Here is a 72,089-nt window from a genome sequence, read left to right on the forward strand (position 1 = left end):
TAAATTGTGAAAACATGCTATTCTTATAGTTCTGAAACCATCTTCACCATCTGAGCAAAAATATTTCATGATTTCCATCGCCTTGATGAAAGTTTCAAATCCATATGTAAATGTGACAGGGAAGGTCTTGTATTTTTGGCTCCAATCAGTCCCTCATACCCTGATAGTGTACTGTATCAACCCAGCCCTGAGAAAGTATCTTTATCCTTCCGTGACCCGAATGTCTAAGACCATCAGCCTAATCTATGTGGTAAGCTTTGGATTTCTTCGATCTTGGGTAGTGTTGATGTCACTCCCTGCACTGTTTTCACGGTGATTCGTTATCCATGCTGATAAATCTTCTCATTTATGCTTATTTTCTATTGTTTCCATTTCTATTTGTTGTAGTCTTTACAGTTAGTTTGTATCTCTTGATGAGAAGATCCTTAAGTTTATAAAAGGTACTTTGTACCCTATCATGTGGTCTTTTATGTGAACTTTCAACAATTTTGTTAAAAATTTACTTCGTTTTTACCAGATACTTTCATATATTTCAAATTTATTTGTAACAAAAACCAAACTTGGTCTTACATATAACATTTTTGATATGTTTTTATAATTTACATTATGAATCTAACTCTGCCACATTCTCTCTTTCTTTTTTCATATCTTCACTCTTTTATTTTTTATTTTTACTCACAAATGAATTTTAAATAGTAAACAACAAAGGAATATATATATTATTATAAAAGCTTTCTCTCATCAGGATCACTCTCAATCTCTGGCCTTTGTTGCCGGCGATTTCTCCGCCGTTCACGAGCCTCTGTACCACCAAATTTCAACCTACCCGTATCCCTAAACCTATCCTTCTCCGCCGGAACAATCACGCACTCCGGTGGTGGCTCTGGATACCTAACTGTATCGTAACAATAAGAATAATACATAAACCGTTGTCGGAATCTTCTCATGGCGGCACGTTGATGTGAATTGATGGCAGAGTAATCTTGCGATTCAAGGAACTCGACAGAGTCAGCGCAATCAACAGGAACTTCTTGGATGGGATCAACGGAGCAGCCATCGAGGGAGAAAGATTTGAACTCGGCGACGAAGGGGGCAAATTTGTAATTAGCTTTATATTTTCCGCCGGAGGTTGCCCAATCGGAGGCATCCCAGATGGTGGCGTAAAGAGCCATTGGCTTCGCTGGATAATCGGCTCCCATTGCTTCACTTCTTATCACTTCTCTTATTGGTACATCATCAACCCAAAATCTGATAATTATTTCAATTAATTAATTGGCCACAAAAGAAACTTATGTTTATAATAATAATAATCAGTTATAAATTGAACAACAAGGAATCATACTGAAAAATTAAATGATAGAATGAAAAATTAACAATAGCTAAAAGAAATAACCTGAAACATGATAAATATTTTAGTCTTTTTTTTTGTCTGGCGACAAGTTTTTTTAGTTCTGATTGAAATGTTCTTTTCACTTATTAGAAGAAAAAAAACGAAAAAACTTCAGTGAAGATATAGATGCAATAATGAATACTAGTAAGATCATTTAGACATGATGAACAATGATTCAACAGCTTAAACCAATGTAATGAAACCGTTGATTGAATAGAAAATATTTGTAAAAATCACATAAGCAACATGTTGAAATAATTGGATGGGGTATGCAGTGCCATGTATTCTCTTTTTATTGGTTGTCAAAATTTTAATGATTTTTATTTTCACCAAATTCTTCAAACTCAATTATTTTATAATTTTTTTTAAAATATCAAAATTCATCATTTGTATAATCTAAAAACATTTTTCATAATAATTATTCTTTTTAACATCTAATCCACTATTTTGATGTTCTTAAAATACTTTTTGTTAAATGGATATTAATAAATCTTTTAATATCTAAAACTATTATTATTATATACCAAATTAAAAATGATATGAAAATGAATTAAAATAGAGAGGTATAGTGATGAATTTTATTACATAAAAATATACTAGAGATTAAAAATAAAATGAGTTTGAATAATTAGGTGGAAAGGAGCAAAATGATGTCAGTGGTAAAAAGAGAAAAAAAAATTAGAGTGTTAGAATAAAATAAAGCATTGCTGATTTTCTAAATTGCTAATTAAACGCCATTTAGGCCTTTAGTGGGACTTAGATTTCTATAGAGTTTGTTGATTTTAAAAGTTGAGAGATTTGTTAAATTTGGAAAGAGATGTAAAGAATTTTGTATATTGTGAAAATCTATGAAAATAAAGTAATGTAATGATTCTAAGAATTCAAGGTAAACATGTAGTATTCTCAAAATTTTAATTTATGAGTTAAAATGATAAGAATTCAACTCACAATAACACTTACTTTAATAGATTTGTAGAATCATTAAAATCTTAACTTTTTGAATAACAAATGATTTTGTATAGAGTTATAGAATTATCAAACCAATAACAATAGATTTCAATGAAAATATGAGAATCTATAAACCAATAACACTAGACTTAGAAATTCTAAAACTCATTATAAATCTCATCCCCACTAACACTTAGTTATATACTTGTATTCTCGTTAAAGTTATTTTCGTTTTTTGTTTTATTAACTCTATTCCTGACGTTTCTTTATATGAACAAGAAGGTCAATAAAAAGTCCTATATTTGAACACCTAATTCGGCTTTTAATTAAGACGCTTCGCGTGATGACTGAGACTTACGTGTCAAAAACTATAAAGCTAAGCTGATGTTTTTACAGCAGTACCTAATTAATTATTCTAGAAAAGCTGATTCTCTTTCATTTTTGTAATTTTGTATTAGATAAAAAGAGAAAAAAAGTTAAACCAGAAAAAAAGAAGAGGGAGAATAATGTAGATTCATTAACTATCTTAGGAAGAAAGAAACGTTTTCTGAAAGACAAACATTCTTTTTTTTTTCATGAAGCTGGTCATATAATTATAAACCGGTTTAGTCAACGCTGTTCAAGCTAAACGGTGAAAAATGATCGATTAAAAAAACTTACATGATCTTGTGAGGAGTCCAGAGGATGCTGTAACGATGAAACTCTTTAGAAGGATCAAACCAGAGACGATATCTCTCTTCGCGACCTCTAGGCGTGCTTCCATTTCCGTAGAGATTTGTCTGAAACCTCCATGGCTTTCCTTTTATGTTTCCTAAAAACTCTATGTCTAACTCGTCGTGTGTTTTCTGGAACACGTCTCCGTTTGATGTCTGCAGATTCAAAATTAATAATCTCAATATCATCAGATTAAAATTAAGTTGGATCTAATGAAACATAAACCATTTTCTCGGGGGAAGTTATTGACTATTTTCTATGCAGAAAAGGAGATTTCTTTTTTAACCAAATGAGTTATATTCATGATCCTCCAAGAATATGATGAACACTTTGGTCAAAAAAGAAAAAAAATTAACCATCATGCAGATCAATAAAAGAAAGAAAAGAAAAACTATTTTGTTATGAAAACAGTTTTATGCTAATCAAACAGAAAAAAGAAAACAAATGTCCGGGGACTTACATAAAAGGCGACGACAACGCCGGCAGTATAATCGGCGGGAAGTTTAATCATAGAGCTGTAAAATCCATGTTGATACATATTCGATGATATGAAACCAGAACCTATGCATAATCATCATCATCAAACTGTGATCATAAAATAAAATAAAGAACCCATGTGAAAACACACACATAAATAGGTATATACCGGTGTACTTATCGAGGAGGAGGCGAACGGAGAGATCATCAGGAGAACGGACGAGATTGGCATCACCGAATAGAGGAGAAAGTGATTCTTCGAAGCTTAAGGTATTGAGATTCGTAAACGCTGATGATCTCAAACCCAAACACAAGAAGACCAAGATGATAATCGAGAAGATGAGATTATACGATAATTTAGACATTTTTTTCTATATTCTTCCTGGGATTAAGAAGAGATTAATAATTTTCTGTTTATTAATTACACATAATCTTTTGAGATAAGAGAAGAGAGGTTTGCTTTAAACCAAAAACTAAAAAAAAGACAAAAAAAGAGAAGAGAGGTTTGGTCTTTTGGTGAGAGAGAATTGCTCTTTATCTTCCACGCTCATGGTCTTAATTTATAATTGGGAAAATTGTTTTTTTAGAGCAAAAAAATGGTAACTATGTCCCTTTATACTAATTTATACAACTTTATGTCCCATTACACTAATTTTTTTCAAAATGGCAGTAATGCCCTTAAAATTGTAATTTTTTATTCTTTTTTTTTGTTTTTTTGTTCCTTTTTCGTTTTTTTATTTTTATTTTTAAAAAATCGATTTTTTTTTCAAAATATAAAAGTGAATATTCCCAAATATTTTGTTTCCATATTTTTAGGAACTGATTTTTTATCCGTAGAATACAACTAATATGTAGAAATCGGTTTCTACAGTTTTTTAGAATTATAGTAATGTTCAGATTTTGATTTCTACATGTTTTAGATTTATAGTAAATCTGTAGAAGTCGGTTTCTACGTGTTTTAGATTTATATTAATGTGTAGATTTTGATTTATAAAGATTTTAGAACGATAGGTTAAGCGCGGAATGTGTATTCTAAATATTTTTAGAATACTCCTATTTACGGAGATCACGTATTCTAAACATAGTAGATTCTATGAAAAAAGTGGATCTCGTTTTCTACTTCGTAGAATGTCATTTTTACTTTATTTAGAACATAATATGAAATTTATAATTTGAATTTTTTTATAACTGGAAAAAAAATCACTAAGTTCATATAGGTATTTTATCAAAAGTTACTATTTTTCCAAAAATTTTTTGTTTATAAAACTATTTATTAAATTTATTTTTAAAAATATTAAAAGGTGTTATAGAAAAATATGACACAAAATATAGATTAGTCTAAAGGAACATAATTACCATTTTTTTGCTCTAAAAAAACAGTTTTCCCTTTATAATTCAACACTTTTTTTTTCTTCTCTCTATTTTCCGATTCTAACCTTCTTTTTAATTTTGGAGCTGTTTCTTATTGTATACTACTACTATTAAATAGTACAGTAGAGACATTTAAATGTGTATTTAAGGAATAACCAATCAAGAAAATAAATTTGAATCAGACAGAGAATAAATTATCCGACAAATTGATTATTAAAAAATTAGAATGGCTATATTTAGAGAGTTAGATTATTTAGAAAAAAATTATAATCTAAATTGAACTAAAGATAGTCTCAGAATGAACATAAGACCATTGTAGTAAATACCAAACAAAAGTTATTATCAATTTGATTATTATCTAATCTAAATCTATTTGATTATTATCTTTCTAAAACCTATAAACTTGATACAGAGAAGGATAGTACCACTAAAATATAAGACAAATTAAACTAAAAAATGTTTGTCTATTAATAACTAAAATCCTTAATTAGTCTATGTTTCACTCGTCAAATAAGACCATTGTAGTAAATACCAAACAAAAGTTATTATCAATTTCAGTCTCCTACGTTGCATTTTCTTCCGAAATGGATTATCAACATGAAACCCTCTAATCTGATACAAATGCGTGGTTGTAAAAATATTATAAGATTTTTTAAAATTAGTTGTTTGGAGCCAAATGTTTGATGATTTAAGTGATTTTGGATCTAAAATTTTATGAGTGAATATTATTTGAAGATCTCTTATCATTCCCCAAGAGCATTTGAGATTTTTGTAAAGTGAATTAATGATGATAAAAGATCTGGATCGGCAATGAGTATAGCAATGGAAAATAATGGAAATTGAATCAAAGTATGATATCCAATGGTTAATAACAATGATCAACTGCAACATATTGAATGTATACGACAAGATTCTTCAACTAAAACTTGCATAATGTAGAGATAGGTACATAATGATAATTAACTGGCCAGTGGCTTATTGTTTCTAAAAATTGTTTGAAATTTGATTACTATAGCATTCAGTTTTTTTTTTGTCTGATTAATTATGCTATAACAAATTATGAGAAACATTACATAGACGATATTACAGCCGACAATTCTATATGCCTTATAAGGATTCACGCCTGACTGCATCACCCTGAGTAACCCTATGAGATCCATTCCTGACAGTACTCCTTGTACCACGCTGAAGATCTTTTGTAAGCATTTTCTCTTATTTTTTGTATAATTCGCCTTTTCCGGGAATTGAAATCCAGACCTCTTCTTGTAGAAATTGTGTTGTCTGGGATTTGAACTCCAGACCTGGGTGTAGAAGCCTTTAAACCTTGACCACTAGGCACGGTGCTTCCACAAAAGAAAAAAAAGTTGAAAAAATTATAAAAAACTAATATAGCATTCAGTTTACTAAAACGTTACTGGCATAATGGTAGTATAAGGAAGTTGGTACGAAATATTATTTTTTTCAAATAAAATTTCCAAAGACTAACTCGGATTTAAGATCCGTAATTTACATAGTAATAAAAATACTACGGGTTTTCTCAATTTACTAGAATAATTTTTGTAATTTCTAATATGATGTATATATGTTAAACCATTTGCTGTAATATGTTATATTGGGAGTTTTTTCAATTATTATTGGGAGTTAGGACGTGTATTTTTTGTTTCCTTCGTTTGATTTTTAACGAAGTTGTGCATTTAAATGTTTTGGTTGTATATATAGATCGTTACATACAAAATGTTAAGATTTTAAAACCAGTTACAAAAAAATTGTTTAAGATTTTGTAATAGAAATGATGATATGATAAAGCGGATATCTACAATCAAGTGGTGTATATGCATTTAAACGGCTCTTTCCTTCTAGATGTTCGTCTACAATTAGAGTAAAATAATCTATTAGCTTATAAATTATATAACTGGTGTACCCTATGTGTGGTGACGTGTATAAAAGGGTAGATTAGTCATTTCCGCTGATGAGAACCAAACTGAATGACATGACAATTAAAACCGGCTAAACCTGCATCTCTTATCTCTTAGCTCCGGTCTCTTAGCCGGTTTTAAGAGTTTTGGGAGACTATAGAAGCTCATCACCATAGATTTCTCTCACAATATGTTCGACAACAGTATTTTTTCTTTTCTGAGTGCTGCTACATCGCTCAGGACTCTGTATCTTGAGTCTAATTATATGGAAGGTGTCTTCCCTCCTCAAGGTTATACATTTCTTCTAAATGTTATTAGAATTTTTTTTTTTTTTATAAGTAAATGGGAGATGATCTTGACGGCTTCTTGTTTTGGTGTGTGGCAGGACTTGCAAACATGAGAAACTTGAAAGTGTTAAACTTGAAGGACAACAGTTTCATCTTCTTGTGCGGTCAAGGTATATATATGTTAACAAAACCTAGTTTAGTTTTGTCTTTCCAGAACGAAACAAAAACTAAAAGAAACTTTGAGATGCAGGTTTAGCCGGTTTTAGAGAATTAGAAGTACTGGATCTCAGTTTCAATGGTGTCAAGGCATGATTAACTTTGAGATGCAGGTTTAGCCGGTTTTAGAGAATTATAAGCTGGTTTTAAAGGGTATGATTAACCCCGGTTTTTTAGCTGGAGTTCTTAACTCATGATTTGATATTTATTTTTTTTTTTTTACATTTTTCGGCTAAAAGGCGGCTCTTATATCTCTTATTTAAGAGACGGTTCTTAGTTTTCCTTAGTTAAAATCTAAGAAAAGTTAAGAACCGTCTCTTAGCCGAATCTAAGAACCCGAGTTAAGAAACTGAGATTAATCATGGTCTAAACATGCAATTGAGTATGAAATGGATGTCAAAGAGTCTTTTATCTGTATTCCCATGCATACTGTACATTATAGCCAGTCATCTTCATCACTAAAATATGATTTTATATATAAATATATAAATTTACGTGTAGTTGCTCATATTAGGTAGTTACACTAATCAACACTTTAAATTAATGGAAAGTTCGTTGACAACAAATAATATAAAAGAAGGTATAGATTCCAAAACTATGGACAGCCAAACGTAAACATTTCCATGCTCTCTTTTGTACTTTAATTAGTTATGATTTTCTATCATAATACTTTAATTAGTTATGTTTCCTCTTTCTATATATATATCTTTTGTTCACTTTCGCTTTATATACGTATTCACAATATTATTATGATATTCTTAATAAATTCAAAGATTGGGTAGCGTCATGAACATAATAAGATAGACAATGATTAACATGACATTACTTTTGTGGTGACAAATTTCAGGACAATATACTGATACATATTACGCATTTGATTAGCTTTGGTCCATTTCCTTTAGTTAGCCGCACCAGATATGTCAAATATTAAGCCAAAAAAAAAGATACGTCAAATCCCCATAACACCCAAATAATTATTATATGAGTAACCAGTTTTGATACTCTTATATTTAAGCGTGAGCCACTTCAGAATAATTCTCAAAAAGACCTAAATGAACTACCGAGACCAGACAAAAGAAACTGATCGTTTTAAAAGCTTACGATCATACTTCACTTCAATTGTGCTAATTAATCCTTCTAAATTAAGTTACCAACTCTCAATATACAAATAAAAATCAGGATTTATATGTGCGACAGGGCTGTATATGTAAATGTGTAGTTAGTTGATTTGGTTTACCAACCTCTCTACTCTCTAACATCTATGCATGCATCTGGCCATCATATTATTAGCGCAAAGCAATTAGAAGACAAAACTAACCCATGGATTTTAATTATGAGTAATAACGGTATATTATCATGATCTGCTAATAAAATAGTTAAATCGTTTATGGTGCATAAATCGTAGTTGTACAAGGTTGTCTGTATTTATATTATTTGCAATATACTTATTTATACAAATCAACCATAAATCACAGATGTGTAAGGTTGTCTGTATTTTGATTATTTTGCAATCTACTTATTTATACAAATCAAACAATAAATTTATTTACAAGTTTTCTACAAATATGAGAACAACAAACTAATCTATTTGCTGACAAAAAGAAAAGAAAAGAAAATAAAAGAAACATGCATGTCTATATTGTTTGCCAAAAAAAAACATACATGTCAATATTATTACAATATAAAAATACTTTTTCGAAACTTATAAAGACACAGTCTTAAACTTACATAACTACAATACAAAACTGTGTTTAATTTTATATCGCAATCTGCTAATAAGTTGTATAACGATTTTTTTTTCATAAACTAAAGCTGGGAAAAGTTCAAAAAAAAAAAGAAAAAAACTAAAGCTAAGAGACTTGTGATATTATGTGATACGAGCCGCAAAGAAACATCATGTTAATTTTAATTAGTTCTGCATTATGTAGTACGTACCACTATATTTTTAGCTTGTGTAGAATGTATAGGTTAGTACCTTTCTAAGAACAGTATATTGATCATAATGTGAAAATATAATGGTACGTACTACTTAGAAATGGAGGCAGAATTTATTTTCCCTTTGTATTACTAAGGAAGCAATCTGTCTTTCTTTTGTCCTTTTCTCTTTTCTTTTAGATAAGAGAGTGATTCCATTACCATCTGTACACACAATCACCATTGGCCCGCTGTGTTCAATTGTTGCTAGCTTCTGCATTCAACAAATAAAAATAAACGTTTTGTTTTTCTTTCAACATTATCTATCAGAATATTCTTATAGATATTGTTTCATAAACTTCAAGCACATTTTTCGTTTTTATAGGAACTATGGAAACGAATATGACATCAAAGTAAGAATCACATATGAGGTGGAAAGATAAGGGTCGAAAAAGATTTATAACACAGAGTATACAGCTTTTCTGGTGTTGCGATTTTTTAGGGATGTGTTTCTATGTCTAAGTTCATTAAGAACATTTTCGAATAACATATAAAACTTAGTTTAGCGCAAATAAATATGTTATATTTACAAAGAACATCATATATGTATAATGTTGTATAGTTTTTCAGAAACATAATCCAAATAAGTAACCGCTAATATCTTCTTTGAGGAAAAAAGTAACCGATAATAACAACCAGTTTAGCAACAATGTGCATATACACCTATAATATATGGTGATATTATATATATATATATATGTATATTATACACACAAACGGCTCAAATAGGAAAACTAGAAAAAGTCTAAGTTTAGCAATCATCAACCTATTAGAGAAGAATGAGAAAGACTTGAGGTATTGAATAAGGTAGAAACTCAGGTGTATCATCTTTTAGAGGGAGTTGACCTTATACAAGAGCATTTGCATGTGGATGTCATCATTAATAACTAATTTTTTGAATATATGTTTAACCCCATTGATTAAACTTATTGTCATTTCAAACTAAAAGCTAATAATGGGATACACCTCTTTGAAATATAAAGAAAAGAAGGATACATAGTGGTATTTTCTTAAAAGATACGAATAGGCTCAATGAGCTGAACTTTTATTTGAATTGCTAATATTTTAGTTTATGAAGAGAAAATGATTATCTACTACTTGATCTCGGCCTAGCTATTATGTTTATATATAAATCAATTGAACAAATGCCTTAGATACGAAGCTAAGAATTTATATAACAAATTCAAAGATTCTTATTGTAATATATTAACTCACAATGTTATTGGTCCATATGTAGCACAAACATTATTCCATATCCATATACTACAATAATTGAGGACGTTCTTCTAACAATTATTAGAAAATGAACCAATAATAATGTGGTTACAACTTGCAACACACACGATATAATAAATCAGTTGATTAGGAAAACTGCATATAGTAGGGTATGACATGTAATGTAATCATCTCCAAGCTTGTTTGTGGGAAAACATATGTACACAAATGGATATAATGATAATGTCTTTAGATTAATTATTGTATACGTTTTGTGCCCATGTGGTACAATGTCCAAGTTTGATCATATCCTAATATCCACCAAAATATTTCAACTTATTTATCTGGTAAAAACAATTAATAAGTTTTGAGATCCAAATAGTTGTTAAATACTTAATGCATTTTTTCGTTTAATTATAGAAAACACATGATAACAAAATAGAGTTCATTTACATGCAAAACACTGTTTTTTGTTTTAGCAAAATATATTATAGAACTGAGACAAATAATTATTGGATAAATAAAGTTGACATATTTGATGTAATATATGATAGGATAATCTAGGATTAGGATACAATTTATCGTATAAACACTCTATTTGGTTAATCAATATGCAAACACTTTTAATTTTCTTACATGGTATCAGAATATGAAAATCTCTTCTTTGGATCTTCAATATATGTTACATCCTTCTGACAATCTAGGTGCACTAACTACATTTGTGAATTTACGAAGTTATAACTATTCTGAGTGGGCTACCAATTTTGGAGTTCTCTTAAAGCAAAACAAAAAATTGGCTTCACTGACGGCACCATTCAAAAGCCGACTTCCAATCTCGAGTTAACTCGATGAACATCTACAAACTCCATGATTTCAGGTTAGAATCGCACATCAATCGATATGCATGTTCGGTCTATTGTCTGTTGATATATGGTGTTTTATACATCTTGTATATATGCTTTTAAATTGGTTTTCAAGTCTTTATCGAGTCTTCCTAGTCCTTTTGGAGTCATTACAGGTCTGGAGTTGCATTAGATGGGAGATGGACCAGCTGGAACAAAAGAGGCAGAAAACAATGTAATTTGGTGGTTTTCACACAGAACAGTCTTGATGACTGTTCCGGATAGCGGAGCAACCCGAGTGACTGTTCCGAGTGAGTGTTCCAGCGGCAGAGATTTTTAAGGAAACTACAATCATTACGGGATTTGCCCTAGTTATCCATATTTTCTCTCCCAGCCGCCTGTGGCTTTGATATATCATATTTTCTGTTTCTCTTTATCATTCTAGGCTATTCTAGACAGAAGAAAACCATTGGAGACTTTTGTGCTTTTGGATTGTAAAGGGAGAAGGCTCCATCTCTCTCACCATAGAGAAGATTATCATGAACCCTCTTTCTATCTCTTTTATTTACATGAAGTCTTATTCATAATTGATTTCTGTGTTCTCTCTTGTTATGACTGAGTAGTCGATCTAGCTAGCCTAGAGTGTTAGGGTGTTAGATCGTGAGCTAAACATAGATAAGTATCCATTGATTGTCTTCATTCATAACTGCTCTTATTGCTTGCATTAAACTGGCCAGTTATTGTTAGATCCTAGGTTTAACCTATTCATTAACCGTGTAATAGGTTGCTAGATCTGTTATGAATGAGCATAGCATCCCTAATCAGCGAAAGTAGATATTGTGGTGTTTTGTGAACCGATTAGACTTGATCTTAATGTTCATCATCACGCCTTGATCCAAGCGAGAGCTTAGGTATTGAGGCTGATCGTTGAAAGGTGAAACACCACGACAGTGGGTTGATCTAGTATTGTGTTCCTAGTTCTAGACTAGTCCATTAATCAAACTTGAATAATTGTTTGGCTCATGATTGTAAGTGCCCGTTAAACCCTAGGTTAGTTTTTCATTAATCTGAAACTTAAAACCAATTTGTTACTTGCTTTTTACGTTACCACAAACTTTAAAACCCCCATATTGTTTTAGCTTGATTCTGATCCCATAAAGATAAAGTGTAAGATTTGGTCTCTGTGGATTCGATCCTAAAGTGCTACATCGACATACCATTCGATTGTGGTAGTGTGCACATTAGGTTATTTGGTGTGGGTATACACGTAATATCAAATTGGCGCCGTTGCCTGGGACCATCTTTTTACCTTTATTTTTCGGTTATTTATTTAGTCTAAGACCTCTAACTTGCCTTATCCTTTTTGTTGCAGAAAATGTTCCAGGTGCATGACCAGTAGACATACTCGGAGAAACGCACAAGGAGAGTTAGTTACATTTACCAACCAGGAGCTAGCAAGGTTAGAAAGAACAAATCGTCAACAGCCAAGGAAAACTGACACCACTATGGGTGATCACGCCAATCAGGATGATCTCGCTACGGCTATGGCACTCATGCAGCAGCAGATGCAACAAATGCAGCAGACCATCCAAGCTCAGTAGGATGCTGCTGAACAGGCTGCTCTCGCGCAGCAGGAACAACAGGTGCAAACTGTTCCAATCGGACAGAGAAACCTTCCGCGTAACATTCCTACTACGCGCTCTGCCATTGTTCCTCCACTCTGCACCAGACAGGACTTCAAGATCAAGCCTGCTTTGATCGGTCTAGTACAGAGAAAGGTGTTCTCTGGTCTCTCTACAGAAATTCCGATGGAGCATATTGAGAGCTTCGAAAAATTCTGCAGTTTCACTCGCGCTAATGGTGTTCCACCAGATTACATCAGGTGCATGTTATTCCCATTCTCTCTTGATGGAAAAGCTGCACGGTGGTTGAACTCTCTCCCTACTGGCTCTCTCACTTCATGGGAACAGGTCCGATCAGCGTTCCTCAGCCATTTCTACTCTAAGGCGAGAACAGCTGCATTGAGGAACAAGATCACCTCCTTCAGACAGCACACTGATGAGCTTTTCTGCGACGCATGGAAGCGCTTCAATGACTATCGCAGAGAATGTCCTCACCATGGATTTGATGATGATTATATCCTGGACATTTTCTATGATGGAGTGGACTGGAAATACCAAGGTGCTCTAAACTCTGCGAGCAATGGAGACTTCATGACTCAAACCACTGCTGGAGCGTTTAAGCTGATTGAGAACATGGCTGCTAGCTCAGCTAATAAGAAAGAGGAGAGTGATTGCTCCAAGAAAGGAAACAGTTCTGACGCCCAGAAAATAGATGAGCTGACTGCCAAGGTTGATCAGCTACTGAAAAACAACCAAGGGCACGTCTTCAGCATGGAGCAAGCTACGGCCGGACATATTCAGAACCAGAACAAGCGACAACCGCAGAGCAATCAGCAAGCTGTTCCAGCTACTGAGAACAGTCAACCAGATGAGCTGAAGGGTCTGGGTATGATGATGCAACAGCTGTTGCAGGGTCAGCAGGTTCAGGCTAAGGCGTTGAATCAGGTAACCACGGAAATGGATACCAGGATGGGCAACATGTTCACTGAGCTGAATAACAAGTATGACAATCTTGCGATCCATATAAGAAAGATCGATGTTCAGCTTGCTCAAACAGCTGAGAGTGTCAAGAGGCAACAAGAGACGCTCCTGGAAGAACTGATAAAAATCCTAGGACTGAGCACTGTAATGCAATAGAGCAGCCGTTTGCTGAGACTGTTCTAGGCGCAGAAGAGAGAGCAGAGCAGTCTGCTAGCTCTGGAGTGACTGCTCCTAGCGAACCTGCTGAGACTCCACCATCTCGAGTCTATGTTCCCAAGGTTCCCTATCCAATTCCACCTAGACATCTGATGGATCCCATTAGTGAAGAGCAGTTGATAGGTTTTAACAAGATGGTGAGAAGGCTTCCTAAAGAACTTGCATTCGAAGATGCTCTGCAGATTCGTCCATTGCTCCAGTTCTTTAAAAACTGTAGAGAGACTCAAGAGGAGATCAAGGTCCTCTATACCAAAGCACTGTCTACACCAGCACTGAAGGTATTGCCTAAGGTTGATGATCCTGGAAAGTTTGTTTTCCCATGTTCCATCGCAGGAACAACCTTCAAGGATGCTCTTTGTGACTCTGGTTCTTGTGTGAATCTCGTCTCAAAGGCTATTGTAGACGATTTGGGTATTGCTGATGTTGAGCGTTCTCAGCTGACCCTGACCTTTGCAAACTCTTCCAGAGCAGTCCCATATGGAACCATCCGCAGCCTTCATGTTCAAGTAGGGGAATGCATTGTTCCTGCTGAGTTTCAAGTTGTTGAGATGAACAAGGATCATGAGATGCCTTTGATATTTGGAAGGACATTCATGGCTACTGTTGGAGCAACCATCGATATGCCCAACAAGAGAGTCTGCTTCTCCAACATCAACAAGAAAGTTTTCTACAAGGCTGTACCCACCAGATCTTCCTCATCACACGCCTCTTGCATCTCAGTGTTTGATGTAGAAAAGCTGAAGGTTGTTCCAGAGAAAGAGCATGGTGATAAGGGTGAGAGCAGGCTGTTCTCTGATGAAGATCCTAGCACTGATCCTACTAAATTCAGAGGGAATTCAAGGGTGAAACAGAAAGTCCAGAAGAAAAGAATCAAGGGGGATCCTACAATGACTTTGATACCTCTCAAGTGTGATGAGAACTCCATTGAGTATGAGGTAAAGTGCAAGGGTACCTCCAAACCGTTCTCTAAAGTCAGAGTCATTCTCACACATGAGCTAAAGGAGAAAGGGAAAGCTGCTGTGAAAGGGTTGTTGAGCAGATTTCTGGAGCTGAACATGTCTGATTGTGGAGCTTATTTTGGAACAAGCCCTCCTGCTCAACCAGACTGATCCCAGTCACCAAGTCAAGCTAGAGACTTAAACCAAGCGCTTGGTGGGAGGCAACCCACTGGTGAGTGTCATTAACATTAGGATTTTCTTTTTACTTATTTTTGTTTTTAGTTTGTTGAGTCTCAGGTCATAAATCAGAAAATCCGAGACCCTTGAATGGAGCAAGCAGCTGGCTGCTCTCATTCCAGAGCATCCTTTACCGGAGCAACCGCGTCTTGCTCTGTCAGGCTGCTCCGCGCCAGGTAAGTATCTCGAACAAAAAAAATGTTTATTCTTGATTTCATTTTCTCTCTGATTTATTTTCACACCAGGGACGTTGTGAAGTAAGTCTGGGGGAGGGTTTTCGTCAATTACTAACTCGTTTCTTTCTTTTGTTTTTTTTCTTTTGGGTCAATTTGAGTCAGTTTTTATTGAGTCAGTCAAAAATTTGTGGAAATTAGGACCTTATTCCGTGTTGATCACTAACCACCTTGTGCTTTAGTTATCTTATTCAGTGACCTTAGTAGTGGCGAAAGACACACATGTGGACCTGGAACACCCTGACATATCTCACTTGATTCTCCAGAAGTTCTCAGCCGATCAAGTTACACTGGGTAGACTTAACTCCACCTTACTTGAACCTAATCTTGACTGAAATTCTTCTTGTTATGGGCATTAGATCAGGGAAACGAGAACACACTCAGGACTTCTTATCCTTTTTATCCATCTTGCTGATCCTGAGTGGCTAGCTCATCTTTAGCTAGTTCCCACCCTGCACCTTAGCCTTTATTCCACCTTCATGCATTTGTTTTTCAGTGTCATATGTGCAGATATGTGCAAAAAGGTCGGAGAGGAAAGGATCAACGCAGCCTCCTACTCGTTACTGCTGCAAATTATGTCAGAAAGGAGAACAAGCAGATTAAGGGAGCAACCGCTCCATAACCAATGAACTGCGCAAGAGCAGGGGTGGAGAACCAGAATGGTCGCGAAATCAGAACCACCAGTGGCACTCAGAACGATCATGTATTACCTCCTTCTTCGTCACATCACCATATCAGTCTTCAAAAAAAAAAAAAAAAAACGAGATTAATGTGATGGAGAAGGGGAAGAAAGAAAAGAAACATGGAGCCACTGGAAAGGTCGAGCAAGAAGTTGGTACCAAGTATTGAAGAGTGTGTAGAGGAAAGTGGAAAGCAGAACAATCAGTTGCCTGTTCCGTCATCAGAACAGTCGCACCAGATAGAGCAAAAACGAGTAGAGGCTGTGGACATCAATGGATCTATCCTCTCTTGCCATTTTGTGTGATATCCTGCATCCTCTTCAATGAAATGGTAGCCCCTAAACACTCTTAACTCCACCATTAAATAGCCTGTTCCACACCTAGACCGTCTACCCTGAATGATGCCTGTGATGAGAAGCTCACGCTACTCTTAAATGAATGTAGGGAGTTCTGTCTCGATAGTGTTGCTTTTTCAGGTTTGAGATGAAGAGTATGGAGCCGATTTTTGAACAGCAGTCAGTGGGGTTCCGGTAAGGGTGTGTTGTCCTAGTTTTACTGCTTGTATGGTTCAGAGATTCGTGGTTAAAGTATGGTTGCTGAGAATAGGAGAGTTCCCACACTTTCAAACCTTTCTCCCTGTTCTTGATACTTGACATTGTTTGAGGACAAACAAGGATCTAAGTCTGGGGGAATTGATATATGGTGTTTTATACATCTTGTATATATGCTTTTAAATTGGTTTTCGAGTCTTTATCGAGTCTTCCTAGTCCTTTTGGAGTCATTACAGGTCTGGATTTGCATTAGATGGGAGATGGACCAGCTGGAACAAAAGAGGCATAAAACAATGCAATTTGGTGGTTTTCACGCAGAACAGTCTTGATGACTGTTCCGGATAGCGGAGCAACCCGAGTGACTGTTCCGAGTGAGTGTTCTAGCGGCAGAGATTTTTAAAGAAACTACAATCATTACGGGATTTACCCTAATTATCCATATTTTCTCTCCCAGCCGCCTGTGGCTTTAATATATCATATTTTCTGTTTCTTTTTATCATTCTAGGCTATTGTCGACAGAAGAAAACCATTGGAGACTTTTGTGCTTTTGGATTGTGAAGGGAGAAGGCTCCATCTCTCTCACCATAGAGAAGATTATCCTGAACCCTCTTTTTATCTCTTTTATTTACATGAAGTCTTATTCAGAATTGATTTCTGTGTTCTCTCTTGTTATGACTGAGTAGTCGATCTAGCTAGCCTATGGTGTTAGGGTGTTAGATCGTGAGCTAAAAATAGATAAGTATCCATTGATTGTCTTCATTCATAACTGCTCTTATTGCTTGCATTAAACTGGCCAGTTATTGTTAGATCCTAGGTTTAACCTATTCATTAACCGTGTAATAGGTTGCTAGATCTGTTATGAATGAGCATAGCATCCCTAATCAGTGAAAGTAAATATTAGGGTGTTTTGTGAACCGATTAGACTTGATCTTAATGTTCATCATCACGCCTTGATCCAAGCGAGAGCTTAGGTATTGAGGCTGATCGTTGAAAGGTGAAACACCACGACAGTGGGTTGATCTAGTATTGTGTTCCTAGTTCTAGACTAGTCCATTAATCAAACTTGAATAATTGTTTGGCTCATGATTGTAAGCGCCCGTTAAACCCTAGGTTAGTTTCTCATTAATCTGAAACTTAAAACCAATTTGTTACTTGCTTTTTACGTTACCACAAACTTTAAAACCCCCATATTGTTTTAGCTTGATTCTGATCCCATAAAGATAAAGTGTAAGATTTGGTCTCTATGGATTCGATCCTAAAGTGCTACATCGACATACCATTCGATTGTGGTAGTGTGCACATTAGGTTATTTGGTGTGCGTATACACGTAATATCATCTGTCTGCAAGCATCTCTTGGAAGATGAAACAAAATTGCAAACATAACAGACAATTTGTTCTTGAATACTATGGAAACATTAAAATCTGCTACTACGTATACATGTGTTGCTTCTACCGAGCTTGAGAAACAACATGAGGATGCCAAGATACACAAATTTCACTTTGGTTTAGATGAGATTTGTTTTAATACAATCCAGTCTCAAATAATTGATGAGGAACCTCTACTGACCTCAACATTGTTTACTTACGTGCCATTCGAGCACAATAACATCTAAGTAATATGAGATGTGTGGAGGTTAAACATGATGCATTAAGATTTCCGTTAAGGTCGATTCTATGAATTCTACACCTACTACATCCAGTGTTGTTGCAGTAACTTCTCGCAGCCGCGATTCCAATTGTTCTCCATAGATTTCAGAATTGTTTTCTCGAACAACAACAACGCTCTGTTTCGTGAGGGTTTTCTAGTTCAAATAACCATGGTCGGGGAGGTCATTATTCTAACTCAGGTGGACAAGGATGTGGTTGTTGAAGGGTTTATTCCGCTTCAATTAATCCAGCCATCTCTCATATTCCTACAGATCATATCATGACACTCTTGCTCAACCGCCCTATGATGTTTGTTCTCCCACTGTGGTCACATGTAAAACACCTTATCTAATTGTAACTTATCTATCTTAAGCCAGTGTTCATTTCTGCTATAATATATGTGGCCGAACCAACAATTTGTCTTAACGAAAGTTTAGAATGACTCTATGGACGATGATTATATATCACTTGAGGTAAACCGTACTTGGGATATCACTATGCTTCCTCCAGAGAAAAAGGAAATTGGATATAAGTGGTTCTATAAAATCAAATACCATTCAAATAATAAGGTTGCTCGTCACAAATCTCGTCTAGGTTCACTTGGAAACCTCCAACGTGAAGGTTTAGATTACACGGATAAGGTTGCTCCGGTTCCAAAACCAACTACATTTCATTGTCTTCTTGAAATTGCTTCTGCAAAGAGATGAGAACTTCATCAAATGGATTTCCATAATGCTTTCTTACATGGTTATTTGAAAGAAGAGGTTTACATACACTTGCTTCCCGGTTTTGAAGATCCTGATCCTTCAAAGATATGTCATTTGTGTAAATCAATCTACGGACTTAAACATTTCCCCAAATGTTGGTTTGCAAAACTAAGTACAGCGTTACAAGACTGTCGATTCAAGCACAATCAGTATTCATCGTTTTAAGAGCTACCTTTACCAATACTTTCACATGAAAGATCTTGGCAAACTCAAGTATGTTCTCGTTATCGAAGTTGCTCGTATGAATTCTTTATCTCTCATCGTAAGTATGCTTTGGACATTATTAGCAAAGCTGGATTTCTTGGTGCTAGGCTGATGAACCCCTTATGTTGAGATTACTTTGTCTATGATACTTCAAGGATGAACTTATGGTTTGAGAGAGATTGAATCGATTCTGAACTTGATGAATGATTAAATAAATTTGAATGGTCTTCAGTGAGTATCTATGAACTGATCAACACTTATGTAGATGTGTCCTTGATCGTGAGAGTTGTTCTGACAAACAATGATCAAGGACGAGTCTTCTTGCAGAGAATGAACTCCTAGCTGTCGATGTTCAGTGATGAACAAAAGATTCACAACTTGTAAGAGATTTTTTTTAAAAAAAGGTGAATACTCTTATTCAGGTCATACAGCCTCCTTATACAGTCTTACAATGTGTGAAAAACTAGAAAGAAAGTAGAAAACTAGGCAAAGGATTTTTAGAAAACAATAATTTGACTGAAACTAAAAACTAGGCAGTTGTAGAACCAAGATGTTGAATATTGACTGGACTTTAAAAGAATCTTGCTTGACCACGACCAGGACTTCCTTTGTTGATATTTTATGATTAGAATGTGTTTGAAATAGACTGATCAATGGGCTAGTCGAATTTAGCTTGAAACAAATCCAAATTGAATTTGTTATGGCTTTATTCATGGGCTTAATCAATTCTCTTTGGTCTGAGAAAGACTCATTTAGTCCAACAGCTAAACCAGCTACATCTTCAGTGTCACTCAGCTCATCCCGCTCTAGGTTAGTGTCACTTAGCGCACTCAGATCATCCAGCTCCAATTTAGTGTCATTTAGCTCATCCAGCTCCTCTACACTCACTTCAGCTGGTTTCAGTTCACACACACTCTCTTCAGTTGGTTTCAGCTTGTCCTCAGCGTTATCAGTTAGTTACAGATTGTCCAAAGTTGCATATAGCTGATCATGGTTACATCATCCCCTCTTTCAAAAAGATATGTCCTCAAATATGTATCTCCTACATCAAAAGGAACATATTAGACTCGAGACAAAGGTTCAAGAAGAGAAACATATAAGCAACAACAAAGTATGGTTTTGCACAGAAACTTCCTTGGAGGTTTGAAGACATTTTCCTCAAATACTTCCATCTCTAAATCTCAGCTTGATAGGCATAGATGAGATGAATGATCAGGCATAGATGAGATGAATGAGCTGGATGAGCTAATTGACACTAACTTGGAGATGGATGAGCTGAGTGAGCTCAGTGACACTAATCTAGAGCTGGATGAGCTGAGTGACACTAAAGATGGAGTTGGTTTAGCTGCTGGACGAAATGGGCTTTTCTCAGACCAACGATAAGTGATTCAGCCCATGAAGAAAGCTATAACAAATTCACTTTGGATTTGTTTCGAGCCAAATTCGACCAGCCCATTAATCAGTCCATTTCAAGCTCATTCTCGTCATAAGATATCAACAAAGGAAGTATTGGTCGTGGTTAAGCAAGAGTCTTTCAAAGTCCAGTCAAGATTCAACATCTCGGTTCTACAAACCATATATTTTTGTAGATTCAACATCTAGGTTCTAGAAAGTTCTTTATATTCCTAAACTTTCATATTACAGGTTTTAGATACTCAATAATACTTTTTTTTTTGTAGTATCAATCATTTTGATGTTAACACAACAAACTGCTTTCTAAACTATATATAATATAACTATCAGTAGTATGACGAATAATATTTAAATTAAAACATCACAAAAAAATACTACTGAAGTGGACTTTTAAATACGTGATAAATTCGTCAGAGAATTTTCAAGAAAAACTCATTGTGGATATCAAGGGAATTACCAAATGATAACTGACTGAAAGCATCACATAAAATCTTCTAAATATTACTAGGCAAGCTATTAGTTGCACAATAATTAAAATTGATAACAATTATTGTATCCTAATATTTATAACCTGATAAAGTTGAGCATGTGTACCTATTTTTGAAATTATCAACATGTTTAGCAGAAGGATCAAACCATATTGTATGACACTAAAAGCATTTGATATGCTTATTTTAAAATTTAGACTAACAAATTAGTATCCGACGAATATAAATAAAACTGCACATATAATAAATGAATAAATATTGTTATAATTTTTTATAAGATTTGACAGACATAAAACGCAAGACACATATCACAACCGCATCCATCTTCTTTAATGTGTATATGAAAATGTTCTTTTCGCATGATATCCTCATAAAATGCACTTAAGGCCTTAAGGGTAACCTATCTTATATATATTTTAGTTAACAATAAATCTTTGTTTATATGATATACATAAAAACACCACTTACTTTGTAGAGTGCAAAATTATTTGTAGTTTAGATGAATTGATTGATTTTATTTTAGTCTTTACTTCTTCGACGTTACCAACCTAACTGATTTGTCCAATGACATTTGTCAAGTCCAACAAACACAAAATGTCAAAATTGCGAAATTATGATTTTTTACGAACAAAATAATACATAAGCATATAGTTACATATGTACGCTTTCTTTTCATATTTTTTATCTAAGATATCACAAAAATCAGTAAAATATTTTTCTGGTACAAAATCAAGAAAATTTGTCAAAGCTTTGGTCCAAGTTATTCATTTAATAGACCATTTGTATGGAAATAAGATGATAATGAATTCACCATCGTATATTTTTTTAGTCTGAATATGTTGATTCATAAAGTTTGCCCGTCATGTAGAAGATGCTTATGTTTTTGTAAAACCTCATTCTCAATAGATGCATGCAATATGATACATTTTATTTACCAAAAAAAGATGCATTAGTATTTTCATATGTAGTGAAGAACATTAAAATCGTTTATAAATAATTAATAGTACATGAACACTACACTATCTTTTCATCCACAAGGATTAACTCAATAGAGTTCCTGTTATGGAGTTGAAAAGTTCATTTGTTGATAGTCTTTACATGAATTTCATGATTCTCACTGAATGGTTCTAGCAAGTTCACCTGAATTTAGTATGGAATATTTCTTGGGAAAATGACATTTTTGCGTTAAACGATTGGGTTATACATGAGAGGAAGATGTATATATATAAGTTTTTGACTAGTTAACCTACGAGTCATAAGAACATTTCCCAGTACGTTAGTAGTACCATGTTTAAACGATTTGGTTCAAATATAGTATCTTACCTAACGTCTATGATGTATTTAAATTAATAGTTAAACGATTTGTGATATATATATATATATTAGAATTTTTGTTTACAATGGTGAAATCATACTATTCGTGAGAGAATTTTGGTGATTTGATATATAGGAAGTATAATTTTTGTGAACAATATCAATACTAAATATCAAAGTTTATGTGGTTATCAATTAATAAAATATTATGATAGATATATAAAATAAAATATCGTGTATCACTTTTGTCTTGAAACCTAAACCGTAAAACCTAAAATTAATTCAATCAAACCAACATTGTATATTGAAACCATATATGTTGCATAAACCTTATAAGTAAATTAATCACAAAAGTATCAATCATAAATCAAAGTTTATAATATGATGGGGAAATCAAATGAATTCAGATGAGAAATTATCTAGCGAGTTTTGATTAGGATAACCACACAATTTAACGCAAACTGGAACGAAATTGAAATATGGTAACTAAAAAAATCGTTTATTTAAGCTAATCTGGAATTAACGATGTCAGCAAGTTAATAAATTCTTATCCTATGTGGACTTGAGTCATATTTGAGTCATCAATACATGTCATTTATATCATGTCACATTTTAGAACCAATCAAATTATAATTTTTCAGTTAAGCATGTCTTCAATTAATAGTATAATGTTGGTTTGAAAATAGTAAGAAAATAATCTAGTAGATATCGACTTAGAATCTATACTTTTGAAGTGTAGTTTGTATACGTTTTGGAATTTCGAGTTTGTTATCAATTCTTCACATGAGAGATAAACAATTTACATTCAAAAGTACAAATTTCTTCTTTCTTTACATGATAACTTGGAAAAGAACATACAAATTGAGGACTAGGCAGGCTCAAGCCTTGAGGAAATGGTACTTAGATTCAACGTAGCTCTCTGCGTCCCATAAGAAAGATCCAAAGGTCACAGCTTCCAAAACCAACATCGCAAGACCCGAGAAACTCAGAGACAGAACCTCATCGTTAGACGTATCCAGCTTACCGTCCTCCAGTATCCTTATGTCCGGTCGCCCAAAGAGCGCCTGGGTCTGCTTCTCTATCAGCGACATGGCTTCTTTAGACCGTATCGTGGCGTATCTCTGAAGCGTATCCGAGTCTAAGTACGTAACGTACGATCTCAACCCGTAAGACGACGACTCTCCTTCATTCCTCTGTATTGCGTACTCATCAGGATCATATTCCTCTGGTTGGATCCGGATCAAAGAATCCGGGTCCCATAACGGGTAAGGAGGGGAAGGCTCTTCGTAGCGTTCCCTGGTTTTGTCAGGCCGTTTGGGAAGTGTGTTCATGGTTCTCTCAAGCTGGTATCTCTGGTCGATTCTTCTTAGGAAGTAGCCATACATGACAGAAGCAGCATAGAGTTTCCCGAGTTTGATCTTGCTTATCTGAACTATGGAGCTTAACGGACCTACTGCTGTTCTGTCTCCAAGAACCGAAGACAGGTGACTCTGTATCATCTCAAAGGCTTCCGCAGAGTGAATGACTTCAAGCTTCTCTTCTTGGTTTGGCCATAAGTCTATCCGTCCTGCTGGGTCTGAGGTTGGTTTAATCTGAGGGATCATGGTGATTTCTTTCTCCACAAATCTATGCACCACTAAGCAGTAAATGATCTCTGCCAATGTTTTACGTTTCTCCTTATCCTTAACTTCAGATATCCTCCTGCGAAAGAGAAAGAAACTGCTAATATAACATAGCCTAGGTTTAAGCAAGAGAGGATAAAAGACTTACTTAGAGAGAATGTCTTGCGAAGAAGACGGTTCGGCTTTGAGATTATCGTTTTCGGTGGATAACTTGTCGAGCTGCTGATCGACAGTGACGGGTAAGAGATGAGGATGTGTCCTAAGAATCTGGTCCAGAAGCTGTCCCACAGGAGATTCCAGCTCAACAGGAGCAATCGGGGCAAAGTTGTCGTCTTCTCCTGAGGCTCTCACTGTCACGCCTCTTCCTCGCCCGTTCTCAGCGTTGTTGCTGCTACTTCCAAGCTTGGGGATACAGAACGAATGGCATCTCTGTAAATAACAACGAAAGCAATAGCAAGAAAATAAACTGAGAATCCATAAGCTACCAAGTGTCCGAGCAGATTAAACTAACCTAACCTAACGAAATAGCAGAACGAAGTAGACGAAACGACGAGTTTCACCTGAGGAAGAAACGATGGAGAAGTAGAGGGAGGAGAAAGGAACTTGGAGAGGGAGTGGTAGTGCTTGAAGCAGAGGCAGCCATAGCTGCCGATTGCTTGCATTTTTTTCTTTCTTGGATTTGATTTTTCGCAAAGTATCTCAGAGATGACTACTACCAAATTGTGGCTCAGGTTCTACAGAGACTCCTCTTATTAGCTCCAAAAATAAATAAATTAACAGACAAAGTAGTAGACAACGAACCACTAAGAACACGCCACGTCATTATAATTGTTGGGCCACGATCAGCTCTTTGGCAAATTTGAATTCAGGCCCAAAACGTTTTCAACTTTGGTATCTGAGTTGATGATCATCAATTCATCATCGTTGTTGGTTTTTCTTGTTTGACTGCAGCATGCCACGTGGAAGAAGCACACGAACGGCGCAATGCAAGACAATTCGGTTCCTTTACCTTTTGTCTTTTTCACCTTTGGTTAAATAATATCCTTTGGTTAAATAATATCTCAGATGCATTTGCATTTGTCCTCGTGCACTCAACATGTGGAGGCTTTTCATCTGTAGCAAGGTTAGTGTTAAGTTACTGAAACTGAAAGGAATCATTAGCAATAGGATGGATAGGATTAGTAATCTACCAAAAGAGGTTATCCGCCGCATTGTCTCCTTTCTTTCTGCAAAGGAGGCTGTTTTCACATCTATTCTCTCAAAAAAGTGGCAAAATCTCTTTACCATCATTCCAAAGCTTCTGTTTGATGACACAGACGAGATTCAAGGGAGTTTCTCTTATTTCGTGGATGGAGTAATTTCTCTGCCGTCCAGTACTCGCGTGAATAAGTTCTACCTAAGATGCAGAGATCGTGTTGATCCAGCTCAATATGATCTTATCAACCGTTGTCTATGTGATGTGCTGAAGCGGGGCATCTTGGATCTTAAACTGGACATAGGTATTGGAAGACATTATTATCTGCCCTTTGAGTTTTTCACTTGCAAGACAGTTGTTAAAGTGGAACTGGAGGGTCGTTATGCGGCGGGTTATTCCTATGGGAAGGGTTTTGTTATTGATGTTCTCCCTGAGAATGCTTTTCTACCCGCACTTGATACGCTTACTCTTAGTGTCATTCAGTTCAACGATCTTCGTGGTTGTGCGTTTAAAAAACTTCTTTCTGCTTGCCCTGTACTTAAGGAACTGACAATATTTGGTATGAGGTGGCAACGTCCGAAATGGTCTGGCAAGCTGTGCATTCCAACCCTTCAAAGACTAATTATTCAAGATTTCCATCCTTCTCAGTTTACGAGAGTTACTTTGGATACTCCAAGTCTTACCTATTTTGAGTGCTCTGATGCTATGCCGGATGAGTATTCAATTTTTAATCTTGACTCCCTTGTTGAAGCTAAGCTCCATCTTATGTTCACTGACGGTCAGTACCAGTACTACATACCCTACGATGGATCTGTAAGTCATGATCACAATAATTCTTCTAGCACTCCAACAAATCTGATAAAGGGGTTGGGAAATGTTGAAATCATGGAGATATTATTTCAGAACACTTTCGTGGTAAGTGTGCTGTTGTTTCTTTTATAACTCTGTGACATCTTATTACAATTTGAGTTTCTAGAAAAAAAAAAAATTAGTAATCATTGAGACATTATTGTTTTGCTTTCATATGATGTTCCACTAGAGGCTTTGTATCTAAATAATGCAGTACGTTGAAGATTAGATATATATATATATATTTTTTTTGTTTCAGGCATTATATTACTTCCGTGAAGCAATCCCGGTGTTTGAAAACCTATATCATTTAACCATTAGATGTGATGATGAGGAGGATTGTATGGCATTTCTACCATATTTGCTAAAGAAGTCTCCAAATCTAGAGACTCTTGTCATTGATGTATGATCAAAACCCTAAATGCTTATTGGTCAAATAGCTTACCTTAAAGATACTCCTTAATTTTTTCTCTATATATATATTGTTCCTCTTGCTTCAGGGTCCACTGCACTACAATGAAGAACAACCTGAATCTGTTTGCAACTGCTTGTTGGGATATTCTTTCTTGTTGTCGTGTCCTATAAAGGTCCTACAGATAACCGATTACCGCGGAACAATTGGGGAGGTGGATCAATTGAAGCATTTTATAGAGAAACTGTCGTGTCTGAAGTTGGTGAAACTTCATTCTTGTGATAGACCTGACGTAGACAAGCAACACTTGATGATTCCCAGAGCTTCTTCAAAGTGCAAGATCAAGGTCACATTTTCCTGTTAGTTTTACTAACGCATGCATGAACAAAACTTTGGTCGTTCGTCCTAGTTTCTCACATGTTTGTTGTCACATGATCGGATTGTAATCACGCTTTTTCTTACTTATTTCCTAGTTACTGTGTTTGTCTTTTGTCAGATTCCTCGTTGTCTTAGTTTGTACTCTTCTTTCTAGGGCCTGTTTTTATTCTGGTTTTTGTTATATGCTTTGTTTTAATTGTTCGTTGATCCTTACTCTGTTTCAACTGATCGTATAATCTTCACTGGAAGTGACAGAATTTTAATCAAGAGGTGGATGCTTTTTGGAAGAGAGAAAAAACCAAAGTGTTTTAGTTCACTCAAGAAAGTATATCTTCAAGGCAGAAAACTTGCTCATAGTTTGGTCAAAGGCTATACTGTCCACATTTCAAAAGTCTGGTTCTTGGTGGAACAGAAGCTAAAACGAATGCGTCAATCCAATCATATATTTCTGTTACATCTTCTTGCTTGCTTCAGAAAAGTTTTCTTTATTCCCGTATATGCTTCTCTGCAATTCTATACACAATTTTTGAAAACAGTTCGAACTGCACTTTGGGTTGCTTTTTTTTTTTTTGTAACACACACTTCGGTTTTTATTTTATTTTTACTTTTATATGTAAAGTCCGCTCAGATAAATTCATCACTAACAGTTTCAATTTATTTTTTCTGTAAATAATATTCTTTTACATATTTGTATATATCTGGCTCGATCGTATAAGATTTAAGTATTTAACCTAAACCTGATCTTCTCCAACGTCTTCTGCTAACATGTCGACGTCTTTAACTAAACTTTCTACTGCCACAGACTCCAATGAGTCTTCACCACTTCTTGCAACCGCCAGAAGCTTCAAAGAATGGTTACCACTTAATCAGACATATCTTCCTGATGACTTACTGTTGAACTTCTTTGTCCGCGTCTCGGTATTGTATTACCCAATTCTCTCCTTAGTCTCCAAGAGATTCCGCTGTCTCCTAGCCTCACGTGCCCTTTACGAAACCCGAAAGCTTTTAAACCGCACCGAGAGTTGTATCTATGTGTGCTTACAGTACGGTACTGAAGAATCACGTTGGTTTACTCTCTGCCGTAGACCAACACGAGTCCCTAGACTCCCTACTCCTAAACCACAATGGTTCAGTCCATGCTTTAGACCATTTAGGAAGGAAGAGAGGAAGTTAGGTGACAATCTTTTGATCTCAGTCACAACTTCCAATTTTTCTCCTTGTGGTAATTTCCTGTGGAATCTTAGCACAGTTGGTTCTAATATCTACATGATTGGTGGATACATTGGTTATAAACCCACGTCTAGGGTATTCTGCATGGATTGTAGGTCTCATATCTGGCAGGAAGCTCCAAGCATGCTGATAGCTAGGAGATTCCCTCGCGTGAGTGTTCTTGATGGGAAAATATACGTATTGGAAAGCTTCAAAAAATATGATACATCGAATTTGATGGAGGTTTTCGATCCTAAAACCCAAACATGGGAGCATGTGCCAACACCTGGTGCAGAGATACGCGGTGAATATATACTTAAAAGTGGAGCCATCAAAGGAAACCTTTTATTTTTTTGGAGACAAGAACATGGTGTACAAGCCTAAGGAAAATCGATGGGATGCGGTAGGATGGGAGATAAATTATATAGGAACGGCGATCTGTGTGATAGATAACGTAATGTACTGTTATAGAAGGAATAAAGTGATTGAATGGTATGACGACGAGGAAAACTGTTGGAAGATTTTGAAAGGTTTGGAAGAACTGCCTAAATTACCAAGTGGTGTTACTTTGGTGAATTATGGTGGGAGGATTGCGGTTTCATGGGATACAAGAACATGTTTTAAGATGATGATTTGGTGTGCTGAGATTACTCTTGACAAAGGACTCAACGAACATGAGATTTATGGGAAGGTTGAGTGGTGCGATGTTGTGCTTACTGTCCCAAGGAAACTTCATCTTCACAAGAAGTTGATTGTGGCAATATCAGTTTGATGAGGCGACATGGTTATATCAGTTAGTTTTCATTATGTTTAAGGATTTATTTTAGGGGTTAAGTTTGATAAAGCAGAATGCATGTGATGTTTCTCTCTATTATAAATGCTATGTTTTGGCCTCTCCTCTTCTAGGTGATATGATTTATTTATGTTTTTTTTTTCTAGATTATTTCATCAGTTACAAAAGCGACAGTAACATCAAAAAGACACCACAATAACATGATCAACCCATTTAACATTTCTAGAATGGGTTAGAAAATTGACCATTCGTGTTTGCGTTTTCGCATAGTCAGACACAACACACAATCGCTAATCAAGTGTGAAAAGAAGTAGAGAGAAGTTCAAAGAATTGAAAGCAGCTTGGATCGAGCAAGTTCTTACTTCTTAGGTGACTTTCTCTTTGATTTTAGACTCAAGTTTTGTTCAAGTTTTAAGCTCCATTTTCCAGAAACTGCAGCAGCTGAAAGGAACGAAGAAGAAGCGGTTGCAAGCCACCAAGGTGAGCGTGGAAGGTCGGGGTATGATCAAGTACTTGTAGAGGAGAGTTTGCAACCAGAGCATTGACTTTAAGATTGGAACTGCCTCTTCTGTCATGTAATCTTCAGTTTTGTTTGGATCCCAATGTACTCTGCTGCTATAAATGAGTTGCTCGAGTATCTAATGTAGTGACAAGTGAAAGAGGCACTAGGTTCCTCTTGAGAGCAGAATATAAACAAACCATTTATTAGATTAAGACATGTAGCATCATAGTCAGATATGTTAATGCCGGCCATGTATCTTCTTCTACTTTAAATCTTCAAGCTACAAAAACTCAGTAAGAAAAAGAGAAGAAGAACAACAAAAATATCTATAGATTCTACTCCCTAAAGATCTCTCATCTAGCTACTGACTCCAAATCTTGAAGCTGCAAAAACATATGAACCCACAAGGCAGACAAGAACAGCAAGAACCAAAGAGAAGAGCTGAAAGTTTGCCAGAAACTCTCCAGAGACAACGGAATCAACTGATCTGCAGACCACAGAGTTCTCTTTTAAACCGCAGCCTTGAGGCATCATAGGGCCATAGAGAGTGAAAGCCGTCTGATAAAACCAAAGTCCTTGAAGAGTCATTGCAATGCCATTGCACAGATCCACTGGGAAGCTGGTCGGGCAGATAGCTCCCGCGATTGAGGAGATGACGCAGAGACCGATGAGAAAAACGAGGAGGAGGTGGTAATAACCTTCAAGACCTTTGTGGCTTGTGGAGTGGAAGAAGAAGAGAAGACCTTCTGCTGTAAAAGCTGTTGCAGCAATTAGGCATAGAGCTTCTTGTGGCAGAGGAAGCAACCTAAAGAGAAATAAGAAAAACATCATGATAGATCTATAAACATGAATGGTAATCATTACACGAACATGGTACCTCGTTTTCTCGGAGAGCAAAGCGATGAGGCCGAGGATGAAGAACATGAGAAGCATCCCTGAGTGCTCGAAGTCGTTCATGTGTGAAGGATTCAGTACACCATTGACAAAGAAGTTGAGATGAGTAGAGTAGAAGAACTCGATGCACAAGTCAATGAACGAGCCAATGGTGACAACGTAGAGCTCCAAGCACTTGAACCTGTCGTTGAAAGCAGGGAGAGGGTGCCAAACTCGAACACGAAATGAGTTGGGGTTGGATATGAATCGAACCACAGAGCTCCAAATGTGCCATACTCCAACCACAAGGAACAATGTACCTGGCAAAGCATGGCCTTTGAAAGAACCCATCTTCCTGAAGAAGAGAATGTAACTAAAGATCAGTTTCATGTAAAGCTTAAGAGATTCATAGTTTACTCGAGAGCTAACAAGGGCAGAGATTTAAAACGAGGAATATAATAAGAACCTCTGAGAAATAGCAGATCAAGGGTTCTTCTTCGTTTTGTGGAGATTTGGATCAGAGAGAGAGATAGAACAAAGTCGGTCAACGTTTGAAGCTACCGAGAAGAACTTTGGATCAGATGAAGAGAGAACACGTTTACAAACAGAACAATAAAAATAGAAACTTTGGATCAGATGAAGGAAGGAAAAATATAAACTTTTTCCCAGTAAGAAAAAAAATGGATCGAAACGGAAAACAAATGAAATCTTCTCGAAAAGGGTCGCGTAAAAATAAGAACTTTTGCGTTTTTTTCTTTGAGAATTGAAAAAAGATGAGCAATAATAAGACAATCATAGAGGAAACGTTAATAAAAAAAACATTCATCATCTCTCACAAGTCACAACTCACAACTCACAACTCACATGGGAGAGAATCTGATCTTCTCATTTTATTTTCATTAGATAATCAATTGATTAGTTTACTCTCTTTTTTTCCTAGCGACACAAAATATCATCAAACGGATTTAATAAAAATGACACTAATCATGGGTACTGTAACCTCCAGATAGTTTCTTGTCATGGCTTCATCATAATGACCTTTTTTACATTGATAAAAATATCTTGTAAACAAGCCTACATTGTTAGTGAATAGTGATGATTACTAGCTTAGTTTATGACGTGTAAGGAATATGATCACAAGTTTGTAACACTATTCATCACTAGAGGTGTAAAAATGGGTCTAAATGAATGGATTGATCCAAACCAAACCAACCCATGGTTTTAATGAATCAATAATTTGGATGTTAATGGATTAATGGTTTTTATGGGTTAATGAGTTTAGTGAGTTGGAATAATATTGGTTTGGATCAAAATGGGTTTATGGATTATCCAATCCAACCCAACGTCACCTTCGTTGTGAGGGAGAGTCAAAAGTCTATTTTTCTTCAATTTAGCCTTTGGGTCATTGATTTTGTTGATTTATGATCGATTGAAGTGTATTTTCTGGTTTGCTTTGATCTATCGAGGAACTCGTTAGTTTAGAAGAGACTCCATTGACTCTAAGATATCTCAGATCAATCGAAGCTTGATATCTTAATCTGATTGCTTCATTTCTTTTAGGTGCTCATCGTTTGATCTACTTGTTGAACGTACAGATCTGTGTTGTTTGCTTCCGTGTTTGGTTTGATTTTGGGTGTTTTTGTTTGGTCATTCTTATGGTTTTTGGGTTGATTCTGTGTTTGGTTTTGATTATGGCTCAGCTCTCGTTTATTAAGGCAAGTACACTTGACTCTTTAAATCGTTACAACGTCTCTTCAAAGTTTTTGTAGCTGCTCTTGCAAAGCGAATCTGAGATTTGTAGCTTTTGGACTTTAGTTTGGTTGGAGTCTTGGAGAAATACTCACGAGACTTGCTTAGATTTATTTAAGTTCTTATGTGTGCTAAAGGGTGATAGAAAGGATGTACGTATGATCTTTTGTTGGCCTTATTGGTTTGCTAAGATTGTTGTATGCGTTTGTCTTTCTGAGGGTTGACTTTTGGGTTGTCAACTTTATAGGTTGCACTAAACCAGACTAATTTAGGTCTAACGACAGCTATATCGCTTTTTGTTCACCAGAGCTTGATCCCTGAATTCTTGACTTGTCTTAGTTCGGTTGTTCCCAGTGTTATCAGCTTTTTTGAATGAATCTGTAACATCATAATCTGTGTATTATTCTCACAGGTTCGGGAGAAGGAGCTAAGGCGTTGTTCACCGTTCTTAGAACGCTCATCAATACCAGGGGATGATGCTGCTACTGATTTGAGATCTAATGAATGGAAGGCTGTTCCTGATATATGGAGATCATCTGCGGATAAGTACGGTGACAAAGTTGTTGTGCTTGATCCCTTTCGTATGGTTTCGTTTCATCTGTTTCTAAAGTGTTGGAATGTTTCTACCATGGTAAGTTAAAAAAGGAACGCCTTTCACAAAGACTTTAAAGCTATGGATTATTAATTTTTTTACATTTGGAGGCACATTTTATCTTATCAATTACACTGCAAAACACAATGTGCTCGTAAAACACTTTCTAGTGTTAAAAAGACCAAAAACTCACTAATTAAAAAATTATGTACATTAACATTTTTTTACTTTTTTGTCTCTCTCATTCTTTCAAATTAACTTTATTCAAATTTCATCTTCCAATGATTCTATCACTTCTTTTTTTCTCTCCTACAAAAGGAAAAAAAAAAAGCAAACTGAAAGACTACAGCTTGTAAAAAAAATGAAAAGATGTAGAAAAGGAAGAAGGTAGTTTAACCTTCTGATCTTCTAAATCCTAGATTCTCCGAATTTGTCTGATCTTTTAAATCTTTTTAATCGATTCCCGTTTTGTTGGTTTCTTAGTGTTGTTGTGGATTTCAAAATCCAGATCTGCAAAGTTACGATTTCATATTCCAGATCTGCAAAACATGTGGACGGATAGCTTGTGGATGGGGGTTGCATGAATAAGTGGTGTGTGGATAGCTGGAGCGTGGATGGTTGAACAGATCTCTGGGAATGTGTGGATGTTTGAACAGATCTCTAGGAACTAGTGGGTGGCTTCAACCTGAGAGATTCTATCGACAAAGAAGATTATCTTTCTTACCTTTCCTACATCGAACACAAACTATAAATTCATATATTTGATGAAATTTTATCCTCATTTTTATAAAATTATGTCCACATTTTCGTTGTCCACAATTCATTCATTTATATTTTTTTTGTAAATGACTTATTCATCTAATACTATCTATAATATTTTAATTATAAAAACATTTTCTATGTTTTTATTTTAAAATTTCTAAAGTATATATAAATGGATGTCAAAATGTAAATGATGAAAAATTAAAATTTATTACATCAAATTTATTTATTTATATTTATTAATATTTGAGATAAAAACAAATAAATAAATGAGGCTGAAATTAATAACAAAGCTCTCATCAAGGGCATTATTGTCTGATCAAATAGCAAATGCCAAAGAAAAGTGCATCAAATGTTGAATGTGTCTCTGAATGTAAGACAAATTCAGAATGTGACTCATGCTATAAACAACTCATGGATTATCCCATTTTGACGCCTTTATTCGTCACACCAAATATTTAATATACATATTTTACTATGTTTCATTTTATAATACAATTCAATCATTATTATTAATTAGTTCATATTTGTAACTAAACACAAATATACTGTATTGTTGTATTTTAAATTATTTTTACATAATTAAAATATTTTATTTTATTTTTAAAGTAAGAATCACTAAATGATTATTAAGTGGAGGTTATTGGTTGTAGTATTTTAATGAATTTAGGATTCTTTCTTGGATTTAGAAATTTTTGATAAATACATAGATTTTAAAGTCAAATAATTAGATTTCAGAATCAATGATATAGATTTCAAAATCAAAATAACTGGATTATCATAAATCAGCCAAATAGTTAAGTAGAGATACCATAATGATAACATGTTAATATCCCAGATAGTGCCTACAACTTCTTATATCACTGTTTACCTCATTATATACAAGTTGTATCTTCGTATGAAAGTGAATTAACCTCCACTCTGTATATACAAAATAGACTAACCCTAAAGGGATAAAGATTGGGTATGTGGGATGTTCCAGACAAGAAACTGTTAAAGCCATGTGATGCATAGAAGGGACCATACTGTAGCATTTAAGTTCTCATTAGCTTTACATGGACACAGAAAACAAACGTCTTTGTAACTGGCTGCGGCTAACATTGTTCAAATAAACTCTCTATATCAGTTCGTTTATGTCCTGATAATCATAAGTTCAATGATTAAAGATAGACACTGATTAACTGCTTTAAGAAGCAAGATTTAAAACAGGAGCAGCTACGTACAATAATACAGATTTGTCAAAATATCAAGGTTCAACTCAATATTTGCTCCTTTGTATTTTTAACTTAAAATCATTCATAAATCCATTCAAATCTAATTTTAAATCAAATCTTCAAACAAATTACTATTATTGAATAACACCTGATTTTAAAATCTATTTTAAAATCATAAAACCAATAACAATTGATTTGAATATAGATTTTAAAATCATATAACCAATAACAATGAATTTGAATATAGATTTTAAAATCACATAACCAATAACACTAGATTTGACTTGTATTTTCAAATCCGTTAAAATATATGAACCAATAACACCCCCTAACATTTATTTTATATTGTAAAAAAATAAAACATCATAGAACTTTTATATTTTATTTTAGCAATATGAAATTTTAATTAGTACTATTAAATTCACCAAACATTAAAATAACATTTTATTTTATTTTATAATATAGTTAAACTTGTATTACTAACTAATACGAATTTTATTAAAAGAAATATATTATTTTTATGTGCTTTTAAAAATTAATAGTTTGTATTTTTTATACAATATTTTATAATAAATAAAATACATAAAAGTATAATATTTTTAAACTAAAAACATAAATGTAAATAAATATTATAAACATAAAATTACAAAATAATTAAACAAACATATTTAAGTGTGGTCAAATAATTTTATTTAGCAGTTACAAATAATAAAAATATAAAAATTACTAAAGCTGAAAACATAAAATAATATATAATATTAATTTTTGTGTAATATTTGGTGTTATGGTTAGATATGAAAAAAAAAATGTATGACATCAAAACACCAAATTTGGTGTAATTTCAACACCAAATTTAGTATCATGGTTGGAGATGTCATCAATGACTTCACAAGCGTTGACTACACAAGTCATAGAGGCAGTCGGTTTTGGAGTTGTGATTTTGTTTTCTTTAATGAATATAAATTTTTTTCGATTAAAAACTATTTTACATATGAGTGCTGCATTAACGGTAAATAAATCAAAAGAATAAAAAGAGAGAAAATTATTATTGACTTTTATTTCTTATTTAGTTACTTCTTCTGTTTTAAAAAGATGTATGTTTTAAGATTTTCACACTTATTAAGAACATATATTATACTAGTGTTATTACGGCGCTACGCACCGGATTCGTATGTTTTATTCTTACATGAATTTACAATTCATTTTATGGTCTTAGTAAAAAAAATGTTCAAAAATATGAAAATGAAAATATACTGGTTAGCGATCCTAGTGTATTACTTTTTTTTAAAAAGTTACTTAGTTCAAAGTGAAATAGCATCAGTGATTGTAACTAATAGATTCAATAAAAGTATAATAAAAAGCCGATAGTCGTAACAAAGTTAATTTAGTTGGAATTTAAATATAAAGTAAAGTTGATGTTTTATTTAGAGAACATACTTATACTGTTAAGTACCATGTGGATAGTATATAGAAGAAACATCATTTGGAATTTTATTTTAGTGACTAATCTGAATTTAAACATGTGTAATGAAGTTTTGTTCATATATGTTTTTATCTGATTTTTGGTTTAAAAAAAAACTAATTCTGGTAATGGAACATATTAGGAAATGAAGAAAAATATTTATATGTTATATTGTTTAAAAATTTAAACGAAAATCAAAAGCAGTATGTAAATAAAACTGAAAATTAGAACATAAGAAACCCCCATATAAATTGTAATAATGCTGAATCACATATGACTTTCCCTACATATGGGAAATCTTACATTTGTACGAAGCCATTGATCAATGCAACATAAATAGAAAGTACGGCGTAAAAGAGCATAGATAGTTCCATTGTTGTAATTTCTGAACTATACCGTGCATGTATCGTTTTCTTTTTCTGTAGTTGGAGGCCTATTAGTTGCGTCAAGATCGGTGATGATAAGGTTGACGTCAGGTCTTGCGGTCGCGTTTTGGTTGTAGTCTGTGATGGTAAGAGTAACTTGAAGATCATCAGTTACGTTATTCTCTTCATCTGTTAGTAATTTCATCACGTATTGGGTTGTTTCTTGAATAAGCAGGGTTGAGTCGGGTTGCTCGATTTCATGGTATGTTAACATGAATTCCATGCCATCAGTTGTGGAGTCATTAAAATTACCTTGATAGTCGGTGATAGGTGGTAGCTGGAAATTAATAATAGATTGTTGTGTGTTGGATCTGTTGATATAGACTTGAAGTGTGTTGGTGTTCGATTTCATGGTATGTTATCATAAATTCTATGCCCTCACTTTTTGAGTCATTAAAATTATCTTGATGGTCTGTGATAGATGGTAGTTCGAAATCAATGATAGATTATTGTGTGTTGGGCCTGTTGATGTAGACTTTGAGTGTGCGCCGTGGATTTGCTCCTTAAGATCTTGTTTGGTGTGAGAACTCATAAGATAAAAGTGGTTCGTCATTCATTCTTTGGTTATTTGTATGAGTTCAAAGTTTTAAGAAGTATAAGATGTTATAGCTATATTTTTTTTATAGATGGTGAGTTTAAATTATCGATTTTCTTGATTTCTTGTAACATTTTGGTTAAAGGACAATTTAATTCAGAAGCGTTTGGTCTTTTGAGTCAATGGTTTGTAATGAATTGATTGTTTGTTTTATGTTAGACTGTTATCAATATTATTTATAAGCGAAGATAAAAAGATACAAATGAATCATTTTGCAACCTTAAAAGAGTAAAAGTCATATCAAGAGTTTCTATACCAAAGTTCCTAAACCATAAACCTACGGACAAGTGAATAAAAGAAAAGTAACATTTTTTTTTATTAATTTTAATATTCTAATATTTAATTTATCCAACTGATAATAATTTTAACCATCTGTATTTGTTGATCTTGTTAAAAGGGCATAGGTTTTTCTCACCACTAAAAAAGTTTAGTTGTTTTACATTTTTCAATATTTATTATATAGTGAATAAAAATAAATTAATATATTACAGTTGATATTCAACACAAACATAACAAACTATTATCTCTGTTTATATTTTGGATTTATTGATTTTTTTATATTTTAAATATTGTATTTCAAACTTATTATGTTTAAATAATATGAAAAAGAGGAATTGGTTCCTCGTATTTTTTGTAAAAACATTTCCTAGAACCATACAAATATAATACTTCTTTTAGAAATATATGTACTCATTATTAAAATGTTATTATATTATAAATATAACTTCTGATATTGATTTTTCTATTATATTATGAAAATAACTTCTGATATTTATTTTTATATTATCTTATAAAAATAATCTGATATTTTATATTGAGGTAACTTTATTATAAATTATTATATAAATAGTTTTATTTATTTATTAGATATTCTTCTTTTATCTGAAATAGTGTATATAATGTTTCAGATTATTCTCAGTTAAATTATGTGCTAAAAAAGTTCTCTTGTGGATGTCAATAACCCGTCGTTGACGATGTGTCTGTTCTGAATGTTACTTCTAATCAGATCGTGGTGGTGAAAAAATTCATCAACTTCGACCTCTCAAGAAATAGAATGTAAAGACAATGAGTTGTTTAAGGTGAACGTTGTCCTATAATACATATTCAGGTCTATACAGGTGGATGTCTTACAACCTTACGAAAGTATGGGTGGGCCTTTTGGTCCAGCATCAGTATGCCGTATAGATGAACATTCTCACGATCATCATTTTCTTTAAATTGTTGTAGTCTGTGTATCAAAGTAAAAATGGGTGCAAGAGGTGGCAGTCAAAAATAACCGGGCTGCAGAAGAATTGTATCAGTGATGTGGTTTATGGAACTCGCATTTACAGTTTTTCACAGTCTCATAATGGTTGCCATTGTTACGATTCAGTAGTGGTAGAAGAAGAATCACCACCAACGATTTTTGGGTTAACGCTAGTGGCTACAACTACATTAGGAGCAGCAATAGAACTGTCTTTTTTTTCTGAAACGCGATGGCTAGCTCGTGAAAGACCTGAAGACAAACAGAAAAATCCATGTGCGTGGAATTACGTTATTCATAAATGCGTAATGTTACACATAACTGTGGAAAAGCACCTGTCAAGGCGAATGGTTGCATTGTATGTTGTGTCGTACGTGTTTCTTCGTTCAATGTGATCCTGAATTCCTGATGACGCACAACTCACCAGTAATGTCTTGGCAAGAAAAACATAGTCATCAATATTGATATGCTTGAAAGCAGAGGTTAACATACAGAGGATGTGAGACTAACCGGGTAGGTGGGTGTTGATATTTGCCAACGGAAGTAGTTTTCGTGGTTGCAGAATATAAACATCTTCTCAAGTATTGTAATATCCGGATGAGTTGAGTCAATGAATACCGCAACATCTTCTCAAGTATTTATCAAGGTGGTGGTGCTCCGTGCTACGTCAAATCCACTTATTGAGTAAATAGAACCTTCCTTAAACAGGTCTCAAAAAGTGTTCAGACTTTTCACATTGATGGAACCCTCTGATCAACGTTGCATACAGAACATTCATATTAATTTCTGGCTATAATTGGAGAGTTGATGGTAGATGGTCATTGTAATCTGAGAAGCCAAAATATATTGCCTTGAACTGAGAGGTGTCTTCTAAACCATCTCCTGAAAATTTCCTCCATCCTGAAACTTAAGATTTATCTTTCTGTTGCATACATATATGTAACTTCTGTATTCTGTATTCATACCTTTTGCATCCAAAATCAAAGGGAGTACTGGTAGGGGTATCATCACCATCAAGCTTGAATTCTGCAGCTCCTTGAAGTTCAACCATGGCTTCACCCACAATTTCGCTTCGTAAAGCTTCTTCTTCTCTGGATCTCCAAGGGCAGATGATGTATCATTGCTGCTACAACTGGCTAATCACATTCCTAAATACGATCCCTAAAGATGCACACAAGTTTAAACATTGAACTTAATTTCAAACAACAAATCACAGAATATCTAAATAATTCTACGGGAATTGGAGAGGCCACTGAAAAAGTATATATATATGGTTAAACACTGGAAAAAAAGGTTTAAGAACAATGGATTGGTTAAGTACCTCAGATACATTTGAACCGAGATCCATAGGATTGCAACTAATGTTGAAGAAGAATAACCACATTGGACCCAAAAGATACAAATCAGTCACAACTTTCTACAAATGGAAAAGAAAAAAGTTGAAAAGGTTGGGAGTTTTCTTCTTACAGTGAAACTGAATGGAATATGACCAAGAGCAATGATTAGAACACATGGAAGAACATGGATAGAGCTGTCTCTGATAACTTGAGACGAACCCATCATACTCGACTGTCTTGAACCCATCCGGTACCAACTCCCTATCTGAATGAAAGGTCATCGCAGATCATTCTTAGCCTCCTCTGTATCACTCTTAATCCTAATATATATATCAAAGCTTCAAGCTCTAGCTTAATTGTCTGCACATGGAAAGAAAAGTTTACTATTGTGTATAGGAAGAAGTTAAAACTCTTGGAAAAGAGAAAGACTTACATAGCAAGCATCTTCCTCACTAAGGAACTCAATGAATCCATAACCTTGATGAAGATTTGTCATCCTATCTTTGGGAACATAGACATTAATTGATAAAATCTAAAAACAAAAAAAGGAGCATAATGTCAGAGAAAGACCAGTTCTACTAAGTATAACCAAAAACCATAAGATACAGAAGAAGAAACTTAGCGAAGATTGTTCATATGAATCAAAGCGTTCAACTTACCAACATGGCATGCTTGTACTAACAATTCCCAAAGAAATTCTTCAGATAGCTACGATTCACAGATAAGAGAAACTGAGAAACACATAGAAAATCTCCCGAACCAATCTGAAATTTAAGGTTCGTGCGAGAGAGAAAGAAAGGAAAAGAACCTGGGGGCCGAGATTCCCAACGTAAACACTAGCTTCTTGATTCCTCTCAGCGGAGTGTTGGCCTAGAAGATAAAATCCTACTCCAGGATATATTAGAGTTGTTGTCTGCTTCTCCTCATTTGTTTCTGCTACTGCACCAACATCATAAATATCAAATTATGTTTTACAATTATAAACAGTGTTAGTAGTGGGAGGGTGCGATGGATCTAGTCATTTACTTGTGTTCTCGAACCTTCCTGCTTCCTTTGTTCCTCTTTGGAACAGTTCAGATTGCAAAGCAGGGTGAAGAATTCACCATTGTTGTAGCTTTGTATACACTGGAAAAAGTTTAAGAACAATGGATTAAAGGTACAATGAAGAGATGATAGTGGGATTAACGGGTTTTGTTGATTGAATGCCATAACTATGGAGGTTATTTCATCGGGGGAAGTGGAATGGGATCGTTAGGTTGCAGGTTAGATAATAATGTCGATTAGAGAGAAGAAAGGGTATCATTTGATGGGCTTTATTTGAAGAGAAACAAACGAAGACTATAAAAGGGTTGTTTTACTTAGACCCTACAAACTGAGATCTGTTAAATCAATGAAGCAAACAACGTAAATGAGAGTGGACATGTGTCACAAAAAGGATGATGAGGTGGAGGGCTGTATGCAGAGCACAACTCTACTTTATATATATATATATTAGTGGTATTCCGGCGCTACGCGCCGGGTTCATATATTTTATTCTCTAATGAGTTCAAAATGTTTTTAATCATGGAATAACCAGTATCTCTGGATAAGCTCTTACATCGTGTGTGTATGTTCTTTTAGCTGCTTCATATGATGTTGTTGGAAGATGTTACATTTGATGATCAATACGGTTTCTAGCAAACGTAGATTATGTTATTGTGTTTTGTAGTTATTAGGGATTCTTTCTTTCCATTGTTCATTAGGATATATAGTTGTTTCTACTAAATAGTAAATTAGTAATTTGTTTAGGAGAGATTGCATTATGCAATTAATGAACAATATCTTCAAAAGTATCTTAGTAGAAAAGGGAGGTTTTTGTTTCTAAATTTTCAACGTTGGTCTTCATATTGTTTTGTTGCTGATTTTGAATTGTAATTTTACTATAATGGGCTAATTATAGGTTTATTTTAAGTCAATAGATGTGTACTTCCATAGTTTTATAGTCGTATGGTTGTCATGGTTAGATATGCCGAGGAGAAAATGATAGGTTCTCGCTCTTTGAGTGTGTAGTAAAAAAGACAAATAGCATGTGGCGAAGAAGAGTAAGCATTTATATCTTATACATTTTCTTTTGTTTTGCTTCAGTTATGGCTGTTGTATTAATGGTTAGTGGTAATTATTATAATTTTCCTTAATGTAGGAGCGAATTGCATGTGGATTTTGGAGCTTAGATTATAGGCGATTTGGGGTGACTGATGAAGGAGTGATAGGGCGAACTCATGTGAATGTATTTTACGCCGTAGTTATTTTGTTAGTTTAGTATGTTCGCAGACCTTGATTTCCATGTAACTATTTTTTGTTTTGACTCATTTTTTCTTGTCTGTTAACGTGGGGTTTTTTTTGACACATATGTTGTTGTATTTAGTAATTTTTGGTGTAATGTTTTAGATTAATGGTTGACCATATTTCGTATTTGTGTAATGAAATCTATCTTATGTCAGTAAGTTGCTGTAATATTTATGTCTCTTCTTTAAGTTAAGCATTAAGGTTGACTTCCAATCAAATCAATCAATACATTGATAAACCAGACGTTTTTATAGAGGATCCGTTTAGGATGAAACGGTTTCTTTGTGGACATTATGCATTTCACTTAAATGGCGATTGAGTATAATTCCTTACAAATGGATTATGTTACTTTTTAATGTGTTTGAGACGACTGGGTCAAATTGATAGACAATTTATTTGCTTGATCATCAAGAAACCAGAATATAGGTTCTCGTTCGAATAAATTTGGTGGCTCCATTTTTCGTTTTCCGAAATCACGTCCTTTCTAGTTTGTTATGTAAGAAGGAAGAGTTTTAAAATTCAATTTTTATTCGAGCTGCTTGTGTTTGCTTGTGAAGTAATTTGTCGATGAGAAGCTGAGTTTGTACATTCATTTTCTGAAGATGTTATTGTACATTCATTTTCTGAAGATGTCTGTGTTTTCCATAGGAAATATCTAATAAATGATAACTTCTATTTTTTTTAATATAAATCTTTGGTCCAATAGGTTTCTCAGTTACCAAGCCAGGAAAAAAATAATAAAAAAATGACATTGAAGTGATTCATACCAGGAGTTCGTATAGTGTTTTGATTTATACGAAGAAGAAAACTATATTCTAAAATCTCATTTGATTTTTTTTTGAAAAAGCTATCAAAATCAGTTCAATATCCTCGAGCAAGCTGGTGAACACCTTCCATATCGCTTTCATCTGCTACCACCTGCACTATCAATTGTTGTCTCCTGCTTGGAAACACACCATGTCATGTATAAGTAAGATTACAAAGACATTTCACTGAGCACCAGAGATAGAAGGAAAAAATCCATACTTGGAAAATTCATTCACTGTGTCTAGATATGGTAATTGAAAGGCACACATGTGTAGTGGAGACAGTCAACAGGCCATTTCATTGCAGTGTAATTTTCAACGGAAGTAACCATAGAGTTCCAAGTAACCGTAGAGTTCTCAAGTTCGTCCATGTTTTCCCATCCACTGATCCCTTCATGCCCATCAAGACACACATAATCTTCCTAAGGTGCTTGTCTTAATAAGACAAAGTCTAGGCTCAAACATATAGATAAGATATGTGAAACTTCCAGGACTTACGTATGCTCTAACCCATCGTCTGAAAATGTAGTATTTGAACATAAGCTGCATCCCACAATACGCAGCTGGTTAGGTTCTTGGCTATCAAACTAAACACGAACTAACTTTTCTGCTACTCAGCATGAAGTTCCTGGACTACATGTGTCTTTACGAAAAAAATGATGTGATCGGAATAGAAGTAATGGAGGAGACCTGGTGATGTTCGCCTAAGTCCACCAGCCACCAGGAAGATATACGTTTGTCTTCCATCCAAGGCCCTGCTAAGGAGGTACCCTGAAGCCAAAAAAAATAAGTTGATATGATTAAAATTGGATATACTCGTAGAAGCAAGGATATTTTATAGTTCAAGCCAAGTTCCAATCATATAAAAAGAACAACCTTTGGTGGACCATACCACGTAGGTTTTTGAAGCTAAAGCCTTCGGATAAGTGAATCTTGAAGTGGGACACTGAGACTGCTGGATGTAATGAGGATATTCTGTTAACATCAAGAAATTCAAAGCATAAGGAACTCTTGCTCCAGTTAAACTCCTCATGGTTCTTGCAAGACGACTTCAATAATCTCCTTCACCAAGCTACCTGCTCACACAACAACAAAACACATAACTTTCTCTAAAACTCATTCGCCCTCTTTTTCCATTAGTAGTTGCCAAGAATCTATTTGCATACCTTTCTCAGTACCAACAACAAAGATTCCAACTTCGTGGGGCTTAGCCTTTTCAAGAGCTTTAGCTATGCAAGTTCCATCAAGAGTCTAGTAGTATGTTCCTTTAATAATATGCGGACAAAAAAAAACAAATAAACATCACACAAAGACTGGTATGTAATGAATCTAATGACACAAAGCAAAGAGAGCGATAGTTACCTGTGGACCGGGGATGATGCCTCGTCCAGCATCAAAGCAAGCACAAGAGATCCTTCCATGCTCTTTGAGTTGATAGCGAGACTATCGTTCCGAGCTTCCCAAAATCTCAGCAACCAAACTTCGGCGGTGTTTCAAGCCGGCGAGCAGAGTCGATGAGGCAGCCATTCCTGGTCAGAGGTTTCTAGGGATTTTAGGCATCGAACATGGAAATCAAGGTCTGAAAACAAAGAGGTATTTTGTTTGATTAACATGGGTGGAGTGGATTAATTGAGGAAAACTCAGAGTAAAGAAAGGATTAATGGATTGGGAGGCGTTACAGAGCTCGGCGACGGTTTGGTTTCGTGAGTTACATCGGAGAGGTCGCTTCTGGAAGAAAGAAACGACGAACCCTAAACACCTTTGGGTCTAACGGGCCAAATGCACAGGCCAAAACAAACGAATTAACTTAAAGCCCAGTTCTCATTAAAACATAAAAGAAACACGAACAGAAGGGAAAGACGCGGGTCACTGGCTGAGCGACACGTGTCGGCGAATGCCCCTCTCTCCATGCTGACGTGGCGCAAGGAGAAGGGAGAAAAGCCTCCTTTATTGGTATAGATAGATATAAGATTTTAGTTACCAATACATTATTTTTCGTAATTATGTATTCCCACAACTTTTAACAATAGAATTTTAATAAAAACAATTATGTGTTTTGAAGTTTACAATTTGCAATTAATTTATGCATTGAAAATGTAAAAAATATCTTTTTAAACAATTTTGTTTTCTAAAATATGGATCTTTCAGAAATAGAGAGAATATTAGATTAACTCTAAGTAATCTGGACATGCTTCTTAATAAGGTTGAAACACACAAAACTCCTTTTTATTGATAGTTATTACGAGAATGCAATTTTCTCTTTCATTTTTTTATTAACAAGAAAAATTGAAAATCAAAGCATATATCATTAAATTATCTTTTTCTCTAAAAAACCGCATAAATGCAATTCTACGACGACCATCGATTTCTATGGCGAGGCCTAGCAAACTCTGTGTAGTCTCAATTTCGGTATATATCCATTCAGGTGATAGCATACTTGTTTTTTTTCTGAGATCGACACTAAAGGGGCGACTGGTTTTCCCGCTACCACCCGCAAACGCAGCTTTTGCGGTTGGTAGCGGTTGTCGGCGGTTTGCAACAATCACTCAAATCGCTCTACATCGCTTCAAACCATTCCGAATCTCATAAATTCAAAAGCTGGCTCCAGCTAGCGTTTGCGGTTGCGGGCGGTTGCGGGAGGGTAAAATTTTTTTCTTTTTTTAAAACAATATATATACAAAAGTAAAAATATTTAATAAAAAATTTAAAATTGAAATTATGAAAATATTAAAATATATCTATTATATTTTAATTAATATTATAAAATTTTATAATAAAAACAATTTCAATAAATTTTCAAAAATTAAAATTATAACTTTCTAAATATAAATTTTATATTTATTATAATTTTATGATTTTTGATATTTTATAATTATATTAAATGTAAATATTGTTAATTTATTATTTGAATGTTACCGCATTAGGTAGTTAATCAGTCATAAGTCACCCGCAAACGCACCAATTTTTAACCGCAGTACCAATCATACAAATCTCTTAAAACCGCTAGAAACCGCAACCGTCCGCATCCACAAACTCCCGCAACCGCAACTGCAACCGATGCGTTTAAACCAGTCAGGCCCTAAACCTCGTGGTGCAACGCATCTTACAAATACTGCAGTTTTTTTCTTATTTAAATTACTGGTTCGTTGTATTGTCTTATGCTATTTGGTATCATATTGGATATTGCACCACCTTAGGCTGAATTTCATAATTTAGATTGTCTGTGCTATTAAGTGAGCTTTTTTCTTCTGAAAAATTTACACTTACACGTACTTTTTCTCAAGTCCATATCACTAACACGTACTTTCTCCATTCAGTATACTTTTTTCTGTGGCAATGTCTAATTTACCCTCAAAACTAAAATTAGTTTAGTTTACTATTTTCTCTCTATCATGATCCACTCTATCTTTCTATATCTTGACCCCACTCTCTTTTTTTCTTTTAATATTAGACGCCGATAAGTTGGTCTTTCTCACCGTCGCAGATCAATAATTTCAGATCTAAACATCATTTACCCTTTCAATCTACTAATCATATGTTATAAATTCACCTAAATGCCCTTCTTTCTATTGTAGATCTAGAATATCAAAACCCGTAATCTATCTCCTACGACTTGACGGAGGAACAATCCACCATAATTACCACCTTCAAGCATAGGCTTGAACTGAGAAACAGTTAAGGACATATGTTATGTGGTCAGGGATCTCTTCTGAAGGACAAAAGCAAGGGTCATAAATCGTGTGGTCAGCGAACATAGGTTATGAGGATAGTGATTATTAGGCTTGACCACGTTTTGTTATCCATGATTGATATATATTTGTACCAACTAAAATGATTCTATTTAATATATATTTGATATATACATATGGATATCAAAACAAAAAGAAAAAAATATGTTTATTTTATAGATACATTTATATATATTTATTTATATATTAAATATGAAATATTGATGTACAAGATATGGGGGTGTAAAATTTTTAACTAATACATTTTTTTATAACACATGGAAAACTAAAACTAACTAATGATACATAAAGTAACTAGCTTGTTACTTTATACCTATCGAATAAAACATAATCACGTTACTGAGAGGACAATTTGGACATGTAAAATTCATAAAGCAAGGAAAAAGTATACCTCAGACGAGAAGTATGTCAAGTCGTTACAACTCAAGAAAAAGTAACTCCAGCTGTAAACTACTCTTTTCTTCTTCTTCTAGATCATACAATGATTCACAATTGTTGATCTATCAAATTTTACTTTGATATTTGATTGAGGTTAATAGGTTTCACCTCAATAATCTGAAACAATGCTTCGATTGAAACACATAATTAGTAGTTCCACTTGTAGAAGTTCGTGAATAAGAAGAACTTCTCCAGTAATGAGCTTCACGAATTACATAATGTATTAGATTCAAGACGAGATTACAAGTATTAATTTTCTGAATGAATCTGTAAAAACAACTAGAATTTGTTTTTATACTTTGTTTCTAACGACTTCAACGAACTTATCTTCCTTCCAATTGGTTGACGACACGTATCCTCCTCTGTTTATGCTGAATCGTTGAGTCTATCAAACTCCTTCTGCCAGTTTTGAGCTGACATGTGCCTCAACATCTTCTTCTTTATATATGTATCAAATCTTCCTCAGTTGAAACAATTTGACCACAAGGTTCAAATGTTGAATACTTCTTTTGGATATCAAATAAGAATTTCGAAGTTTCTTCTTCTTCTGCTTGGTACCTCCATTTAACCAATACCATTGTCGCAGCTCGTGCTTGGCGTTTCACCATCTTCCTCTCCAGATAATATTCCGGTTCTTTAACGAAAACATCATGAACCATAGCAGGAAGATGGTGAGTTGTTTGAAAACTTCCACCGCTTTCTTTAGTTGTGCATCATAAAACACCGGATGAACTCGAGATGAAGACGAAAGTTTAACTTATAAGCCACTGCACCCACTCTATCCAACACTTCATATGGTCCATAGAACTTCAGAGCCAGTTTCTAAGATGATCTAATAACCACTGATTATTGATGATAAAGTTGAAGCTTCAAAAAGACCTTATCTCCAATCTCAAAACTCCTCTCACTTCTATGTTTGTCTGCCTGCTGTTTCATCCTATGTTAAGCTCGCAAGAGATGAAATTTAAGTAATACAAATATCTTTTCTCTTTTTCGAAGACACCTAGCCACCACCTGAAATTTTGACTCCCATGGAACATATGGTAAATGACTGGTGGTGCTGTCCATAAAATGTCCATAAAAGATCTCCAATGGGGTAGTCTGAGTAGATGAGTGATAGCTCGTGTCATACCAATACTCAGCAAGAGGTAACAATCTACACCATAAATGAGGTCTATCACTTATCATACAACGAAAATAAGTCTCCAAGCATCTGTTTACAACTTCTGCTTGTCCATCGCTTTGTGGACGATAAGCGCTAGACAAGTTTAAAGAACACCCTTGAAGCTTAAAGAGTTTCTGCCAAAAATACTGACAAACATAGCGTCTTCATCACTGACAATGGACCGTGAAAAACCGTCAAGTTTGTAGAACGTATCAAGGAAAGCCTGAGCTATTGATGTTGATGTATAAGGATGATTGAGAGCGATGAAATGTGCACCTTTTACTGAACCTATCCACAATCACATAGATCACTGTTTTTCCCAGAGAAGATGGAAGATCACTAATAAAATCCATCGAGGTATCAGTCCACACAGCCTAATGTATCAGTCAAGGTTGTAGCAATCATGATGATACAGAGTTGCCACAAACAGAACAACTTCTATAAATGAACAATGAATCAAATATCTTTTCTTTGTCGGGTTGCAAACTACTCCTCCGTTTCTTAATACACGAAGATTTAGAAAAAAATATTTGTTCAACATTAGATGATGTTTTCAATTTTTGATGTAAAATTTATTAAATTCTTATGTTATACTTGGTGTTTTGTCTACAAGTGTGGATTTAATCGTCTTACAAATATTTATTAGTTTAAATTTTATTAATTCAAAAATAAGCATGATAACATATTATTTATATTTTCAAAAAAAATAAACATCAAATTATAAATATATATACATATATATATGACAAGCAATTTCATTAAAATATATATGTTTATTATTGTGTTGAAATTTTAAAAGAAAACATTCACATATTAGAAATATTTTAGAAAATATCTTTATACAAAATGTTTTTAGTTGATTAATATTTAATTATAAATTGTTTATATGTTATTTTATAATTTTTATAATTTAAAAAAAATCAAATTTTAAGATAACAACACAATATATATGAATTATCCTATTTAAAATAATTCTAATATTATTAATGAAAATCCATTTTTAATTATATAATTAATTATATATAAAATTCATTAAGGGTAACATTGACTTTAACCACTTAATTTTTATAAATTGTTTATAATAATGTTTTTAGTTGATTAATATTTAATTAAAAATGTATATGTTATTTCTAACTTTTATAATTGAAAAAATAAAATTTATGATAAAAACACCATATATAAGAACTATCTTATTTTTAAAAAAAATTCTAATATTATTAATGAAAATTTATTTTAATTATATAATTAATTATATATAAAATTCATTAAGGGTAACATTGACTTTAACCACTTAATTCTTTTAATTTGTTTATAATAATGTTTTTAGTTAATTAATATTTAATTAAAAATTTATATGTTATTTTCTAACTTTTATAATTGAAAAAATAAAATTTAAGATAAAATCACCATATATAAGAATTAACTTATTTTAAAAAAAATTCTAATATTATTCATGAAAATTCGCTTTTAATTATATAAATAATTATATATAAAATTTATTAAGGGTAACATTGACTTTAACCACTTAATTATTATAAAATGTTTTATATCTTATTTTTAACTTTTCATAGTTGAAAAATATGTTTTAAGATAACAACACAATATATAAAAATTATATTATTTAAAAATAATAATTTTGTTAATAAAAGTTTGTTTTTGATTGTATAATTAATTATATATAAAATTCATTAAGAGTATCATTGACTTTGACCACTCTAACTTTTAACGTGAGAGCTCGATTCCAAAAAAATCACTTCACAAATAATAATATAGATAAATAAATAATTATTTGTAGTCTGCAATCTATTTTATTATTGGTCCAATTGTGTTTAATTGAACAATTAATTATTTTTTTATAAAATATATGAAAATAAATGTTTTTGTAATCTATTACTCCCTCTGTTTTTTAAAGATGGATGTTCTAGGAAAATATTTTGTTTCTAAAAGATGTATTTTTCATACGACTTGACGGAGGAACAATCCACCATAATTACCACCTTCAAGCATAGGCTTGAACTGAGAAACAGTTAAGGACATATGTTATGTGGTCAGGGATCTCTTCTGAAGGACAAAAGCAAGGGTCATAAATCGTGTGGTCAGCGAACATAGGTTATGAGGATAGTGATTATTAGGCTTGACCACGTTTTGTTATCCATGATTGATATATATTTGTACCAACTAAAATGATTCTATTTAATATATATTTGATATATACATATGGATATCAAAACAAAAAGAAAAAAATATGTTTATTTTATAGATACATTTATATATATTTATTTATATATTAAATATGAAATATTGATGTACAAGATATGGGGGTGTAAAAATTTTAACTAATACATTTTTTTATAACACATGGAAAACTAAAACTAACTAATGATACATAAAGTAACTAGCTTGTTACTTTATACCTATCGAATAAAACATAATCACGTTACTGAGAGGACAATTTGGACATGTAAAATTCATAAAGCAAGGAAAAAGTATACCTCAGACGAGAAGTATGTCAAGTCGTTACAACTCAAGAAAAAGTAACTCCAGCTGTAAACTACTCTTTTCTTCTTCTTCTAGATCATACAATGATTCACAATTGTTGATCTATCAAATTTTACTTTGATATTTGATTGAGGTTAATAGGTTTCACCTCAATAATCTGAAACAATGCTTCGATTGAAACACATAATTAGTAGTTCCACTTGTAGAAGTTCGTGAATAAGAAGAACTTCTCCAGTAATGAGCTTCACGAATTACATAATGTATTAGATTCAAGACGAGATTACAAGTATTAATTTTCTGAATGAATCTGTAAAAACAACTAGAATTTGTTTTTATACTTTGTTTCTAACGACTTCAACGAACTTATCTTCCTTCCAATTGGTTGACGACACGTATCCTCCTCTGTTTATGCTGAATCGTTGAGTCTATCAAACTCCTTCTGCCAGTTTTGAGCTGACATGTGCCTCAACATCTTCTTCTTTATATATGTATCAAATCTTCCTCAGTTGAAACAATTTGACCACAAGGTTCAAATGTTGAATACTTCTTTTGGATATCAAATAAGAATTTCGAAGTTTTCTTCTTCTTCTGCTTGGTACCTCCATTTAACCAATACCATTGTCGCAGCTCGTGCTTGGCGTTTCACCATCTTCCTCTCCAGATAATATTCCGGTTCTTTAACGAAAACATCATGAACCATAGCAGGAAGATGGTGAGTTGTTTGAAAACTTCCACCGCTTTCTTTAGTTGTGCATCATAAAACACCGGATGAACTCGAGATGAAGACGAAAGTTTAACTTATAAGCCACTGCACCCACTCTATCCAACACTTCATATGGTCCATAGAACTTCAGAGCCAGTTTCTAAGATGATCTAATAACCACTGATTATTGATGATAAAGTTGAAGCTTCAAAAAGACCTTATCTCCAATCTCAAAACTCCTCTCACTTCTATGTTTGTCTGCCTGCTGTTTCATCCTATGTTAAGCTCGCAAGAGATGAAATTTAAGTAATACAAATATCTTTTCTCTTTTTCGAAGACACCTAGCCACCACCTGAAATTTTGACTCCCATGGAACATATGGTAAATGACTGGTGGTGCTGTCCATAAAATGTCCATAAAAGATCTCCAATGGGGTAGTCTGAGTAGATGAGTGATAGCTCGTGTCATACCAATACTCAGCAAGAGGTAACAATCTACACCATAAATGAGGTCTATCACTTATCATACAACGAAAATAAGTCTCCAAGCATCTGTTTACAACTTCTGCTTGTCCATCGCTTTGTGGACGATAAGCGCTAGACAAGTTTAAAGAACACCCTTGAAGCTTAAAGAGTTTCTGCCAAAAATACTGACAAACATAGCGTCTTCATCACTGACAATGGACCGTGAAAAACCGTCAAGTTTGTAGAACGTATCAAGGAAAGCCTGAGCTATTGATGTTGATGTATAAGAATGATTGAGAGCGATGAAATGTGCACCTTTTACTGAACCTATCCACAATCACATAGATCACTGTTTTTCCCAGAGAAGATGGAAGATCACTAATAAAATCCATCGAGGTATCAGTCCACACAGCCTAATGTATCAGTCAAGGTTGTAGCAATCATGATGATACAGAGTTGCCACAAACAGAACAACTTCTATAAATGAACAATGAATCAAATATCTTTTCTTTGTCGGGTTGCAAACTACTCCTCCGTTTCTTAATACACGAAGATTTAGAAAAAAATATTTGTTCAACATTAGATGATGTTTTCAATTTTTGATGTAAAATTTATTAAATTCTTATGTTATACTTGGTGTTTTGTCTACAAGTGTGGATTTAATCGTCTTACAAATATTTATTAGTTTAAATTTTATTAATTCAAAAATAAGCATGATAACATATTATTTATATTTTCAAAAAAAAATAAACATCAAATTATAAATATATATACATATATATATGACAAGCAATTTCATTAAAATATATATGTTTATTATTGTGTTGAAATTTTAAAAGAAAACATTCACATATTAGAAATATTTTAGAAAATATCTTTATACAAAATGTTTTTAGTTGATTAATATTTAATTATAAATTGTTTATATGTTATTTTATAATTTTTATAATTTAAAAAAATCAAATTTTAAGATAACAACACAATATATATGAATTATCCTATTTAAAATAATTCTAATATTATTAATGAAAATCCATTTTTAATTATATAATTAATTATATATAAAATTCATTAAGGGTAACATTGACTTTAACCACTTAATTTTTATAAATTGTTTATAATAATGTTTTTAGTTGATTAATATTTAATTAAAAATGTATATGTTATTTCTAACTTTTATAATTGAAAAAATAAAATTTATGATAAAAACACCATATATAAGAACTATCTTATTTTTAAAAAAATTCTAATATTATTAATGAAAATTTATTTTAATTATATAATTAATTATATATAAAATTCATTAAGGGTAACATTGACTTTAACCACTTAATTCTTTTAATTTGTTTATAATAATGTTTTTAGTTAATTAATATTTAATTAAAAATTTATATGTTATTTTCTAACTTTTATAATTGAAAAAATAAAATTTAAGATAAAATCACCATATATAAGAATTAACTTATTTTAAAAAAAATTCTAATATTATTCATGAAAATTCGCTTTTAATTATATAAATAATTATATATAAAATTTATTAAGGGTAACATTGACTTTAACCACTTAATTATTATAAAATGTTTTATATCTTATTTTTAACTTTTCATAGTTGAAAAATATGTTTTAAGATAACAACACAATATATAAAAATTATATTATTTAAAAATAATAATTTTGTTAATAAAAGTTTGTTTTTGATTGTATAATTAATTATATATAAAATTCATTAAGAGTATCATTGACTTTGACCACTCTAACTTTTAACGTGAGAGCTCGATTCCAAAAAAATCACTTCACAAATAATAATATAGATAAATAAATAATTATTTGTAGTCTGCAATCTATTTTATTATTGGTCCAATTGTGTTTAATTGAACAATTAATTATTTTTTTATAAAATATATGAAAATAAATGTTTTTGTAATCTATTACTCCCTCTGTTTTTTAAAGATGGATGTTCTAGGAAAATATTTTGTTTCTAAAAGATGTATTTTTCATACGACTTGACGGAGGAACAATCCACCATAATTACCACCTTCAAGCATAGGCTTGAACTGAGAAACAGTTAAGGACATATGTTATGTGGTCAGGGATCTCTTCTGAAGGACAAAAGCAAGGGTCATAAATCGTGTGGTCAGCGAACATAGGTTATGAGGATAGTGATTATTAGGCTTGACCACGTTTTGTTATCCATGATTGATATATATTTGTACCAACTAAAATGATTCTATTTAATATATATTTGATATATACATATGGATATCAAAACAAAAAGAAAAAAATATGTTTATTTTATAGATACATTTATATATATTTATTTATATATTAAATATGAAATATTGATGTACAAGATATGGGGGTGTAAAAATTTTAACTAATACATTTTTTTATAACACATGGAAAACTAAAACTAACTAATGATACATAAAGTAACTAGCTTGTTACTTTATACCTATCGAATAAAACATAATCACGTTACTGAGAGGACAATTTGGACATGTAAAATTCATAAAGCAAGGAAAAAGTATACCTCAGACGAGAAGTATGTCAAGTCGTTACAACTCAAGAAAAAGTAACTCCAGCTGTAAACTACTCTTTTCTTCTTCTTCTAGATCATACAATGATTCACAATTGTTGATCTATCAAATTTTACTTTGATATTTGATTGAGGTTAATAGGTTTCACCTCAATAATCTGAAACAATGCTTCGATTGAAACACATAATTAGTAGTTCCACTTGTAGAAGTTCGTGAATAAGAAGAACTTCTCCAGTAATGAGCTTCACGAATTACATAATGTATTAGATTCAAGACGAGATTACAAGTATTAATTTTCTGAATGAATCTGTAAAAACAACTAGAATTTGTTTTTATACTTTGTTTCTAACGACTTCAACGAACTTATCTTCCTTCCAATTGGTTGACGACACGTATCCTCCTCTGTTTATGCTGAATCGTTGAGTCTATCAAACTCCTTCTGCCAGTTTTGAGCTGACATGTGCCTCAACATCTTCTTCTTTATATATGTATCAAATCTTCCTCAGTTGAAACAATTTGACCACAAGGTTCAAATGTTGAATACTTCTTTTGGATATCAAATAAGAATTTCGAAGTTTCTTCTTCTTCTGCTTGGTACCTCCATTTAACCAATACCATTGTCGCAGCTCGTGCTTGGCGTTTCACCATCTTCCTCTCCAGATAATATTCCGGTTCTTTAACGAAAACATCATGAACCATAGTAGGAAGATGGTGAGTTGTTTGAAAACTTCCACCGCTTTCTTTAGTTGTGCATCATAAAACACCGGATGAACTCGAGATGAAGACGAAAGTTTAACTTATAAGCCACTGCACCCACTCTATCCAACACTTCATATGGTCCATAGAACTTCAGAGCCAGTTTCTAAGATGATCTAATAACCACTGATTATTGATGATAAAGTTGAAGCTTCAAAAAGACCTTATCTCCAATCTCAAAACTCCTCTCACTTCTATGTTTGTCTGCCTGCTGTTTCATCCTATGTTAAGCTCGCAAGAGATGAAATTTAAGTAATACAAATATCTTTTCTCTTTTTCGAAGACACCTAGCCACCACCTGAAATTTTGACTCCCATGGAACATATGGTAAATGACTGGTGGTGCTGTCCATAAAATGTCCATAAAAGATCTCCAATGGGGTAGTCTGAGTAGATGAGTGATAGCTCGTGTCATACCAATACTCAGCAAGAGGTAACAATCTACACCATAAATGAGGTCTATCACTTATCATACAACGAAAATAAGTCTCCAAGCATCTGTTTACAACTTCTGCTTGTCCATCGCTTTGTGGACGATAAGCGCTAGACAAGTTTAAAGAACACCCTTGAAGCTTAAAGAGTTTCTGCCAAAAATACTGACAAACATAGCGTCTTCATCACTGACAATGGACCGTGAAAAACCGTCAAGTTTGTAGAACGTATCAAGGAAAGCCTGAGCTATTGATGTTGATGTATAAGGATGATTGAGAGCGATGAAATGTGCACCTTTTACTGAACCTATCCACAATCACATAGATCACTGTTTTTCCCAGAGAAGATGGAAGATCACTAATAAAATCCATCGAGGTATCAGTCCACACAGCCTAATGTATCAGTCAAGGTTGTAGCAATCATGATGATACAGAGTTGCCACAAACAGAACAACTTCTATAAATGAACAATGAATCAAATATCTTTTCTTTGTCGGGTTGCAAACTACTCCTCCGTTTCTTAATACACGAAGATTTAGAAAAAAATATTTGTTCAACATTAGATGATGTTTTCAATTTTTGATGTAAAATTTATTAAATTCTTATGTTATACTTGGTGTTTTGTCTACAAGTGTGGATTTAATCGTCTTACAAATATTTATTAGTTTAAATTTTATTAATTCAAAAATAAGCATGATAACATATTATTTATATTTTCAAAAAAAAATAAACATCAAATTATAAATATATATACATATATATATGACAAGCAATTTCATTAAAATATATATGTTTATTATTGTGTTGAAATTTTAAAAGAAAACATTCACATATTAGAAATATTTTAGAAAATATCTTTATACAAAATGTTTTTAGTTGATTAATATTTAATTATAAATTGTTTATATGTTATTTTATAATTTTTATAATTTAAAAAAAATCAAATTTTAAGATAACAACACAATATATATGAATTATCCTATTTAAAATAATTCTAATATTATTAATGAAAATCCATTTTTAATTATATAATTAATTATATATAAAATTCATTAAGGGTAACATTGACTTTAACCACTTAATTTTTATAAATTGTTTATAATAATGTTTTTAGTTGATTAATATTTAATTAAAAATGTATATGTTATTTCTAACTTTTATAATTGAAAAAATAAAATTTATGATAAAAACACCATATATAAGAACTATCTTATTTTTAAAAAAAATTCTAATATTATTAATGAAAATTTATTTTAATTATATAATTAATTATATATAAAATTCATTAAGGGTAACATTGACTTTAACCACTTAATTCTTTTAATTTGTTTATAATAATGTTTTTAGTTAATTAATATTTAATTAAAAATTTATATGTTATTTTCTAACTTTTATAATTGAAAAAATAAAATTTAAGATAAAATCACCATATATAAGAATTAACTTATTTTAAAAAAAATTCTAATATTATTCATGAAAATTCGCTTTTAATTATATAAATAATTATATATAAAATTTATTAAGGGTAACATTGACTTTAACCACTTAATTATTATAAAATGTTTTATATCTTATTTTTAACTTTTCATAGTTGAAAAATATGTTTTAAGATAACAACACAATATATAAAAATTATATTATTTAAAAATAATAATTTTGTTAATAAAAGTTTGTTTTTGATTGTATAATTAATTATATATAAAATTCATTAAGAGTATCATTGACTTTGACCACTCTAACTTTTAACGTGAGAGCTCGATTCCAAAAAAATCACTTCACAAATAATAATATAGATAAATAAATAATTATTTGTAGTCTGCAATCTATTTTATTATTGGTCCAATTGTGTTTAATTGAACAATTAATTATTTTTTTATAAAATATATGAAAATAAATGTTTTTGTAATCTATTACTCCCTCTGTTTTTTAAAGATGGATGTTCTAGGAAAATATTTTGTTTCTAAAAGATGTATTTTTCATGTTTTCAAAGCATATTTTGTCAATTAATAATGAAAAATTGTGTGTTTCAAAAATATTAATTACATTTCTTTTAATCCTATTGGTTTAAAAATATAGGAAATATAAAGTTACAAAAAACTATGCATTAATAACTAAGTTTTAATATGGTTTCTTAATAAGTGTGAAAATCCTAGAACATTCATCTTTAAAAAACAGAGGGAGTATCTATGTACATAATCATAAAACGACATATAGTAAGGCAATCCTCGTGCTTGCCCTTTAGTTTGCACCGCGAGAGAGCTCTGTTTCTCATTGTTTTGTCCACAATTTTGATGAGTCATACTGGTGGTGGTGGTGGTGGTGTATCTCCATGGCTTGTATGATGCCTTTTGATGGACCTCAGAATCCACTAAGAAATTATGGTTAAGATTCGATACTACGAGTTGTACAAGAAACTAATATACTGATCGTTTAAGTATGATTTAAGATGTAAAAGTGATTTTTAATTCTTATTGAGTATGAATAGTGATACAATGAAGATAAAGGTTATCTTATAATTGTAGAAGGAAGAGGAAAACCTACGTTAGTTTGATTGGATCAGGTATTTTATAGTAACATAATGGAATTTAGCTCCTTTCTATTTTTGTCAAGAAAATTGAAAGTTCTTTTCGGTTTAGTTAGGGATTAACTAACAATTTATCTCTATATTTTACCAGTTTTTACTTTGTGGATATTATCGCCTCTTACAAGATACTTAAGATGTTTCAGTACTCTGAATCTCTGATGATAAAAAAAAACCAAAAAGAAAAAGATAGAGAGGATGATACGTTTAATATCCAACTCTATAAGTATTTGATTTAGAAAGATAGAGAGGTGAAGAAAAGAAACAATGCGAATCGAAAAGCTAAAGAAATAAGGGAAAATTGGGAAAATAGAACAAGTAAACTAAGGTATTGTCCCTTTAGAACAAAATAAACTTTTGTCACTTTTGGACATTCACTACCCTTTTTGTATATAAAAATTCATATTAATTTTTTTAGAAGGCAAAAAATTCTGAAAAAATTGTATATTAGATGTAGATAAACAACTGCATATAAGAAAAATAAATTTGGATTCAAAAAATGTTTGAATAATAATTTCAAAAATGGGGTAAAGGGGTTAGAAAATCAGATCTACCATCTACGGAGGTTTAGAATATATAATCTAACAAAGACATAGTGATCTACTAGTCGTAGCATGCACAATACACCGAAAACATAAACAACTACTGGAGAAGAATATAAATTCCTCATTCCCTCTATGCTCTACGTAACTGGTAGATTTGATGCGCTACAAAAACTAATTAACCTACTAAGGTAGGAAATGCATTATTCGGATTGTATTTTTGTCTACACCAGTGGTATACAGTATTCTACCAGGTCTTCTAATTTCTAAATAGATAGAATGCAAATTCTACCTAATAAAATTACAAAATCCGGAAATCTAGCCAAAAACGGTTAGGAAATATTCAGAAAATCTTTTAAATGTTTTGAATTTCCTTTTTTAATTGTCTTTCCTAAAATCTTGTTTTCTTGTTCAACATACCACGATTTCTGAAATTCAACGTGGAAGTTTTCTTCATTTTTTAGTTCTTTCAAACTTTTGTCATTCTAAAATATGAAGATTAACATATATGCTTCATGTGGTTTGTGGAAATCGTCGATGAACAATGGATGGGGATTTCTTGTTGATGAAGAAAAAGGAGGCAGGTTACTTACTTTGGACACAAGTTCAAGCTTTGAAAACCTAAAGGCTATGGTGTGTGAAGACTTTGGAATTGATGTAAACATGGTCAATATAGAGCTGAGTTATTTACCTTCCGATTTGATCAATAGCATCTACTCACCCCCTGTTATCATCACCAGTGAAAGACAAGTTCGAAATTTTCTTACATATGTAAAGAACAAAGCTTCGACGCAGTTGTGTGTGAGTACTCAAGCCTCTAACATAGCGGAAGAAGGTAGTGAGTCGCCTAACAGAGAGGAAGCGCTTATGGAGTCTGACGATTCAAGTGATATGGATTCAGAACAAGATGTTGAGGTACCTGACAGTGAAGATGACAAAAAGTGTGACAAAGAAAAGATCAATGAAGATGGTGTTCGCTTTTCTTTGGTAGATGTTGTGAAGAAGGGTCAATCTTTTACTTCCAAAACACTTTTGAAGGCAGCATTCGAAATATGTGCAATGAAAAATAATTTCGACTACGTGGTTGTCAGATCGGATAAAAAAGTATGGTACATTCGTTGCTCAGATGATGACTGCACATGGCGTGTTCGTGCAGAGGGTTTAACAGGCTCATCGTATTTTATCATCAAAAAGTATGTACCTGATCATTCATGTGCTGCCTCCAATAGGAAGGGTTCTGTTAGGACAGTTTCAGCAAAAACAGTGGGTACTCTGATCATGCATAAGTATGAAACTGCTAAAGAAGGACCGAGATCGGATGATATAATCCAGTATATGCGTATGGTATATGGAGTTGAGATATCCTATTCTTTGGCGTGGGATGCACGTGAATATGCAATCAACGCAGTTAAAGGTATTCCGGAGAAAGGTTATGAAAAAATTCCTAAATACTTGCATATGATGAAGGAAGCTAATCCAGGGTCACACACATTTTATGAAAGGGATACAAAAGGGAGATTCAAATACCTCTTCATCTCGTTTGGTCAGAGTGTTCGCGGTTTCTATGCTGCAATTAGAAAAGTTATTGTGGTGGATGGGACTTTTTTGAAGAGCAAATACAAAGGAGTATTACTAGTTGCTACAGCATTAGATGGAAACTCGAGTTTATATCCTATTGCCTTTGGAGTTGTCGACTCAGAGAATGACCTCGCGTGGAACTGGTTTATGAGACAACTTAATATGGTCATTGCTGACGACCATAGTTTAGCTTTTGTGTCTGATAGGAATTCCTCAATTGCTAAAGCTATTGCGAGAGTGTACCCGCAAGCTCATCATGGAATTTGCATTCACCACTTGCTGAATAATGTTGTAACATATTTCAGCGGGAAAGGTGTGGCTGGTTTGGTTGCTAAGGCTTCTAAAGCTTATCGAGCTGCTGATTTTCGTAAGGTCTTCACTGCTATTTTCGCTATTAGTCCTGAAATTGGACAGTATCTCATAGATGCCGATGTGAGGAAGTGGGCTCGTTGTCAGTTTCCGGGTTACAGATATGATATTAGGACTACTAACCCTGCGGAGTCGATAAATGCAGCTTTGCGTACGCCTAGAGAGTTTCCAGTGATACCTTTGTTGGACAGCATTAGGGAAATGATGACTCGATGGTTTTTTAAACGTAGAACTTTAAGTTCTAAGCATTCGAAGCCACTAACCATTGCTGTGGAGAATAGCCAAGTTCTAAACATTACAAAATAGCCAAGCTAACATGTCAAAGTTATCAGTTCACTTCATAGCAAACAAAAAGATACATTACAAGCCGATATGCAACATAGCACAATACAAGGACATTACAAAATAGTCAAACCACATAAACACTTACAACGGAAGATGTTTCGTCCTACATAATTCAAAGCTTCATGTTTTGGTTACCTTTCTTACTGGCCGAGGGCTACGACGAAGCGGAGGAGGATCAACACTCACAGATGCCTTGCCTTTGCCTTTTCCCTTTGCTCCTGAAGGACCCGGACTCTGTGATGATTTCTCTTGCTCTTTCCCAAGTGTTGCAGAAGGACAGAGAATCTCAGATGCTATGTCTCGTCCCACTGCAACTGAAGGACCCGTAATCTGCGACACTGTTGCCTTCAGTTGAGCCATCTCATTGTCGACCTTGTCAAAACGCTCTTGTATGTCCTTCTGCAGCAGCTCCTTAAAAGAATTGAAAGAAGAGTTGAACAAACCTTCAATGAAGGTCTTCATATCACCGGAGACAACACTGTTATGTTCAGCCGCTCTTTGACAAAGAAGTTGTTTCTTTCGAGACTCGACACCAGGATCAATTAGCTTACGCTTCCCCCTTTTTGTAACAACAGCTGGTTCCTCTTCAACAACAGCCGGTTCCTCCACAGGTGTTTCTGTGACATTTTCAACTTCGACATCCTCTTCTGCGTCAGATAACTCCATATTTGGAGGCAGAGTCTCAACTTCCCAAGTGAATTGCTTCCAGTCTTGTTTGGCACTGATCAGAGCAACAATGCGATTGACTCTTTCGTCATTCTTCTCATCTTCCCTAAAGAACTCAGCATTATCAGTTGCATCCAAGCTCCCAGTAGATGATATAAACGGGAACAGCTCTCCCTGAAAAAAATGAAACAATAAGCTTCAGTTGTTCGATTATTGAACTCAACTTTAATATAAGAAAGATAACTACCTTATCAAAGTTGGACTCTAGGCTGGTGATATCTTGATATGATACTTTTCCACTTCCTTTCCAATTCCTACATCTCACTTTCGTCAAGTTGTTTTTGATCTTTTTACCCACCATAGAACCGATGTCTGGGATTGCCTCCATAATCCATATCTGAAACGCATATGAGAATCCATCCAATACATAGCTGTTCTTCAGATGCACATCTTCCCTTGCTTTGAATATTGATGCAAGCAGCTCATCATAGGCGCGAAGACCCCAAGGATACATCCTCATTTTCTCAAAATCCATCACCAAACGGATGAACTCGTGAGGGATAAACACTCTCAAATCCTTCGCAATGACGAATCCATGTATTATACACAGATACACTAGTCGCACCCTGTCCACATACGTCCACTCCTTACAGACTTTAAGGAGCTCATCCCTTATAACCAATAAGTTGATCTTCTTATTTTCCTTCAGCACCGTGCTCCAGAACCCCTTATCACTCTTCCAGTTATTGAAGTCTACGTCGGGTTCTTCTTTGAACTTCAATCCAGTCACAGCATAAAACTCTTGCATAGAAAACCTGAGAGGCCTCTTTGCAAATAGAAACCACAACTCGTGAAGCTTGGAAACCTTGAGCTGCTTGCATATGAAACTGTGAATAACCTTTCCTGAGTAAATAAGCTTGTTCTCTACGATTGCCAGAATCGGACCGAAGACAGGGTCTTTCAAAACTTCTTGATACTCATCCCTGAGAACCACCTTCAGCGTCCCCAGAATCGTGCGCCTACAGGTGTTGTTAATCTTATCAATCTTGGTCTCAGCTCCTTCTTCAATAAAGCGTTTTGGAAACTGGTAATCCATTCCTATAAAACATGAAATCAAAAACATCAACTCATTAGCCTTTTAAGTCCATTACGAATTCAAAACACAAAGCAAATTCAATACCAAACAAAATATAACTCAGAATCGTATAGAACAAGAACTACGATGACCTCACAATCAACTCAACCCACAAACGAAAATCAAAATGCGATTCGATTTGTATTTTTAAACAATTCATGCTCTTTATACTACATGCACGTAAACAAAAACGGAAAAAAATCAGAAAGGGGATTTCCAAACCCTAACCTTCAATTCTCTGTAATCGATGATTCAAAAAGAGTAAAGACGACAGAAGGAGGACGAAGGAGAGATGTGACGACGATATCGTCGTCTCCGACGAACTTGAACGGATAAAATAAAGAGAGAGTCGACGGCGGAATCGCCTTTTGTTCCTTATGAAACGGGAGTCGGAGACAAAGAAAGTGAAGCAATTTTTCACTGAATCCGTTTGTTTTTTACTTCTTACTATTAACCTATTTTATTAAAAAGGACAAAACAGGTTTTTCATTTTTTTTTGTTCTAAAGGGACAAAGTTTGGGTTTTTTATTGTAAGGGGACAAAGATATGCTTTTTTTGTTCCTTATCGGCAAAAATCCCAAGAAATAATATGATTTTGTTTTATCAGGTCGGTCACATCCATATTTGGTCAACTTTGAATATTTAGTGAACTATTTAGAATTTTGGGCTCAGTCTTTACTCTGGGCTTGAATAAATACGAGCATTATAAAGCCGACGACGAGTATTATAAAGCCGACGACGAGCCTATCAAATATAATAAGACCATAATACAATATTCCCGTTCAGCTCATGATCATGTCTCGCCGTCTCGGCTGTTTGTCTCGGTTGTTTGGTAGTGCCAACTGCCAAGTAACAGAACATTAATTGACTTCCAAGTTCGAACTACTTTTGTTGAATTCTTGTCTTTTTATAGTCAGCTAGAACTTTAGTAATAGATTTATTTATATGTTAATGTATAAGTTAGATTTGGCGCTTGACATTTGAGTTTACATTGTTGACTTAAAACCTGCTTTCGAGAAGATAAAAGACTTTTCTTTTATTTATATACCACTCAAGACAAATTTCAAACTATTTTAGAAAATGTATTATATTCATATTTTTTACAGAAATAAATAAACTGAAATTTATACACATATTTAAAATTCTCTTTAACAATTATGATGTTTAATTAAGATTGTGTTTACTGTTCTATTTGCACATACTAAAATTGTATCACAAACTTAAACGAATTTTTTATTGTACGTAATAAATTCTACACGAAAACCAATAATTAATTTTTTTGAACCATAGACAATAGTTGGTTGCTAGTTGCTACATTTCTTCGGCGCAGTTGATGAAATCCGAACATAGCACCTTTACTCTTAAGATAGAAGACTTTATCACTAAAGCTAGTAAAAAAAGCCTTAAAAAGATATTACTATTATCATTTAAAGATATATTAGTAATGAGAAACTCTAGACAAAAAAATTATAGTAACCTACACATACATCAAATAGTGTGCATTTTTAATATTGCTTCCAACTGGAGGTATTGAGCAAAATGAGTCTTCACGAATCCATTACTAACATACACAATCTTTCTCTTCATATTTGGCTCCAGGGCCGTCTAACAGCACGCGCAAGTGGAGCGGTCGAACAGGGCCCCGAAATATAAAAATAAAAAGTTTAAGAATTTTTAAAATATATAGATAAATTATGGTAAGAAACTTTAAAATTTTAAATATAATGCTAAATTTTGAGCTTATAATTTAAAAAAATCAGACAAAGTTATTAAATTTTAAAATTACTTGATAAAATGTACGATTTATATTTTTTTTGAACAGGGTCTAAAATAAATTTGAGACGGCCCTGTTTGGCTCATAGAGTAAATTTGTTCTCTACTCACCACACCTATATAAATACAGTACGAAATCCATGGCTAATATACATGTTTTTGAAATAATTTTCGTACAACATATATATAATCATATATTGAACATGTACAGAATTTATCATAAGAAAATTACGTGAAAATATCAAAACTATAAAGGTCAATTATCTAACTACTTATATAGAAATTCTTGAAAAAGAAACTAAAACCATATACAATTTAGAATAATCAGTTTGTTTCAAATTACTAAGACTCAGCAAAATATTGGAATAATCAAGCTAAAAGTCCGGTTCAAGAAAATCAACTGACTAGTCCCGTGGAGACATGCAATAAATGTACTTTACCATTTTCTTCGTTCATTTCATTTAAATTATTCTTTCCATTCCATTAAGATAGACTTTTTAGAAAAAAAATTTTGTTTCACAAATATATGTATTTTTTGTGTTTTCTATGAAAAAATTATAAACTTCAAAAAAATTAATTGAATTAATTGAATTACTATTGGTTAAAAGTTATTGAAAATTAAAAATTACAAAAAATAATACATTTATTATAGTAATTTAATATGTTTTCTTAATATGTGTGAAAATACTAAAAAGTTTATTTTTGTGGAAGGAATGGAGTATTGATTTAGACCTGAGTACATATATTAAAGAAAAATTTAGTTTTGTATATTTACTAGAAAAGAACATCATTGTCAATACATCAAACCACATTTCAATCAGTAAAAAAATAAATTGAAATATGAAGTCAATAAAGTTTGCATTAAAATTATAAACAATATATGTTTTAAAACGAAAATTTTACTCTACAACGACAACTAAACTGAAACGTGGAGAATATTTCATTAGACAAAGAAAATTTCAAGGACCAACGTCGAGTTGACCCAGTGATAAAGAAGTTGTGGTTGTAACTACCCTCATTTGGGTTCAATTCACAGTGGAAATAACTATTTAGGTCAACATTAGTGATAAAAAGAAACGATGGATCTCTCAAGACCTGTTATAATGATAAAAAAATATTACCCAATGAGAAGGTAACATATTTAATAAAAATTTCTCAACAAAAGATGTGAGCACCTCTGAGAAGAACCGATCAACACCTTCTTTTTTTCTTTTACTTATTACTTCTGTTTCAAAATAAATGATGTTTAAGGAAAGTTTGGATGTTTCAAAATAGATGATGTTTCCATATATTAATGTAACTTTTTAACTTTATCTAAAACTGTGTAACCAATAATGTTTTTGTAGACTATTTTTTAATTGGTTAAATAATTTTTAATTTATAATTTAATGATATTTTAAATAAAAAATAATTTTTTTAATAATTGTGCAATATCTTAAAATTTCATCTATTTTGGAACAGAGTGAGTACTTTTTTGTGTTTTGTTATTTTAATCATGAGAGATCTATGGAGACACTTGCCAATGCGGATGTCTTTACATTATTCGGATTTTCTGGCAAAAAGCATTATTCGGATTTTCTGGCAAAAAGGTGAAACAGTTTTTCATTTTAATATTTTACCAAAAAAAAACAAAAAGATTCAAGGTCAAAAAGTAGTACAGAGTTTCTAAGATTTTCTCCTGGGTTTAAAACCACCGGCAATCGGAGTGTATGTCAATATCAAACAAAGATTCAGCTAATCTCTAGCGGTATCTTGAATATTGCGTGAAACACTGAAACTATAACCACCATCATTTGCTTTTCTTCCTATCACCATATGACACATGTTTCAAATACTTTTTGATTATGATATCAAAATTTAATTTTATAATGTGAGAACACAATATCTTCACACGTGGCACCTAACTCAACCAATGACGGTGCCTTCACCAACCCCATTCTCTCTCTCTCTCTCTTTTTTCTTTTGACAACCAAACCCTATCGACCTCTATCTATTGGTATAATTAATTCCTTCTCGTTTTTTTTCTCATGGGTGATGATTGGTTCGACTGTGGCTTTAAAAATTTAGCTGTAGATGTTTAGCTGTAGATAAATTGGTTGTAACTATAAAGTTGTTACTGTAGACTTTTTCTGCAGAGACTTTTGCTGTAGTTAAATTTGTTGTAACTGTAAGTTATAGGCTGTAGATATTTTAAAATAAAATATATGAAATATGTGTTGTATATATATAATTATTATTTTATATGAATTAAAATAATTTATATTAGTGTTTTTTTTATAGATTATAAAAAATTATTGTAATTCAAAATGTGATATGTAAATAATATTTATATTATTTAAATATCTTAATAATTAAAAAACACTCAAATTCAAAATTAAAATATTTATAAAAGCTTTTATTATGATTATATAATTTATTTGATATTATAGATATTTTTTTCATTTTACAGATTCTACAGCTTATAAAAAGATGATGTAGCATTTTTGCCTAAAATACATAAGAAAAAGTTTTGCTTTATTTTTTTTGCTGTAGCTTTAAAAATAAAGCTAAAGCATGATTGGTAAAACTAAATAAAAACTTGATGTAGACTTTAATTTTTAAAAGTAAAGCTACAGCATGATTGGTAAAATTTAGTGATTTAAAAATAAATAAAGCTAAAGTATGGAGATAAAGCCCAACCAATCACCCCCATGATTTTAATTTTAATTTTGGTTTTATGATTTACACTAATTTTAGAATGATTGTATAGAGCAACTTGTAGTTTTACCATTCATCGTCTTTAATGGGTTTTCTTGTTTTTAAAATGAACTTTGATATTTGGTGAAGTTTCATGATAAACGAAATAGCATGTTCTAACAAAAAATGTATTTAAAAAAGGTTAACATGCATTTTTTTTATTAAAAAAAAAAGGTTAACATGCTATGAGCTAATGAACTCAATTATTTGGTCTTGTTTGTGTTTGTTCTTAAGCTTTGCAAGTACTACTTTACGGCAATGGAAGACCGCCCCATTTAGGGTTGTTGAAGAGTTTTGTTTTTCTTCAAATGAAATCATTATCTTTATTCTAGAAAACTAAAAATTATAATATTGTTGTTGGTACAATTGAAAAAGCCCGAAAGGATAGAATTTATATGTTGATTTTTTGGATTTTTATATGTTGCAGATTGCAGTATTGAGACGGAACTATATTATGCTTTGATGTCATATTCCAAATCAGTTTCAATAAAAAAAAGTGTTAAAAAAAGACCTCAGCTCATGCAAATTTTATAATTATAATATATATATATATATATATATATATATCGTTGAAATTTAGTTTCCATATACGTTTAAACTTATATTGTAAGAAATGTTGTTCAAAAAAAAAAACTTATATTGTAAGAAAATAGTGTACGTCCTATATTTAATGATGCCCAATTTAAAAAAAAAAAGTTATGGTAAACGCTAGAAATTGTATGCAAAAAAAAATAGGCTATAAATTATATTATATCAGACGATCATGCCCCATCTTAATGAATATCAATATGAATAAGTAAAGTAAAATATTGTTTTCCTGTTTCACGTGACGATGTTGAGAATATGTGAACTTTCGGTTATTAATTTCTTACCCTGGGTAATATAAAACCAGTAGGTAAAAGATTAAATCTGAAGAAATCATGTCAGAAAAAGATGAAACTGAACAAAATTGGTTGACAATTGTAAAGAGTGCGCCGTGTGGGACATTACATCCACCCTTCAACGGCTTTTAGACAAAAAAAAGTTTGTTTACTTCAGAGATAATTTAGATATATACAAAACTTTTACTGTTTTACACCATTGGATCTATGATTTTAATCTACGTTATACAAATTATCATATGTTTAGGAGTTTACGTGTGTACAATAAATGAAGATGATCAGGTGATTTCTTCGTGACCGTTGAAATTAACTTTAAAATTATGATATAGTGGGTTGAATACATATATACAACATCAAATTTCAAATAAATGATATAATGCTTGTAAATGAATGCATGCATAAGAATCCCAAATTAATTGATTGTTTTCTATGGAGAAAAAAATAGGAAAATTTACTAAAATTAACCCACAACTTGATTTTAACCCTAAACTTATACCCAAACTTGAATCAAATGCAAAACTAACCTACAAGCCTTGTGAAATTACAGTCCAGCTCCTTGTGACCAAACAAAAAAACAGAAGCCATTTTTACGAATATAACCCTAGTAAATCGTCTAAGTCGTTTAAGATGTTGGAAGTCATCTGAACGACTTCAAAGTAAGTCTTCTGGTGTAGCTTATCTTAAAAATAATTTTTAAATTTTTTAAAAAATATTTTGATAAGCAAAAAATTAAAATAATGTAATTATAAACAGTTTTAAGTGATATAAATTAAAATATAACAAAATTGAATTGTTTTCAACATAGATGAGTGTAGGTAGTGAATCATGGTACTCTTTGGTCTAGGGTTTGGCAACATATATTGTAGTATTGTATGTATTCTTAGGGTTAGATTTTGGAAAGTTTGAATATTTTTTTTGAAAAATTAATTTTTTTACCTATACGTGTTTATTTTTGTGTATAGTAAACACTTTTGAAGTTTAATTTGATTTTATGAAGTGTTAAGTCAGTTAATTAAGTTTAGGGGTTATGTTTAGGATCTAGACGACTTACATTTCAGTCGTCTGGTGAAGAAATTAAAACAGACGACTTACATGTAAGTCGTCCAAATATTCCCGCCTAATTTTTTTTTTTTTAAAATTCCCGTTTAAATAATTTAAACAAGACGACTTACTTGTAAGTCATCTGGGAAGTCTTCTATTTAGTTTTCCACTAAAAATATTTTAATTTCCCGCTAAAAATATTAAAGCCTTCTGGACGACTTACAAGTAATTCGTCTAGGAAGTCGTCTAAATAACCTAATTGGATTTTTTATCTCCCTATATAAATTTTTTTTACACATTCTCTCTCCTCCTCTCAAATGGCTGCAACAAAAATGTAATGTTCATCATTCTAAAACTCTTCAACCTCTCTCTAATCTCTTTGACTTGAAAACACCAAACTTTATATGATTTTTTCAGTTTTGTCTCATGTCTTTCTTACTAATCTATCTTCTTTTGCAGGTTTCTAATCAGATGGTACTCATCTTCCACTCATTTATAGGTAAATCTATTAATTTTAGATATGTATTTTTGTGTGTTCTATAAAGGTAGATTTATCTAATCTTCCACTCATTTTTCTGTTTTAAGCCATTTGAATATTTTTGGATATGCAGATTTTCAGATCTGGATTTGATATGCAGGTTTTCAGATCTGGAAAACTTCTGGGACGACTTACATGTTAGTCGTCTAAAATATAATGCACTAAACGACTTCCAGAAAGTCTTCCAGACAACTTTCATTTCAGTCGTCTGGACTTCCATTTCAGTCGTCTGGACTTCCTGAAAGTCGTCTGGACTTCCTAGAAGTCGTCTGGACTTCCTGGATGTCTTTTGAAAAAGTCTTTTTCCATATCAAGTGGAGTCCAAGCTTGTCTTTGTAGAGGAATGATCTATAATAGTTTTGTTTGTGGTCTGTTTTGTGAATTGCATGTTTACTCTTTTAGTTGTGAATTTTTTTGTAAAATCAGTAATAATGTTTCCCAAGATGTAATACATGTGCTAACAATGTGTTTACACATTTACAAATCAATGAAATAATAGAGTTTAGTAGCCTTTTTCTTATATTTGGATCTCTCATATGCAATAATAAACTCCAATGGCCTTTTTCTCATCTTAATAAACAAGAATGTTGGTAACTTCATATTGATACAACATTTTAAGAAGTATTTTAATCCTTCTTACAACTCATAACAATAATCATCATTAGTGTCTATAACAATAATACTTAAGAGATGGAAACAAACAATAGTAACTAGTCAAATCATATCATATTTTTTATAAGTTTGTGTTGAAAAACTTAGTCAAATTTAGTAAAACTAAGGAAGATAACATATTTTTAAAATATGAGTTTTACATATCTTGAAGTTACTTATCACTCTTAAAAATACATGTTATTCAAAAACTAGCGTAGAAGACTTAAAAACTAGCGGAGAAGACTTCCACGAAAGTTTTCTCGGATCAGTTAGAAATTTTAATTAACGTAAATATTGGTAACCTCATAAATATCACCAATTAAGTTATAAATTTCATTCAGTAGCCCAAATATTCATTAATAAACATGAATTAACAAGAAAATGTTAAAAAGTTCTTATAATTTTAGAGAAAATGCAAGTTTATTAAACATTGACGCAGACGACATCCACGAAGGTCATCTAGTAGACTTCCAGAGAAATCGTCCATTTAGGTCGACGCGGACGACTTCAATCTAAGTCTTCCAGATGACTAAAATATAAGTCGTCTGGTCAACGCAGAGGTTATTTTTGCAATTGACTTTGAAATTTGTTATCTGGGACGATTGAAAAATAAGTCGTCTACTTTTGTTTGGTTAAAAAACTCCAAAAAGCTAGACGACTTATATTTCAGTCTTCATAGGTTAATTTTGCATTTGACTGTATTATTTCAGAAGTTTGACTTTCCTGGACGACTTACATTTCAGTCGTCTGGTGAAAAATTCAAATATCCATAATTTATTAAAACTCGACGACTTACATTTAAGTCGTCATAGGTTAGTTTACAATTAAAAAATAAAACTTTAATATTTAATTATATATAAACGACTTACAATTCAGTCGTCTGTCCGATGACTTACATGTAAGTCGTCCAGGATTTACGAGGTTTGACCAGAATCTCAGAATAAAATCCTGGACGACTTACATGTAAGTCGTCGTGCGGACGACTGAATTGTAAGTTGTCTGGGTATAATTAAATATTGAAGTTTTTTTTTCAATTGCAAAACTAACCTATGACGACTTAACTGTAAGTCGTCTAGTTTTAATAAAATATTGATATTTCAATTTTTACCAGACGACTGAAATGTAAGTTGTCGAGGAAAGTCAAACTTCTGAAATAATCCAGTTAAATGCAAAACTAACCTATGACGACTGAAATGTAAGTCGTCTAGGTTCTTTGGAGATTTTTTTGTAACCAAACAAAATCAGACGACTTAACTTTCAGTCGTCTCAGAAAACAGATTTCAAAGTCAATTGCAAAAATAACCTCTGCGTTGACCAGACGACTTCCAGGTAAGTCATCTACAACCAGACGACTTACCTGTAAGCCGTCTGGACGAACAGATCTGGAAAAAAAACTCGATTTCATACCTTAAATTGGTGAAATAACTTCCTTAGCACACATAAGGCTTCTCCAAGAACACATAATCTCAAACGAAAGTGACCCACCCAGAATCGTTAACTTCTTTGACTCTATAAACCATAAAAAAT

The 72,089-nt window shown here is 32.9% G+C and overlaps 6 protein-coding genes, 1 non-coding gene and 1 pseudogene across 8 annotated transcripts; 3 read left to right on the top strand and 5 right to left on the bottom strand.

The window, feature by feature from the left end:
- Positions 1–507: 507 nt before the first annotated feature.
- Positions 508–4,066, bottom strand: LOC106367120 (probable xyloglucan endotransglucosylase/hydrolase protein 30). Its single transcript, XM_013806829.3, has 4 exons — positions 3,699–4,066; positions 3,513–3,613; positions 2,999–3,207; positions 508–1,248 (listed from the first exon to the last, which is right to left on the bottom strand). The coding sequence occupies exons 1-4, from the start codon at positions 3,892–3,894 to the stop codon at positions 723–725; spliced, it is 1,032 nt and encodes a 343-aa protein (XP_013662283.1). The 5' UTR covers positions 3,895–4,066; the 3' UTR covers positions 508–722.
- A 9,302-nt stretch (positions 4,067–13,368) lies between these two features.
- LOC125609658 lies at positions 13,369–13,475 on the bottom strand. Its single transcript, XR_007339810.1, has one exon. It is a non-coding gene; the product is annotated as a small nucleolar RNA R71 (small nucleolar RNA).
- A 9,951-nt stretch (positions 13,476–23,426) lies between these two features.
- LOC125608746 (UV-B-induced protein At3g17800, chloroplastic-like) lies at positions 23,427–25,037 on the bottom strand. Its single transcript, XM_048779214.1, has 3 exons — positions 24,825–25,037; positions 24,413–24,693; positions 23,427–24,343 (listed from the first exon to the last, which is right to left on the bottom strand). Exons 1-3 carry the CDS (start codon positions 24,924–24,926, stop codon positions 23,521–23,523), a joined length of 1,206 nt encoding a protein of 401 aa, XP_048635171.1. The 5' UTR covers positions 24,927–25,037; the 3' UTR covers positions 23,427–23,520.
- Positions 25,038–25,167: 130 nt separating this feature from the next.
- Positions 25,168–27,297, top strand: LOC125608745 (F-box/LRR-repeat protein At3g58980-like). Its single transcript, XM_048779213.1, has 3 exons — positions 25,168–26,374; positions 26,568–26,711; positions 26,809–27,297. Exons 1-3 carry the CDS (start codon positions 25,361–25,363, stop codon positions 27,082–27,084), a joined length of 1,434 nt encoding a protein of 477 aa, XP_048635170.1. The 5' UTR covers positions 25,168–25,360; the 3' UTR covers positions 27,085–27,297.
- Positions 27,298–27,492: 195 nt separating this feature from the next.
- On the top strand, positions 27,493–30,180 carry LOC111215905 (annotated as a pseudogene).
- Positions 29,794–31,315, bottom strand: LOC125608747 (transmembrane protein 45B-like). Of its 2 annotated transcripts, none has more exons than XM_048779216.1 (3): positions 30,942–31,315; positions 30,480–30,826; positions 29,794–30,407 (listed from the first exon to the last, which is right to left on the bottom strand). In XM_048779216.1, the coding sequence occupies exons 2-3, from the start codon at positions 30,824–30,826 to the stop codon at positions 29,960–29,962; spliced, it is 795 nt and encodes a 264-aa protein (XP_048635173.1). In that variant the 5' UTR covers positions 30,942–31,315; the 3' UTR covers positions 29,794–29,959. The 2 variants fall into 2 exon arrangements, with proteins under 2 accessions (XP_048635173.1, XP_048635172.1); XM_048779215.1 differs by having other exon boundaries at positions 30,480–30,830; positions 30,942–31,313.
- Positions 31,316–59,341: 28,026 nt separating this feature from the next.
- Positions 59,342–61,102, top strand: LOC125608646. The gene has a single exon (XM_048779081.1). It carries the CDS (start codon positions 59,342–59,344, stop codon positions 61,100–61,102), a length of 1,761 nt encoding a protein of 586 aa, XP_048635038.1.
- LOC111199526 lies at positions 61,097–63,496 on the bottom strand. The gene is made up of 2 exons (XM_048779217.1): positions 62,055–63,496; positions 61,097–61,981 (listed from the first exon to the last, which is right to left on the bottom strand). The coding sequence occupies exons 1-2, from the start codon at positions 62,928–62,930 to the stop codon at positions 61,262–61,264; spliced, it is 1,596 nt and encodes a 531-aa protein (XP_048635174.1). The 5' UTR covers positions 62,931–63,496; the 3' UTR covers positions 61,097–61,261.
- Positions 63,497–72,089: the final 8,593 nt, after the last annotated feature.

Source organism: Brassica napus, chromosome A5, assembly GCF_020379485.1.
Source record: "Brassica napus cultivar Da-Ae chromosome A5, Da-Ae, whole genome shotgun sequence".
NCBI lineage: Eukaryota > Viridiplantae > Streptophyta > Magnoliopsida > Brassicales > Brassicaceae > Brassica > Brassica napus.

Coding starts and splice junctions, on each gene's coding strand:
- LOC106367120 (XM_013806829.3), bottom strand. CDS start 3,894: ATGTCTAAATTATCGTATAATCTCATCTTCTCGATTATCATCTTGGTC. Junction 3,614..3,698: donor CCTCCTCGATAAGTACACCG/GTATATACCTAT, acceptor GATTATGCATAG/GTTCTGGTTTCATATCATCG. Junction 1,249..2,998: donor TGGACTCCTCACAAGATCAT/GTAAGTTTTTTT, acceptor AATAATTATCAG/ATTTTGGGTTGATGATGTAC.
- LOC125608746 (XM_048779214.1), bottom strand. CDS start 24,926: ATGCAAGCAATCGGCAGCTATGGCTGCCTCTGCTTCAAGCACTACCAC. Junction 24,694..24,824: donor CTCCATCGTTTCTTCCTCAG/GTGAAACTCGTC, acceptor TGTTATTTACAG/AGATGCCATTCGTTCTGTAT. Junction 24,344..24,412: donor TCGCAAGACATTCTCTCTAA/GTAAGTCTTTTA, acceptor TCTCTTTCGCAG/GAGGATATCTGAAGTTAAGG.
- LOC125608745 (XM_048779213.1), top strand. CDS start 25,361: ATGTGGAGGCTTTTCATCTGTAGCAAGGTTAGTGTTAAGTTACTGAAA. Junction 26,375..26,567: donor TATTTCAGAACACTTTCGTG/GTAAGTGTGCTG, acceptor TTTTTGTTTCAG/GCATTATATTACTTCCGTGA. Junction 26,712..26,808: donor TAGAGACTCTTGTCATTGAT/GTATGATCAAAA, acceptor CTCTTGCTTCAG/GGTCCACTGCACTACAATGA.
- LOC125608747 (XM_048779216.1), bottom strand. CDS start 30,826: ATGGGTTCTTTCAAAGGCCATGCTTTGCCAGGTACATTGTTCCTTGTG. Junction 30,408..30,479: donor TTGCTCTCCGAGAAAACGAG/GTACCATGTTCG, acceptor ATTTCTCTTTAG/GTTGCTTCCTCTGCCACAAG.
- LOC125608646 (XM_048779081.1), top strand. CDS start 59,342: ATGAAGATTAACATATATGCTTCATGTGGTTTGTGGAAATCGTCGATG.
- LOC111199526 (XM_048779217.1), bottom strand. CDS start 62,930: ATGTTTTTGATTTCATGTTTTATAGGAATGGATTACCAGTTTCCAAAA. Junction 61,982..62,054: donor TAGAGTCCAACTTTGATAAG/GTAGTTATCTTT, acceptor CATTTTTTTCAG/GGAGAGCTGTTCCCGTTTAT.